At 44.8% G+C, this 72,089-nt stretch overlaps 1 protein-coding gene across 2 annotated transcripts; it reads left to right on the plus strand.

Annotated features, from left to right (window-relative positions):
* The first annotated feature begins 12,960 nt into the window (after positions 1-12,960).
* On the plus strand, positions 12,961-48,278 carry IL20RA (interleukin 20 receptor subunit alpha). 2 transcript variants are annotated; one of them, XM_034765565.1, is made up of 7 exons: positions 12,961-13,195; positions 36,568-36,697; positions 39,691-39,869; positions 40,670-40,845; positions 43,432-43,576; positions 44,427-44,566; positions 47,101-48,278. In XM_034765565.1, the coding sequence occupies exons 1-7, from the start codon at positions 13,111-13,113 to the stop codon at positions 48,040-48,042; spliced, it is 1,797 nt and encodes a 598-aa protein (XP_034621456.1). In that variant the 5' UTR covers positions 12,961-13,110; the 3' UTR covers positions 48,043-48,278. The 2 variants fall into 2 exon arrangements, with proteins under 2 accessions (XP_034621456.1, XP_034621457.1); XM_034765566.1 differs by having other exon boundaries at positions 36,571-36,697.
* Positions 48,279-72,089: the final 23,811 nt, after the last annotated feature.

Here is a 72,089-nt window from a genome sequence, read left to right on the forward strand (position 1 = left end):
TGTCGACTGGAAAAGCTCTCAACAGGTGATACCATTTTGACCCACATCACCCTGAGCGAATTTTCACACCCCCGAGCGACATAGTCATACCAACATAGGCCTGTAGAGTAGACCTGGCCTTAGAAAGATCGACCTTGAAATAGATGTTGTGATACAACCTTAACCATAGTGGCACTGCCACACCACTGTAATATGAAACATGACCTAATTTTGATTGGCTATTGCACAAGCAGAGGAAGGGTATGAGAAGCTTCCTGCTCTCCCACATTCCTGTGGTCCTAATGCCAGGCCACTCATTAGCACAATCCTCTGCTCAGAGTGGTACAGCCCCAGAAGTCACACACTTCTTAACACCTACCTGCAGAACAGACTCACTGGGGAGCAGGCTATGGGAGTCTGGCTCTGTACACCCCTTTAGTTAAAGATCCAGTGTAGCCCTTTGTGAACAGACAGAAAATTAATCTTTCACTTCTTCATCCACCAGTACCAATTGCATGTTATCGGGAAAGACTGAAAAAACTTTCCCACATCTGTTTGATGAAGGCAAAAGAGTACTTGATAGATACATCTTACAAACACAACAGCAAGAATGGAATATTAGGCAACAAATCTAGGGCTGGGAGCTACTGCAAAATGATCTAGTATAATTATCCTAAACTGTGATTTAATTTCTTCCTGTCTATGAATAACCCCTTCATATTTGTAACCACTCCCTTGAGAGAACAGGAGAGTTATTCAGCCAATTTAGTGTAAATCATCTTTTAACAGCAGCAACTACAGTTATTGGCCAGGTTATGATCTCAGCTCTTTGTTGCTTAATAAATCTGGAGTGAGGCTACAGAAGTCAGTAGAATTACTTGTAAATGAGAAAGGAATCTGGCCCACAATACTTCAGTAGGTTCTTCTGTCAGATATCTGTTAAGTCCTCTTGCATCATCTCCAAGATATGTGTGTGTGTATATATATTTTACATTTAATATTACATTTAGTCTCAAGAAAAGAAGACTGAGGGGGGACCTGATAACAGCCTTCAAATATGTTAAGGACTGTTATAAAGAGGACGGTGATCAAATTGATCTCCATGTCCACTGAAGGTAGGACAAGAAGTGATGGCTAAATCTGCAGCAAGGCAGATTTAGGTTAGAAAAAATTCAGAGGTTCTCAAACTTCATTGCACCACGACCCCCTTCTGACAACAAACATTTCTACACAACCCCAAGAGGGGGGACCAAAGCCTGAGTCCGCCCAAGCCCCACTGCCCCAGGTTGGGGGGCCAAAGCCTGAGTCCCACCGCTCCAGGCAGGGGGGCCAAAGCTGAAGCCCAAAGATTTCAGCCCCAAGCAAGGGGGCCTGTAACATGAGCCCCGCCACCAAGGGCTGAAGCCCTTGGGCTTTGGCCCCGGGGGGTGGGGCTCGTGCTTCAACCCCAGGCACCAGCAAGCCTAAGCCAGGCCTGACAACCCCATTAAAATGGGGTCCCGACCCACTTTGGGGTCCTGACCCACAGTTTGAGAACCACTGGGTAAGATATTAGGAAAACTTTCTAACTGTAAGGGTAGTCAAGATCTAGAATAGGTTTCGAAGGGAGGTTGTGGAGGTTTTAAGAACAGGTTGGATAGTCTAGATTTATTTGGTCCTGTCTCAGCTCAGGTGACTGGACTAGATGACCTCCTGAGGTCCCTTTTAGCCCTACATTTTTATGATTCTATGATTGCAGGTAGGTCAAAGTGTTAATTTTTAGTTCAGGGAGGGATTTCCAAAAACAGGTAGGCAGAATTAAAACACCTCGGGTGAAATCCTGACTCAACTGAAATAAATGGGCATTTTGCCATTGACTTAAATGAGACCAGAATTACACCCCTCATTCCTACAGACTTACCAGCAACTCTGTTTCTCTTGTATACTAAGCTTACACATTCCACCGATATCCCTGCCAGCTTTAGGAAGTCATAACGGTGAAAATATTTTTCAGCATTTCTTTGTCCATCACAAGTTTTATCATTATATTCATTTAACCCAAAGTACAAATAAATATATAACCAAATGGTTAAGATTTGTGTCCGGTAGGGCCTGTATTATGCCATAAAGTCCCCCGGTTAGTCATCCAACAATTCTATGTCCCCTGTAATCTTTCATTCAAATCTCTGGAGATAATATTGGTTCTTGCGGCCTGAGTCAATCTTCTCTTTTGTTAGTAAATAAAAATGTCATCTGAAAGTACAATATTTAAAGAAGTCTGTTTTATGGCGCTTATATTGTCCCCACAATTATTAAAACAATTCCATTTTGTTGTGGTTGTTATTCTTGATGGTGCGGTAGTGCCCAAAATGAATTTATTAATAAATAACTGCTCAAGCTATAAGCCCCTATGCACCTGTTCTTAACATGACATGAAAAACCTGGTGAGGATGCTAGGTTGTAATAGATTTATTTGTAAATATTTATTATTTTAAGCCATCTTCCAAAAATAAAGATTTTTTCCCAGCCCAGAAGTTTTAAACATTTCATCTCTCAGTTTGAATGACAATTGTAACACTGGACACAGTGGATACTGACCAGTTATGTCACAGAGGTATAGGGTTAAATTTTCATATGCAACTACGCCTCATTTTAAAAAATGACATAGGATCCTCAGACTCACTGAAAGTCAATGGGACATAGGGGCCTAAGTCACTTTTGAAAATGGGATTTAGGGTCCGAAGACACTTAGGCGCTTTTGAAAGTTTTACCCATAATCTTTTGCAGCCGTGGCCAAGTCAGGTGACTGGGGCCGGGAAATACAGATGAATCTTTTAGTACTACTCCTATGTGTCTCACCCTTATTACAAAACTAATGTATCAAATCATAGCTGAGGAGGTTATAGGAAATTACTGTTCTATTTGTGACTGCACAGTCGCTGATGAATCTGTCTCCCAATGTAATTAAAAATTTAGCTGAGCTCCTTAATATTTAAAAATGTGGGGATGGCCAGACCTTCCATTTCTTCTGCTGCTCTAATAATTATACGTGTATTTTACTTTACGGATGAGCCAAACCAACACACTCACCCCAAATATTGGCAGGATTTAGACTTCCAGCTCATAACCAACTTTCTGCAGCTTGGGATCATCTCCATTTTATTCCATCTCCCGTTTCCCCAAACTCCAAACTAGTTTAAAATGGGGATTTGTATAATTAACTCCCTTGCAAGAGTAAAACCTGTGGGAGACGAGTCAAGGGGAAGAAACTAGTTAAGATTATCTCTCTGGCAGTCCCCCAATTCAAAAAACCTCCAGCATCACTTGTCAGCCACCAGCCACTTGTCAGCCTGGATCCCTCTCAGCCAGAGTGCAGCCTACAGCAAGTTGTGTTGGAGGACCTTCTACTATCCATAGGCAAGGGAGCTACATCATTTCTAAAGCTTACTGGACCTCTCTATGGCATTTGATACCACTGATCACCAAATACTCCTGTCCTGAAATGGCTCAAGTCCTTCCTCTCAGACTGTACCCAGAGAGCCATGATGAGCCGTTATTCTGCTACAAATCCAACAAGGCTCTCTGCCATGTCCAGCAAGGTTCATTCCTGTGCTCCATCTCATTCAACGTCTGTGTGAAACCATGGTGAGGAGCTGGTTAGAAAATATGGCCTTATATGCCAGCAACCCACAGATTATCCCCAACTCGACATCTCTTTTAACACCGCTAAGTACCACTTTCTCCCAGCTTTCCCAATGCCAAGGACAGGTCAGCACCTAGATGACAAGCAGCTGGCTCAGGCTGAACCCAGGAAGAATGGGGTGAGGCTGGTAGGAAAAGGGGGACATTTCAGAGAACTCACCACCTCTGAAACATCCTCCACTACTGAAGACAATTGCCCATGGAATGTAAAGTCCGTTTGCAGCGTCAATGTCCTTTTGGACTCCTTAGTGTATCCGGTTCCCAAATAGCTGTAGCTGCTGAGAATGGCCACTTGCAGCTGGCCTGAAAGCTAAGCCCTCATCCTAACCAGCGCTGATTTAGTCACAGCACTCCACGCTTTTGTGAACTCCTCCTCCAGGCTTAGTTACTGTGATTCATTATACCTAAGAATGAAGCTGCACACTTCCAACTAGAATAAAACACAGCAGTCCATCTACTTAGTAAGAGGAGTGCCTGTGAACACAATACTCTGGTGTTCCTCTCTCTACATTGCCTCCTTCTTTAATACAGAGCCTAATCCGAGGTCTCTGTTCAAACATTCAAAGCTCTCCACAGGATCAGATCAAGCTACTCAATGGACCAGCTCGCCCTCTACGACTATGACCTCCTTCAACAGCTACATTTCACTAGAACAATGAAACTGCTGGCCAATAGGGGAGGCCTGTGAGTGCTGGAGACTGAACTTCAATGGGCACTGGACCCAGACTATGGAACTCAGACCCACAAGACATGAGACTGATCACATACCTCTAGACCAGGGGTCTCAAACTCAAATGACCACGAGGGCCACATGAGGACTAGTACATTGGCGCAAGGGCCGCATTTACTGACACCTCCACCCCGCCGTCCCCGGCCCTACCCCCACTCCACCCCTTCCATTAGGCCCCGCCCCGTCCCACCTCTTCCCATCCCTTCCCTGAAATCCCCACCCCAACTCCGCCCCCTCCCTGCCCCCATGGGTGCAGAAAAAGTGTGGGGTGTGCTGGGGGCTCAGGGCAGGGAGTTGGGGTGTGGGGTGCAGGAGGGGTGAGGGGTGCGGCAGGGAGTCAGGGTGCAGGGTGCGGCAGGGGTGCAGGAGGGGTGTGGGGTGCAGCGGGGGTTCAGGGCAGGGGATTGGGGTGCATGGTGCAGCAGGGGGTTGGGGTGCAGGGTGCAGCGGGGGGTTCAGGGCAGGGGGTCAGGGTGCAGCAGGGGGCTCAGGGCAGGGAGTTCAGCTGCAGGAGGGGTTCGGGGGGGCGGGCTGCAGCCCATCACGCACCCGGGGCGTGCCCTGCCCCCGCACCACTCCGAGAAGCCGACGGAACCTGGGGAAGGAGGGGAGCAGGCGGGGCGGTGTGGCTGTTGCTTCAGGCATCGCCCCCAACAGCTCCCATTGGCCGGGAACGGGGAACCCTGGTGCGCATTGGGCCGGAGCCACTCTAGGTAAACGCTGGGGGAGGGCAGGGGGGGAGCCGCGAGGAGCTCGCAGGCCGCAGAAAATAACCCCGCGGGCCGCATGTTTGAGACCCCTGCTCTAGACATTCAGAACCAAATGCAAAACCCTTTTCCTCAGCTTAGTTTTCCCTCAACTGTTCTCCCCACATTCACACACACACAGTCAACCTCGCCCCTTTTAAATACCTATCAACTACCTATACATTTTTTCCCTCCAAGTGTTAAAAGGAGAGTGAGTGAGCTTTTTTTAAACAAATAATTGTTATTGTTACTTTTAATTACACCTCTACCTCGATATAACGCAACCCTCTACAACACAAATTCGGATAAAACGCGGTAAAGCAGTGCTCCGAGAGGGCAGGGCTCCGCACTCCGGTGGATCAAAGCAAGTTCAATATAACGCGGTTTCACCTATAACGCAGTAAGTTTTTTTGGCTCCCGAGGATAGCGTTATATCGAGGTAGAGGTGTATGTGATAGGTAGTCAGATACAGCATTGATGAAGGTGATTTTATTCCAATATAGATAGATAAATAAGCTAAACAACCTGGACTCACTTCTTGCACTGAGACATATACAACAGCCACTCCAGAAGGGAAAAAAAAACAGATTATGAATACAATATAGTATAATATAGTATAATATAATACAATCATGATACACAAAATAAAACTGAATTACTAAGCAATTTAAATTTAACATGGCATAACCGCACAACCTTTCAACTTGACTGCATTTACTTGCAATCAAAATAAAACAATTTTTTATCACAATCTGGTGAGGAAGCAAAGGAGCGTCTAACTCAGCAGAATAATGTGACAGTCAGCACAGAGTGATTTGAGAAATAAAGTGCTTATCATGGGACTATAATGGCATAGATAGATGATTCATCAAGTCTATACTGGTCCATCCTGTTAGATGCCCAGCTAAGGCTGGATAATTCAGAGACAGCTATTCAGACATCAGACTACACCACATTGGGAAATATTGGTGATGGGGGAGGGGAGGTGTCTAGAGGGGCTAGGCATCCCTCTTAGGCCTTGGCTACACTTACCCGGTAGTTCGACGGCTGGAAATCGAACTTCTGGGTTCGACTTATCGCGTCTAGTCTGGACGTGATAAGTCGAACCCGGAAGTGCTCGCCGTCGACTGCGGTACTCCAGCTCGCCGAGAGGAGTACCGCGGAGTCAACGGGGGAGCCTGCCTGCCGAGTGTGGACCAAGGTAAGTTCGAACTAATTCGAACTAAGGTACTTCGAACTTCAGCTACGTTATTCACGTAGCTGAAGTTGCGTACCTTAGTTCGAATTAGGGGGGTAGTGTAGACCAAGCCTTAGTTAATATGCCAACTAGCATGACTGTAGATGTTGTTTCTGTTTATATATAAATGCCTCATCTTTTTCCAAAGACAACAGTTCTATGTGTTGAGGGCTTCATCTCAATGGATTTTGGTTTTCTGGGCTTCTCTCCACCTCTGCAAGGCAACTGCTGCAATGACTCACTACTCTCCCCTCTCCTCTGCTAAGCCATTGGTAGCGTCCTACCAAATTCACAGCCACGAAAAAGGCATCACGGACTGTGAAATCTGGTCTTTTGTGTGCTTTTACCCTATGCTACATAGATTTCACCGGGGAGACCAGTATTTCTCAAATTGGGGGTCCTCACCCAAAAGGGAGTTGCAGGGTTATTTTAAGGGGGTCATGGTATTGCCACCCTTACTTCTGCACTATCTTCAGAGCTGGGTGGCCAGAGAGCAACGGCTGTTGGCCGGGCGTCCAGCTCTGAAGGCAGCGCCTGGCCAGCAGCAGCGCAGAAGTAAGGGTAGCAGTACCACAACCTCCCCCCTACAATAGCCCTGTGACCCCACTTCCCCAAACGCCAGGACCCCTACAATTACAACACCATGAAATTTCAGATTAAAGTAGCTAAAATCATGACATTTACGAATTTTAAAACCCTATGACCATGAAATTGACCAAAATGGACTGTGAATTTGGTAGGACCCTAGCCATTGGGATTCTTGATCATCATTCACCTGACTGTTGTTCAGAGCACTGCTGTCTGTTTCTGGGATGCAAGCCATTGTGCTTCTTCAATTCTAATACACTTAAAAGTGACAGCACTGCAATTTTTTTCCATGGTGCATGGATGCAGTCAAAGCTGTCCACACATCCTAGGATCAATGCAATCACTCATGGGTCTTCCTTTATCCATGGCATCCCTTTCCCAGCCAAAGTGCTAGGGCTGGAAGTACAGGTATAAAATAGTTGATGTTTTTCTTAAGTAGGAAGAAAATGAACCCCTTGTGGTGAGGGGTTGTTGGTTAGTGGCAGGAGCTTCCCAGTGAATGAAGGGGAGGAGGAAGATTGAAAAGAAAAAAAGCACTGCTGCCTAGGCAGTTCTTTTATATAAGATTAGCCAGATATCAACTCCTCTTGCTGGCTAAATCCTCTCTAGTCTGGACTCCATTTGACTTCCACTGCAGTTCAAATTACCTATAAGAGATTCCCTTAGTGCTTTTTTTTAATGTTGCTACTATTAAGTTCCTGGATTTCAAAATTTGCATTACAGCCATTCTGAGTGGCATCGGCACTTGATTTCGTGATAAGGACTAGGAAGGAGGAAGAGATTACTTGGAGAGAAAAAAAAAGAGCTCAAACATAACATAAGAATGGGCATACTGAGTCAGACCAATGGTCCATCTAGTCCAGTATCCTGTCTTCTAACAGTGGCCAATGCCAGGTGCTTCAGAGGGAATGAACAGAACAGGCAATCATCAAGTGATCCATCCCGTGTCATCTACTCCCAGCTTCTGGCAATCAGAGGCTATGGACACCATCCCTGCCCATCCTGGCTAATAGCCACTGATGGACTATCCTCCATGAATTTATCTAGTTTTTTTTTTTTAACCCTGTTATAGTTTTGGCCTTCACAACATCCTCTAAATAAGAGTTCCAGTTTGACTGTGTGTTGTGTGAAGAAATACTTCCTTTTGTTTGTTTTAAACCTGCTGCCTATTAGTTTAATTTGGTGACCCCTAGTTCTTGTGTTATGAGAAGTATAAATAACACTTCCTTATTTACTTTCTCCACATCAGTCATGGTTTTATAGATCTCTATCATATCCCCCTTAGTCGTCTCTTTTCCAAGATGAAAAGTCCTCATCTTGTTAATCTCTCCTCATATGGAAGCGGTTCCATATCCCTAATCATTTTTGTTGTCCTTTTCTGAACCTTTTCAGGGTTTTTGAGATGGGGCGACCACATCTACCCACAGTATTCAAGATGTGGGCATACAATGGATTTATATAAAGACAATATGATATTTTCTGTCTTATTATCTATCCCTTTCTTAATGGTTCCCAACATTCTGATAGCTTTTTTGACTGCCATTGCACACTGAGTGGATGTTTTCAGAGAACTATCCACAATGACTCTAATATCTCTCTCTTGAGTGGTAACAGCTAATTTAGACCCCATAATTGATCCCTGACCCTCTTGGCTAATAGCCACTGATGGACCTATCCTCCATATAAAACAGCAGCCAACATAACGGAAGAAAAATGAAAGGAATGTCAAATGCAATAGGGAAACCCGCTTTAATGTTCTAAAAATCTACCTTAATTTCTTCTGCCTCCTGGGAGTAATTGCAAAACGTATAATGTCTCAAGGGGCACGTCTAATAGGGAAGATTGTGTTTTTCTCGAAGGCAGGGGTGGGCAACCTACAGCCCGCGGGCCAGATTCGGCTCGCTGCATCATTTCATCCGGCCTGTAGCGAGAGCGCCAACTCACCCCACTGCAGGGGGAAGCTGGGGTTACCAGGCCATTAAAAGTCTGGTCGGCTCTGCACAACTTCTGGAAGTGACCGGCATGTCCCTGCAGCCCCTAGGAGCAGGGGTGGTCAGGGAAGCTCCACGTGCTTCCCCCACCCCCAGCGCCAGCTCCGCAGCTCCCATTGGCTGGGAACCGCGGCCAATGGGAGCTATGGAGGCAGTGCCTGCGGGCGCAGGCAGCATGCACCGTGCAAAGCCCCCTGGCCAGGGGCTGGATATGTTGGCCGCTTCTGGGAGCAACATGTAGCCAGGGCAGGTAGGCAGCCTACCTTAGCTCCGCTGAGCAACTGACTGGGAGCTGCCTGAGGTAAGTGCCGCCCGGGAATAGCCCACACCCCAAACACCCTGCCCCAGGTCAGACCCCCTCCCGCACGCTAACTCCCTCCCAGACACCGCACCCCCACTGCATCCTAACCACCTGCCCCAGCCCTGAGTCCCCTCCCACACTCCAAACCCCTTGGCCCCAGCCCGGAGCCCCCCCTGCACCCCAAAACCCTCATCCCCAGCCCAGAGCTCATACCCCAGCCACAGCCCTCACCCCCTGCCATACCCCAACCCCCTGCCCCAGCCCAGAGCCCCTTCCCACACCCTCAACTCCTCATTTCTGGCCCCACCCCAGAGCCTAGGGAAAGCCCCGAGCTCTGTGCCCCCCCCCCGCCCGTGGGTTGGTGTGTGGTCCGTAACTGATTTTTTCTGTGCATCAGTGGCCCCTGATAGAAAAAAGGTTCCTCGTCCTGGCTCTAAGGCATCTGGCATTGACCGTTGTCAGAAGCAGAGACCGTTTTTCTGTTCTGGTAGGGCAGCTCCTATGTTCTTATGCTAAACCGGTAGTCAGAGTGCACAAAGTTTGACAGATCTCCATTTGATTGTGTGCATATGTACCACACTATATAGAAAGGAGAGAATAAATGAAAGAAAATTCACAAATGAAATTGCTTTTTATGGGTGTTTTCATCACAATTGTCCTCTCATTTGGGGCTGTGCAGTCAGATAAGTAATTTTACAGCAGTGGAATTTTCAGCCTTTGAGAAGGGACACATAGTAAGAACCCCCAGAGCAGACAGGAGACTATTTATTTTGCATTCACCCACATGACCAGCTGTGTGATTTGTAGGGGCACCAAGATGCAGACTCCTGGATGGGGGATTCTCAAATGGCAGTCAGTTTCTTCACAGTCCAAACTTTCTGCATGAGGAAAGATTACAGAGTTTGGCCCTTAAAAAGTATGAGACCCCAGTGTGTGTGCTTGTGTCACTTGTGTCTAAGGCAAGTTCCAGATTAACCTTATTATAAGTAGCACAGCCTATTATTAAAGTTGCCTGACACTTCCAATTAAAAGATTCTGTTTTCAGTTCTTTACAACTTAGTCAAATATTAACTATTTGGGCAGAAATTTTCCTTGCTGGATGTCTGCCTGAGACTGAACTTTTTTTGGATTTTAGCCAAAATGGCTCAGGCATTTCCAAAAACAAAGCCAGGGGAAAATATGTTTTTTTAGCCATTTTTTTAAAAATTCTAGCAATCTTTTGACTAGCTTTAGCTCAGGGGTTCTCAAACTGGGAGTTGGGACCCCTCAGGGGGTCATGAGGTTATTAAATGAAAATCTGCTCAAATCTGGCCAAGTTCTAAGCCTTGAAAAACTGCAGTTTGCATGTGCTCAGTAAAGACTTCTTAGATTTTAACAACTAAATTCCTGAAGACTCTGTCCACTCTGGCCATGCTCCAGCCTGGGGCTCAGTGGGATTTTCCCGGCAATTGCAGCTCTGGGCTGCTGTGAGCCAAACCCACTCCAGGTCCAGGAACCTGAATTGTGAGCAGGAAGCATGTCTCCCATGCTTTCAGTGACATCGCCCCACACACAGAAATTGGGCCCAGAAATTGTGGAGGAAGAAGCTGCCTGATTTAAATGCAAAGAAGACAAGAACCAGATTTGTAAGGGGGAGAAATACAGATTGAGACATGTAAAAGCCTGGGGGTGACCGGCTAAGTGAGGAAAATGTGCCTGGGGGTGGAGGAGAAGGAACTGAGACTGGGAGTTGGGGTGGGAGTCTGGGACTGGCTGGGCAAGGAGACTTGAAGAAGATACCAGCAGTGAAAGAATCAGATTCAACAGGGAGTTTAGGGAGAGAGATTGGGATTGAGAGCCCATGGGGAATGTAGTGGGAGAGCAACTGGAGGTTCCGTTTGGGGAAAGAGGTAGATTGGTAGAGCCCTGCGCGGATACAAAAATGTGTATCCGCAGCTGATCCGCAAAAATTGTCTGTGGATATCCACATCCGCGGATGCGGATAGCTGCAGATATCCATGGATTTGCAGGGCTCTACTTACCATGGCCGGGCTGAGGCTTCCCCTGCCAGAGCCCGGTCGGGGAGAGCCACGCAGGGAGTTGTGGGGAACCCACACAGAGTCATGGACCCTCCACCTGCCCTCAGCTGGCAGGGAGCTTGGGGGCAGGGACATGGCCGGGGACTGCTTTCAGCCACCACCCTCCCACGCACTGCAGGCAGGTAGAGGGACCCAGACTCGCCACAGCTGCCAGCGTGGCTCTCCCTGACCTGGCTCCAGATATCCGCAGCTATAAAGCGGATACCCGCGGATCTGCAAGGTTCTATAGACTGGATATCACACTGGCACTGGAGAACTAGGTATGACTGGGCCAGGAGACTGGGACTGGAAGTGGAGGGAGACTGGGATGGGGAATCTAGCATTTGCCAAGAAAGGAGACTGGGACTGTGATGAAAAACCTAAGGAGTGGAGACTAGGACCGGCTAAGTGCGGAAAATGTGCCTGGAATGAATAGCAAGGGATGGGGAAGAGGCAAGACTGAGACAGGGACAGGTTAGAGGGAATGGGCAAAAGAGTCTGTGCCCACTAGAGCACACTCCCCTCCAGAACCTGGAATAGAACCAACATTCCTGGCTCTCACCACTCCTCTCGGTCAGCAAATATCGACAAAACCCACTGGCAACGTATCCCGTCCAATGGTAATGCTGGTACCAATAGAGAATGACAACACAGTGCCTTCAGTTACTCCATTAGCTCAAGTAGCAGTAGTCTGTGCAGTGGATCTAATGCATCCAACCCTTCTGATGACCCATGTGGAGGGTCAGTATGGTGCTATATGATGGAATTTTTGTTTTTTCAGATTGCTTTTAAAAAAAAACTAGGAAATTACACCCACACAAAACTATGTTAAGAGAACATTATTAAGGTTGCATAGGTGGTGGAACTAGGGGTGCTACCACACCCCCTGTCTTGAAATGGATTCCATTATCTGCAGAGTTTACAGTTTGGTTCAATGTCTCTGAGCACCCCCACTATAAACATTGTAAGGTTGCAAAGTCAAATACTCAAAAGTGAGGAAAGGCCAGAATAAAGGTTGCCTGTGGAAAAAAAAAAAAAAAAAAAAAAAAAGAGGATGGCTGTATAAATATAGGCTATTGTAATGGATAAGTCTATAATGTATAAATATAGGCTATGATAATGGATATGCATAAGGGACTGAACTGAGGTTGCACAGGGTCAGTGCTTGATTTTACGACCTTACCAAAATTCTTTTAAAATAGCTGTTTTGGGTATCATTAAAGTGTATCTTGTTTCATCTTATTAAACAGCACCACCGATTATTGTGAGACCCCCTATTAAAAAAACCTCACCAGGCCTCTGATGCAATTTACTCAACAGCCCCATGGGGTCCTGAATTGCGCTTTATGAAACAACTCCAGCATTGCACTTTATCAAGCAGCCCCACCTTACCAGCATCATTCAGGTCCAAATTCCACCGTCTCTGCGGGCTGCACGCGGTTGCAGCCCCTCCCAGCAGCTGGCTGCCTCCCTGCGCTAGTCTCTCCCGCGGCCTGATGGGGGTTGTCCGGCCCTTCCCTGCCTGCCCTTCTCCAGCTCTGCGCGGGGCAGGGAGCAGGAGGCTGGCTCACAGCGCCTCGCCTGGCCCGGCCCGGCCCGCGGAGCACTGAGCTGCGGCTCCGCCCCTGCCGCCGAGTGTTTACTCCTCGCCACCTGCACCCAGCAGCAGCAGCAGCAGCGCGGCCGGAGCGGGAGGGACCCAACTGTTGCCGGGGGAGCTGCAGCCTGCGCTCGCTGCTGAGGCAGACAGAAGCCCCCCGCGGAGTCGGAAGATGTGAGTCCTTCCCGCCCGCTCGCCCCATGTGCGCCCCCAGGTCCTGGAGGCGGGCGGGAGCCACCTGGCTTCTCATGCTGCAGCTGCTCCTGCCTTCTCCGGGGGCGCCAGGTAGGCTGGAGCCGCTCTTTCCCTCCGCTTTCTGCCCCGTTCCCTAGGCACCTGCAGGGTGTGCGCGTCGCCCCCTCTTTCCAGGGGGACTTGAACTTGCTCCTTCTAGGTTTAAGCTTTTGGAGGGTTTTGTCCCGTGGCATCCAATTGCAGCTAAGCACGTTTTAGTGGAGTGGCTCTCCAGATCCATCTAATTAGTGGCCCCGTGAGACAGCCCATATTATTATATTAATTATTAGATGTGTGGCTTTATTGGAAATCCCCAGATCCAAGGGTTTGATCCTGCAAACACTTGGGGGGCTGAGTAGCTTTGCTCACGGGAAGCACTTGAGCCAAACGGGACAGCTCGCAAAAGTGAACTTACTCACTTGCTAGGTGTTCACAGAAGTAGACCCTGTGCTCCCAATCCTGCAACTAGAACTGTGCAGCAGCAGAGGTCTGTCCATCTGGATTTAGCAGCAGCAGCATCTGGACCTGTGTTTGCAAGTTGCAGTTTGCTTTCTGTAATGGACATCAATGGGTCACCGAATCCAAACACCCTGAACTTTGGGTAGGCTTGGGGATTCAGCCCTGGGAGTTTGAGAGTGTTTGGAATGATGGTTTTGATGCTGCCCATTATACTTATGAACTTCCTATTTGAAGTTCATATCCAGGCTTTTATTCCAAACCCTTGTTTGGCAATAATGAAGGGGGGGGGGAAAGATTACTATGTAACAAAAGTGCAGATAGATCACTCACCTAAGCCTCTATTATCTAAAAATAGTCATTGGCATAAAGCATTGTTTGTTTGTTTTTAGTTTTACAAAAATTTGAGTGCCACTAAACCAACAAAGGGACACTGACAATTTAAATATCATATGTAAACAAATTTCCATACTAGTGTTACTAATAACGCTGCAGACTAAATGTAAAGATTTTAAAAATATAACACCCAGAGCACTTCTCTGGGCTCTTTGTTTACCTTTAGCATACCTTTGATATGAGACAATAAAATAGCTTTCTCTTCTGTTTATAGTTAGTTTCACTTTCAAGTTCTCTAGCCTGCAGGATTTCAAATGCTACAGGGGATAATAGTATTTTAAAAGAACCGTTTTCATTGGATTTTTTTTTTAAGTTATTGGTTTCAGGTTTGATTAAAAGTGTATGTTTACCAAATGTAAATTTTGAGCCAAAGGTAAGTTCATGGAGCCCCTTTGAAATATTATTTAGATGGGGTGGTGCCCAAAATATTCCAGGTACTTGCCAGTCACAGAAGAAGACAGTCCCAAAGAGCATTCACGCTGAATGCACAAGAGAGAGATGAAGGGAAGGGAGACACCATATAGAGAAACTGGTCAGGTGAGTGATAGTTACACACCATATTAGCTCCCTGTTTTGTTTTAAATATAAACTATCCCCAACCCCTTCTTCCCCAAACCATTATTGGTTCCTGACTCAGCTCTCCTCTACAAATCATTATTGTGTTGTTATAGAAAACAAACAAATCATAAAACCCTGGCTGACCTATGCCAGTACTCTCCTGGATCCTCCCTCAACAGAGCAACCCCAACCTCTCAAGCTGAACCGTTCCCATATCTCCCTGCTGAGAATCACCCTTCTTTTGCCCAAGTCAAAAGGAACCACAGTGAAAGAAGCAGTAAAAACCACTTTGATAGAAAATACCTACACATAAAATTGTTTTTAAGAGTACTTGTGACTTTAGTTTTTCTGTTTGCAAGTGATGTCACCTAGGGTATGCCTTGGAGGTGATTCCCAGTATGGAATGACAGATTTGAGCTAGCGTGCTAAAAATAGCAGTGTGGAAGTTGCTGCACTGGTGGCAGCTTGGGCTGGCCACCAGCTCCCGGACCCAGCAGGGGTCAGGCAGGCTTGGACTCAGGCAACTAGTCCGAGCCACCACCAGGATAGCAATATCCACACTGCTATTTTTCTCATCCTAGCTCAGTCAGAACTAATGCAAGTCTGTCTACCCACAATGGGAATCACACCTCTCAGCTGCTGTGTAGACATTCCCTTAGTGCCAAGTCCTGTAGTGCATGCTCAGTCCATTTCAGACTGAGGTCACCGGGAGCCTTGCCTGTGTAAGCATAGCAGGATTGGGCCTTTGGATTGCACAGTGCTGAGGATCTATGGGAGCCTGAGCCTCAACTTGCACTGGTATACATCAAGAGTAATTCCCGTTAAGTCAGTAAGCTAAATGCTGTGAGAGGGAAATTGGGTCTGTGCTGCTTAGCAGGAATTTTACAGGAATCTTTTTGCACCTCCAAGATAAAATAGCTCAAAGCATTCTAGATGTTAGGAGTGGAAGTGACCCCTTGGAAACTTAGTTAATTTTGCTCCATTTCACTACTGCCAGTCTCCACAACACTAAGGCCCAGATGCTCCAAGGTATTTAGGCACCTAATTCCCATTGATTTCCTTGGAAGTTAAGCACCTTTGAGGATCTGTGTCTAAACCCATACGGGCTTGATTCTGTTCCCATTTCAATCCATAACCAAACTCGTGTTGGTTCCAAGAGAAACAGAATTGCCCATAAATGTGTTTATCCTGGTTGCTTTTGAATACCTGTAGAGATGGTGTCTGATGCCTCTTTTCACAACCTATTTTGTTATAGAATCATAGAACTGGAAGGGACTTCGAGAGATCATCTAGTCCAGTCCCATGCATCTATGGTTTTGAAATTCTTTTTTAATAGGAGTTCACAGTGTGCACTCTATTTGACACAGCTCATTTCCTTTTGGGCAATTAATTGTCTGTACTTCATCAACTTTAATCCATTAACCCTGACATTTCAGTAAATGGAGTGCAGGTTCCTCACCAATTTAAATTCATCCATAGGATCTACTTGTCTTCTAGAGACAAGCAGGGAGAGCCCTTGTTTGATTTGGCTCTTCTTAATTGTGGCCTTAATTGCCATGAATTGTTTTGATGGGGTTATGGCAGCAGGGTTAACTTCCAGTTATTCATGAGATTAGGGCAGTGGTGCTGTCAATATGAATCAGAAATCCCTGGTATTCAGGAGGGTAGTGAATATTGCTCCTGGTCAAAAGCTAGCACAAAGATCCTGGAATAATTCTTTTATAAAATTGTCATCGAATTGCTTTTTTGATTGACAGAAAATTGTTTTTGCTTTTTATTGTTTGAGGAAGGTTAAAAAAAAAAAGGCGAAAAGAGTTTTGTTGGTTGCGGGGAATGGCTCCTCAATGTTCCCTTCCAGCAGAACAGGAGGTGAGGACAGCCACTGGCTGAGAGCATGTTGCCCCAAAGCCTCTTCCTCATTTGCTTTAGGCATGCCCTCAAATTTCTCACGTGCAGTCAACCACACGAAGGAATAACAGAGAAGTTGTGCATTTAGTTGCAGGGGTAGAGCCATAGCCTCAGTCCTCCCCTACACTCTGGCAGCACAAGACAACTGGAAAGCTATTTTAATTGGCCTCTTTCAACATTATGCTTCTGTAAAGGAATCCCCATGTGGTGCAGAGCTCGCTGAGCTACTCCATCCTCTCAGCAGAGGGGTTGTGACCAGAGCACCTTTCTTGCTGCAGAGAGGCCCCTGCTTCCAGACCCGGATAGATGGACATAATATAGTTCTAAAGCTACTGGAGTTGTCCTGAGGGCCTAGCCTGGAACTGTAACAGGCCAGGATTGTTGTTAGAGGCTTAGAATCGTAGAATATCAGGGTTGGAAGGGACCTCAGGAGGTCATCTAGTCCAACCCCAACCCCCTGCTCAAAGCTGGGCCAATCCCCAATTTTTGCCCCAGATCCCTAAATGGCCCCCTCAAGGATTGAGCTCACAACCCTGGGTTTACTAGGCCAATGCTCAAACCACTGAGCTATCCCCTCTCCTCCCTGGGGCTCAAAGAAAACTTTGCAACTGAGCTGCACAAACTCAATTCTGGCATGGTCCAAGAGCTGTCCCATAATCCCTCTACTTTGGATTTTCTGTTGTTTGGCAACCTGTAGAACAGTGGGATAGCAGCATTCAACCTTAATCTGGATTTTTTACTTTCAGATACACTGATCACCTAATGCTTTGGGGTTGTTGGGTTTTGTTTTGTTTTGTTTGTTTGTTGGTTTGGTCTGTTTTTTTAGTGCATGGTTCATATAGTACTTGGATTGTGCTATGGTATTTTAGACATCTCTGAAATTTTAGACATCCCAGTTATGAAGTCCCATTATCTGATATTTTGGGCATGATCTGACAATTATCTGGATGTGTGTTAAAGAGAGAAATCCCATATGCAATACATCTTAATGCTATGTTAATGAAGGCTTTTTGGTGGAAGGTTGGAAGAGATCTTTGTAAATCAATCTTTAATCTCCTGTTAAAAATCTGTCCTCTGGAAAGAGAGGAGAATTTAGGACCTTTTCTCCCACTCACTGATTTCATTGTTGAATCGGCAAAAAAGTCAGGAGAATTTAATAAGTTCTTCTTGACCATGTGCGAGCACTCAGCTCTTTTCATGAACAGCTCTGTAAATGCTCCCTACCAACATCTTCCCCGCCCTCCCCCACTCCAGAAAAAACCCCAACCCATAATCTCTTCATTATAGGAAACACAAATTAGAAGGGTTGTATCTTCAAAGTGCAAGCGCTCTGATATATTTCTTAGTGCTTAAATAGCACTGGAATTGTGGTTTGGGAATACCAGATGAGACCTTCAAAGGTGCCTTCTCAAAATTCCTTCTGATGTTTTTTTTTGTAATTAAGGCTCCCAGAAGTGTATGGGCTGCCAAATCTGATTTTATTTTCTTTGTGGTTAATCTGCTGCTTTGTTTCTATCAGGACACATTTTCCATGATTTGGAAAGTAACCAGAGTCCGCTAGTGCCAAGAAGCAACCCTAGCCATCTCATTAAGTAAACTTGAGGATATGTATTCCCTTTACATTCACTGGAGCACTGTAATAAGGAGCTGTTGACTGAGAAATAGAGAAGAGCAAGAGGATAAAGGAGCAGAATATTTATTAGCTAACCTAATACAGTGTCAAACAGAGAATCTCCAATTTAAGGCATACAACATTCATCTAAAAAACAGGCCGTTGTGTAGACTTATGGATATACACTGTGTGTCTTTGCAATCCATTGATTAAAAATGGAGTTAACTTCAAAATAGGTGTAAGTCACTTGGGGGCATGGATCAGTGGGTCTTAATGGGTCGAGAGAAAACATTGGCTACTGTAAATTGTGAAAGAATGACTTGTTTGATTTACGTATATTATTCAAGGTGGAAACGTTATGTTGATGACTTAATGTTATAAGTGAGATTTTTAGTCACTCAGTACATTCTAGATTACAGCTTCACAGATTACAGTATCAGAAATTTGACCCCTTTCTGGACATGTAATATTTTGTATTACTCTTAAGTGTACATCGTGCATATATGCAGCAGGGTTGAATTATGGCTGCCATGGAAACATCCATACCCCCTGTATATTAGGGAAAGGAACTCTGAACCAGCCCTAGATCAGTCAATACTCAGTGGAACGCTGGGGCGGGTCTGGCATGACTATTTGGTCTATGGTATTCTCAGGCTTTGTGCAGTGGGTTGTGGAGGAAGATGAGTTTCATTCAGAAAGACGAAGATGAAAAGAAGAGCTGGGTTCAAGGAGTAAAGAGGTGTAGGCATGAGGGAAACTATGTAAGAAAGAAATGATCTCTGAATACAATCAAGCTGTTCTTTGTTCCCTTCTCATCTATGTATTTCTCATATGAAACTGTTTCAGATCATGGTGTGATTCATGCTTTTGATTCTGATTTCCAGAACTAGACACAAACTAGTCTGTTAATTTGAAATAGAAGTAGCTGAGCATAGAAGGCACAGAAACATAAAATAGCAGTGGGTGTGGAATAAATAAGAAAGCTGGAGTTGTATTGCAGCTTCACATGTCAACATTCCATTTCAGTTGCTAACTTTACTCTCCTTGGAGTATTGCTCTCTAATGTGATTACTTTTCTTAATTCCAAGACAAGCATGATCATGTGGTATTCCTCGAGTATTTTTTTTCTTTAGTGGTTTGTTATGTTTGTTTTTATGATTGTGACTTGTGTCGAACTTCATTTTTATTTTTCCTCTGCAAGAGACTATTGAACACTTACAAACTATGTCATTGCTGTTGGAGATATTGTCACTTTTGGGGAACTGCTCCCAATAATATATGACCAATGATTAAGAGAGAGAAAAACACCTAAGTAAAGATGGGAATCCAAAACAAAGCTCCAGTTCCAGACCAAATGGAAGAAGCTCCGATTTGTATCTGGATTGTACACGTCAGTGTATACATTTCTAGATTGATATAAGCCTTTGTTTAAAGATTCTTGTTTAGGAGATATATAGCTCAGATTCTGTGTTGAACTAGCTGCTCCAGCGATGTAAAGGGCTTTACCCAATCTGCCTGGCCTGAACAAAGGACTTCCCAACTGCTAGGATGGCCCTACCCCAACCCTCCTCCCAGCCCTTAGAGTAGGGGGCATGGCCAGAGCACACTGGACTCCTGTTACTCTCTGCTACCCACAGATTCTGAGTCTACTCTGACCGGAGCCACAGGCAAGCCCTTGGATGAGCTTTGACTATAAGAAGCACAGAGATGACATAAAGCCCTATTTGCCCCTTCTGGCTTCCACCTCAGTTCCCAGGCTGAGCATAGGAACGGCATAAGAGAGATCAGACTGGTAGAGTGTTACTTTACTGGGTATGCAGGACCTTGAATCCGCTTTTAGCGATCTCTGCATTTGAGTTTGAGTACCCCGTAAAAACATAGACATCAAGGAGTGGATATCTGAGCATTTAGATGAAAGGAGATAATTTTTTCTATTAGATTTTCAGGGGATTCCAAGAACTGTCAGACACTGTGAAAGTAGTAAGTGTCCTTGCCTGTGGTTTGCATAAGACTTAACTTGTCTTTCGCTGTCTTTTCTGAAAGTACAGCAGTATCCTGTTTTTGTAGTGTATAATGTTTGAACTGATAATGTACAGGATGTAGATGAGAAACATTTAAAAGCGGCTATGCTCTAGGAAGGCGGAGGCACGTGTGGTTGCTCATGGAGGTTTGGACATAAACAGGGGCGGCAAGTTAGGAAGTGGGTGGCTGTCCCCTGCAGCTCTGTGCTACGCTACACTCTGCTGGCTCCTGGCATCAATTGCCCCCGCGGGGTCCTAGTGCCCCCCAACCACTAGTGCCAAAGCAGGCTGACCCTGACCTTGCCCTTCCACCTTGGACAGACAGACCCTTCCCTTTTCTGGCAGGACCCTCCACCAGCACAGGAGGCCCCCCGGCCCGCAGTCACTAGTCCTGACCCAGGCTGGGCAAAGGGCAGCTCCATCCCCAGTGAGGCTACAGTGAGGGGCAGCAGCAGGGGAGGAGGCGCACATGGGATGGCAGCCCCTTTCCCCCGGTACCCACCACAGGGGAGGCGAGGGGGGTTCCTGGACCTGAGAGGGGCCCTAGGAGCACATGCAATGACAGTAGTGCGAGGTGAGTGTGCTGCCAGAGGGAGAGAGGGGGCCCCTCCCCCGGAGCTCGCTGCTGCCGGTGGGGAAAGTCCTCCTCTCTGGCCCCAGCCCCAGGGCAGCTTGCCTGCACCCCAAACTCCTCATCCCCAGCCCTACCCCACCCCAGAGCCCATAGTCCCAGCCAGAGCCCGCACACCCTAACTCTCTGCCCTAGCCCTGAGCCCCCTCCTGCACCATGAACCCCTCATCTCCAGCCCCACCGCGCAGTCCTCACCCCTGCACCCCAACCCTCTGCCTGAGCCCTTCCTACACCCCTAACCCCTCATCACCAGCTCCACCCCAGAGCCCACACATTTTTACATTATTTAAAAATATATATATTGGCTTACAAGGCAAGTGTTGGGGGGGGGTGGGACTTTGACCTGTTCTGTGCACCACCAAAAATTATACAAACCTGCCACCCCTGGACATAAAAAGGTGGCAGACCAAAGTGGGGATGAAGCTGTTCAACTTTCCAAATTTAATTAAACCTTGGATAGCTTTATAGACAAGACTTGGCAGTATTTCAGGTTTCACCATCCAAGAATGCCTTTTACTGATCATAGCAAGTACAGTAGTTATAGGCTTCTGTCTAGAAAGTAATTGAAATATGTGTACCCTGCCCTCAGACCACCCCGATCAGTATAAAACATTGTCTCTCTGGTCCTCCTGTATATATTTATTTTATTAAAGGTATTTTTTTGCTGCTCATTACTCTAGTATCTACATGTAATAGAAGCAGATGGTTAGGCTAAATACCTCCCCATTTATGATTCCATGTTCAGCAACAGTCAGTTAAAACTGTGGGCTAATTAAAAACAGCAGCAGATTATAAAAATAAAAATGATCGGTAGCTTTTCCAGAAGTAAAGCACTTTTAATACACAGGAAGGCTGATAAAAACAATGCTTCAGCTGTAAATAGATGGATTGTTATATTGCTATATAAAGCAGCAGGGACAGAAGCACCTAGTCTCAGATCACTCTGGACTCCTCCCTGCAGCAGAATGAAATGAATGTTTGGACACCTCAACAATTATTTTTTTCCTGTGTGTTATCAGAGAGCAATTGCTCAACCTGAGACTCTAGTACTCCTTTCCTTGAGGCTTATGTAGCAACCCAGGTTCTTCTCACGCAATTACCTTTCACCACACCAGTGAGCAAGGCTAGTTCAGACACGTTGAAAAACCTGAGGCATCAGAGGGGCCTTGGATTTGGGGGTGATGAGACCAGGTTTGCCAAATGTGATTGAGTCACATGCTCCATGTGTCTGGAAGCTTGAATGTCGGGCACAAGGAGGAGAAAGGAGTCGTGTGCGTATCGAACAATGAAAAGCACCCCGATGGCATGAATTTAAGGATGATGCTTTCAAGTCTACTGGGCTACTTCCAGCTGGCCGCTAATTTCATGTGAGAGATCACAACATAGCAGGGTTGGTGAGCTCACCATGTGGGAATAAACTGTAGTGCTCTTCTGGGATAGGCAGGGAGATAGTCCCAACACCTTCCTAATTCTCTGGAAATGACACAGGGCAGGGTTTCCTATTGCACTACCTGCTATTTGGCTGCTGGATTGGAGGGGAATTGATGGATGTTTAGTTCGTATATGTTCCTTGCAGACACTGAATTGGGAGTGCTCTGCTGGGCTGGATCAGAGGGATGGAGTCGCTGTCTCCCAGAATAGTATCCTGTCATTTGCAAGCCTAGTTATAGGCTGGAGATAGATGTTCAAGGAGATTGTTTTGCTGTCTTTCAAGCTGCCGTGTCAGACTGACCTGATAGTTTTGCTGCCTGCAATAGGTCAGGAGATGGAGAAGCCTTAGTTAGGTTTATGGGCCATTTTTGTCTCACCTTTGGAATTCTAAACTAGAGAGGAGTATTGAACTGACACCTTGGAGGAACAATGAGCCCTGGAGAAAGGGGGAATGGGGGCAAGGTTTCACACACCATCCAGAAGCTTGATCCTAGTTCTAGGAAATGGTGGAGACTCAGGCATAGGAGTTTAACTCCATAAATTAACTCTAATTTCACAGGAGGAAAAACTCTAGTCCAGACAAAGCTTTGTTAATAGGTCAAATAACGTCAGAAACACCCTTCAGGCAATAAATACAAAGTTATCAATTTTAACTGGACCATTGTTGCTTAATGGATAATAGCCCTCTGTAGTGTGAGCATCATAACCATTCTTTGCTGAGAATGTGCAAAGAGAGGCTCATTCTAATGCCCCATGTGTATAATTTAGGAGCTGGTCAAAAATCAGATTATAGCTTTCATGAATCCTCTTCTAACTCTGTGCTCACTAAAAGTGCAAAACACAGGCTAATTCCCGAAGCACACCTTAGTTCAAGCCTTGAGAATTTTGAAAAATATTATTCCGAGCTCAGATAGCCTCATACAAAACTTTTCCGTTTCCTGGCAAAATCTGTTTTTTTTGTGGCAGATGGTGGTGTCCTGTTCTGGGGCACTGGAAGCTCATGTTTGTGGATGTTGTTAGTAGTGATGAAGCGGCAATGCTAAGTGTAATTGAGAGAGGTGTGAAAAATATTTATAAAGGGTTAGTTGGGGTTATTTTTTTCACATTTTGTTATAAATTCAAAATAAATCTATTTCCAAAAAACTGCTGGTATATAAGGTTTTTGGTTTTTTTTTTTTTGGTTTTTTTTTTTAAAGAAATGGGACATTTTTATTTATCTTTAAGCAAAAATGGTTTTGCTTTTAAAACATACAGAAATTCAGTTTTAGCTATTTCCATTGCAAAAATAGTCATTTTTGTCAACATTCGATGTGAAACTGCTCAAATCTGAAAATAGAGTTTACATTTCACAACAACCAGTCTGAGGCCAGTACTGACTTTCCATCACTTGAATTCAAAATAAAGCAATAGAGACTGACCATAACAACTTTCCCCTTCATTATCAAGTGTGCCTCAAGCAAATGACTTTGCAGGCAGCCTAGGGTTTGGTTGAACCAGCTCTGCCAGTGAGTTGTCACTGCACTTGTCACGTTTGCTCCAAACACTCAGCTTGTTTCACCCTGTCAGCAAAGTGAGCCAAAAAGAATTGTCATGCCTGGGTTCCAAGATGTCTGCCTCCACCACCGCCTTCCCAGGAGCCTTCCAGCAATCCTTCCAGAGGGCTGGGTGTATTGGCTTCTTCTCTCCTCTGGCCTGTGGATGACCCCACACTGCCCTGGAGTCTCTCAGCAGCCCCTCAACTAATGCTCCCTTTTCCCAGCATGTGTCTCCATATCCTGGATCCCTGCTGGAGCAATGAATTTTGAGCCCTCCTCTGCCTTCTTCCACTTTCACATGACAAATCCTGTGCTTCTCTTCCCCCTTCTAGACCTTCTGCCCCCTCACACCTTCCCCCCCCCTCTCTGATTCCCAACATCTCCTCCTCTCTCCCTTTACACCAACTCTGTTGACTTTTCCTGCTATTGCTTCAGTGCCTCCTCCCACTGCTGTCTGTCCTTCTTATCTTCACCTCAGTCATATCTCCTCCTCATCTCTGGTGATTGTCGCTCTCAGTCCAAGCCAATCCTCCATTCCTACACTGTACTCCTCTCCCACGTGTTCACACCCAACTTCCTGCCATTCTTATTCCAACCCCCCCACACCTCCTTTCTTTCACCTGCTTTCCTTGGAATTCATGCTGCTTTTCTAACAAACTCCTCAAGCTCCAGGCCCTTTTTATCTCTCATTCCCCCCTACCCCACCCCCCTGGCTCTCCCCTGATGACCACTGCTGTTGCTGCCGTCTTCACATACGGTGCTACAGCAACGGTGCCACTGCAACACTTTAGGGAAGATGCTACTATGCTGATGGGAGAGCTTCTCCCATCTGTGTAGTTAATCCACCTGCCCGAGAAGCGGTAGCTGTCTCGACGGGGAGAAGCTCTCATTTAACAAAGCGCTGTCTACACCGGGGGTTAAGTCAGTATAATGGCATTGCTCAGGGGGATGCATTTTTTCACACCCCTGAGTGACATAGTTATACCAGTATAGGTCTGTAGTGTAGACCTGGCCTCAGTCTTTGGCCTTATAACCCCTAATTGTTGAGTTCTAAGCTGAGATTTCACCAACCACCTGCAAACGCCGCAGGCTCTTTAACAGTTTTAACAAGGAGTCACAGACAGTCCCCTTGGATATTCCAGTATGTCTTGCCATCCACATAGATTGCTCCATACACCAAGAATCACAGAAATATTCAGGTTACTCCTGATTCCAATGAACCAGTCACTTACCCCAGGTCAATTGCACTTTAGGTCTCATACCAAAGACAACGCTTGTAGCCAATCCTGTAATAAGCTATATGAAGATGTATTAAATAAGAAAAGGAAACTAGAGAGTTACTTAAAGGTTAAAACAAGTGAACATAGACACACAAATGAGTTATGGTCCCTAGGTTTCAAAAGCTACTATAGGCTTCTATAATCAGCTGTGCTGTTTGACCTTTAGGGCTAAGACAGGCTAAGCAGCTGGGGATCTCTTCCTTATGCCTAGAAACACCTTCCCTTCCACCCAGAGTCCAAGCAGCATATAGATCCCTGGTTACTTTTTTATGGGTTTTTTATCCCCCTCCTTCCATGTGCTCGAGCTGCAAACTCAGCTGATGGAAAGAGTCCACTTGCATGACTCATCTTCATGGGGAGGAGAGCAGAACAATAAGAGTCTTGAGTTCTTTTTTCGATAATTCCTCTATCAGATGTGGGGAGTTTCCAGTTGTAAGATCCAGCCATAGCCTGCCTGATATTGATTGGCCTCCTGTTTTGGGAGGGGCATAACAATTTCTGTAGAAAAGCAGCTCTTCACACTAATTAATGTCTCTCTCCTCTATGGCGATTATACAATCACAGAGGCTCACAATACAATCACTTAAGTATTGCATAACAATATGGAACACAAATATTATGAGTAAGATTAATGCATGCAGCAACTCACAAGCATGCAATAGAGTCTAAATACTGAACACATCCTTATCATTCTAATACCGATTTTTTTCTATATTAACCTCCCAGTGAGCCAGACAGATTCCAGCTGTGTAGCTGTCACTGTCCAGTTCAGACATGGGAACCTTGGCATGAGCTGGTACCTGGTCTGGCAGTGCCACATTAGTACGTAGAGGAGACCGCCAACTCCACTCCATTGAAATCAGGTCACTTTTTAAAATGCCTAAACATAGTTTTAGGTGCCATAGCTCAGGGGTCAGCGAATTGGTCTAGTAAACTAAGGGTGACAAGTTCAAATCTGCCTGGGTAGTAGTTTCTGTCTTGTCTGTTGCTCCCCCTATCAAGTCGCTCATTGGCTACTCTCTCTATTCAGTGGGAGGAGGGGGACAATAACAGAAAATGTGGAAATGGCAGAAGTGCTAAATGAGATTTGGCTTTCACCAAAAAGGTTAGTAGTGATTGGACATCTAAGAAAGTGAACGCCAGTGAAAATGAGGTAGGATCGGAGGCTAAAATAGGGAAAGAACAAGTTAAAAATTACTTAGACAAGTTAGATGTCTTCAAATCACCAGGGCCTGATGAAATACATCCTCCTAGAATACTCGAGGAGCTGATTGAGGAGATAGTTGAGCCATTAGCAATTATCTTTGAAAAGTTATGGAATATAGAAGAGATTCCATTGGACTGGAAAAGAGCAAATATAGTGCCAATCAATAAAAAGGGAAATAAGGACAAGCCGGGGAATTACAGACTGGTCAGCTTAACTTCAGTACCCAGAAAGATAATAATGAGGAGTCCTGATGGCACCTTAGAAACTAACAAATTTATTTGGGCATAAGCTTTCGTGGGCTAGAGCCCACTTCATCAGATGCATGAAGTAAAAAATACAGGAGCAGGTATAAATGCATGAAAGGATGGGGGTTGCTTTACCAAGTGTGAGGTCAGTCTAACGAGATAAATCAATTAACAGCAGGATACCAAAGGAAGAAAAATAACTTTTGAAGTGGTAATGAGAATGGACCATTACAGACAGTTGACAAGAAGGTGTGAGTAACAGTAGGGAGAAATTAGTAATGGGGAAATTAAGTTTATCCAAAGAAGTGGGCTGTAGCCCACGAAAGCTTATGCTCTAATAAATTTGTTAGTCTCAAAGGTGCCACAGGTACTCCTGTTCTTTTTGAGGATACAGACTAACATGGCTGCTACCCTGAAACCTTAGGTTTTGTAATGACCCAACCACTCCCAGTCTTTATTCAGGCCTAATCTGATGGTATCAGTTTGCAAATTAATTCCAGTTCTGCAGTTTCACATTGGAGTCTGGTTTTGAAGTTTTTTTTGTTGAAGAATTGCCACTTTTAGGTCTGTTATTGAGTGAGCAGGGAGGTTGATGTGTTCTCCTACTAGTTTTTGAATGTTATGATTCCTGATGTCAGATTTGTGTCCATTTATTCTTTTGCGTAGAGACTGTCCAGTTTGGCCAATGTACATGGCAGAGGAGCATTGCTGGAGCATGATGGCATATATCACATTGGTGGATGTGCAGGTGAACGAGCCCCGGATGTTGTGACTGATGTGGTTAGATCCTATGATGGTGTCCCTTGAATAGATATATGGACAGAGTTGGTACCGGGGTTTGTAGCAGGGTTTAGTTCCTGGGTTGGTGTTTTCGTTGTGTAGTGTGTAGTTGCTGGTGAGTATTTGCTTCAGTTTGGGGGGCTGTCTGTAGACAAGGACTGGCCTGTCTCCCAAGGACTGTGAGAGAGGGATTGTCCTTCAGGATAGGTTGTAGATCCTTGATGATGCACTGGAGAGGTTCTAGTTGGGGGCTAGTGGCATTCTGTTACTTTCTTTGTTGGGCCTGTCTTGTAGGAGGTGACTTCTTGGTACCCTTCTGGCTCTTTCAGTCTGTTTCTTCACTTCATCAGGTGGGTATTGCAGTTTTAAGAACGCTTGATAGAGATTCTGTAGGTGTTTGTCTCTGTCTGAGGGATCGGAACAAATGCGGTTGTGTCTTAGAGCTTGGCTGTAGACAATGGATTATGTGATGTGGTCTGGATTAAAGCCGGAGGCATGTAGGTAAGTAGGTTTCTGGTATAGGGTGGTGTTTATGTGACCATTGCTTATTAGCACTGTAGTGTCTAGGAAGTGGACCTCTTGTGTGGACTGGTCCAGGCTGAGGTTGATGGTAGGGTGGAAATCATTGAAATCTTGGTGGAATTCCTCAAGGGCCTCTTTCCCATGGGTCCAGATGATGAAGATGTCATCAGTGTAGCGCAAGTAGAGTAGGGGCATTAGGGGACGAGAGCTGAGGAAGTGTTGTTCTAAGTCAGCCATAAAAGTGTTGGTATACTGAGGGGCCATGTGGGTACCGATAGCAATCCCGCTGACTTTAAGGTATAAATTGTCCCCAAATCTGAAATCGTTGTGGGTGAGGACAAAGTCACAAAGTTCAGCCAGGTTTGCAGTGATGGTATTGGGGATGCTATTCCCAATGGCTTGTAGTCCATCTTTGTGTGGAATGTTGGTGTAGAGGGCTTCTACATCCATAGTGGCTAGGATGGTGTTTTCTGGAAGATCATCAAAGGATTGTAGTTTCCTCAGGAAGTCAGTGGTGTCTTGAAAGATAGCTCGGAGTGCTAGTAGCGTAGGGCCTGAGGAGAGAGTCTACATAGCCAGATAATCCTGCTGTCAGGGTGCCAATACCTGAGATGATGGGGTGTCCTGGATTCCCAGGTTTATGGATTTTGGGTGGCAGGTAGAATACCCCAGGTCGGGGCTTAAGGGGTATGTCAGCGTAGATTTGTTCCTGTGCTTCTTTAGGGAGTTTCTTGATCAGATGATAGTTTCTTTTGGTAATCCTCAGTGAGGTCACAGGTTAATGGCCTGTAGAATGTGGTGTCAGAGAGTTGTCTAGCAGCCTCTTGTTCATATTCTGACCTATTCATGATGACTACAGCACCTCCTTTGTCAGCCTTTTTTATTTTATTTATTTTAGAACAACGCTTCCTCAGCTCTCGTCCCCTTATGCCCTTACTCTACTTGCGCTACATTGATGACATCTTCATCATCTGGACCCATGGGAAGGAGGCCCTTGAGGAGACTATGAAAGCTTATGCCCAAATAAATTTATTAGACTCTAAGGTGCCACAAGGACTCCTCAATGTTTTTGCTGATACAGACTAACAGGGCTACCCCTCTGAAACCTGTCATCAGAAAGATAATGGAGCAAATAATTAAGCAATCAATTTGTAAACACCTGGAAGATAATAAGGTGATAAGTAACAGCATGGATTTGTCAAGAACAAATTGTGTCAGACCAACCTAATAGCTTTCTTTCACAGGGTAACAAGCCTTGTGGACAGAGGGGGAGCAATAGATGTGGAATATCTTGAGTTTACTAAGGCTTTTGATACTGTCTCGCATGACCATCTCATAAACAAACTAGGGAAATGTAACCTTGATGGAGCTACTATGAGGAAGGTACATAACTGTTTGGAAAACCATTCCCAGAGAGTAATTATCAGTGGTTCACAGTCAAGCTGGAGGGGCATATAGAGAGGGGTCCTGCAAGTATCAATTGTGGGTCCAGTTCTGTTCAATATCTTCATCACTGATTTAGATAATGGCATACAGAGTATACTCATAAAGTTTGCAGATGATACCAAGCTGGGAGGGGTTGCAAGTGCTTTGGAGGAAAGGATTAAAACTCAGAATGATCTGGACAAACTGGAGAAATGGTCTGAAATAAATAGGATGAAATTCAATAAGGACAAATGCAAAGTACTCCACTTAGGAAGGAACAATCAGTTGCACACGTACAAAATGAGAAATGACTGCCTAGAAAGGAGTACTGCGGAGAGGGATCTGAAGATCATAGTGGACCACAAGCTAAATATGAGTCAACAGTGAAACACTTGTCAAAAAAACAAAAACAAAAGACCAAAAAACCCATCATTCTGGGATATATTAGTTACCAGGAGTGTTGTAAGCAACACACAAGAAGTAATTCTTCTGCTCTATTCTGTGCTGATTAGGCCTCAACTGAAGTATTGTATCTAGTGCTGGGCGCCACATTTCAGGTAAGATGGCTCACACATCAGCAATAATAAATCTGTAATAGGAACTTTATCAATCCTCTTGATGAGACGCATACCCGGATAAAATCCCATAGTCTCTCGTAGCTGTCTTGGCTTTGCAGCACTAACAGGAATAAAAGGCACTATACGTTTGCTATTTTTCACTACAATAAAAAGACATGACTCTAACTAGGCACGAGGATCTGATCTATTGAACAAGTAACATAACTGCACTCTAAAAAGATATGATTCTAGCATAGTGCAAAAATGGTGGTGACCTGTAATTAAAGCTAACCAGCTTTCTAGACCAAACAAAATCTCATGTAAAGAAAGGCAACTTCAAATTATATGCCTGCTCTGCAAACCCTTGCTCATGAGAGTAGTCTCATTGACTTCAATGGGTTTATTTAAGGACTGCACACCTGAGAAAGGGAGGTTTCCAGTTTAGTCCCTCTGTTTTAAATAATTCTGCAGTAGCTTACTCTAAGGTCATTGTTTGACTGTTGTTTGATGTGGTTAAATTTATTATTCTGTATTTGTTCTTCCCTTCTAATTCAGTTATGCCTTAGAGTCCTGAAATGTAAGGTGGAATTATGACTTAATATTTATAGTATCATTATCCAGAGCTCCCCGTCAGGGACTGTTGTACTGAGTGTTGTACAAACACGGAGACACAGTCTCTACTGCACTGTAGTAGCGACTCCAAATTTCTTCATTCATAAGAGAAATACAGAAAGTGGCTTTATTATGATGGAAAGTGATAAAGGTCATTGCAGACATTTCCTATGAAATAGAACATTTTTATGTATGTATTGAATCTGGTCAAGTTGAGTATATGACCAGCTTCTGATCTTGGTTATGCAGGCAACCCCATTGAAATCTGTGGATTTACTCCTGATTCTCACTGGTGTAATTGAGATCAACATGTGTGTTTAAAGACAGGAACTGAAATAAGCAGCTAATGAATGAGTTATATATGCTAATTAACTTCAATAGAAATCTTGGAATATAATTGTAAATTAGATTACTATAGACTTTCCTATGGCACTGTTGTATTAATTTAGATGGCATATATGGACAGGGCCAAGAACAGGAATAGAAACCAGATCTCCTGAATCCCAATCCAGTGCATTACCTGAATGTGTAAATTAAAGTTAATCTTTCCATCTTCCAAGTCAATGGTATAATTCTCATTAACTTCAAGGGGAGCAGGAATGCGACTTTCTTTAAAGAAAAGCCTTTCTCTTGCAAGTTCTGTGGGTTTTGCTCACTGAGATCGCCTGCAGCAGATGAGGCAATGTCTCTGTCTTGAGTACTCCTGACTTCACAGAAGCCACACCGGAGGGAGGAGGAAAGCAAAACATGAAATGAACCCCCCCACCTTGACACTTAGTATATTTTTTAAGATATTGTAGTGTAGTAAACAAATACGTGCCTCAGATCTGCTGTATAAATATGCTGGGAAAATGTAAATATTTTCATGTAGTGATGAACCTCCGAAAAGTTCAGGAAGGCAAATAAAATTCAGATGCTTGACTTCCATAGGTTTTGGTATCGCCTGTGTCTGCAACAAGAACTGATTTCCTCTATCTGGTGCAATTCAATGAGACTTTATTGGCATGAGAAGTATACAAGTGTTGCCAAAATATGCTATTTAAAAGACTAGCTGACCCCTGATATGTCAAACTTGTTTAGAACCCACCTAGGATAGGTCTTAACACCATGTTTGGAGTCTGATCCCTGGTGTCTGTTTGTCAATGGCATCCATTCATGATCTGGTGGCAGGTTGATTCACAGTCTGATGCCATGTCTGCCGTCTTTCTTCTGGAGTCAGGCACAGTTTTTCTTCATAGCTTTTTAGTGAGACGTCTCTTCTGACTCCTGACTCCAGGCAATTTGAGAAAATCCCTTTCTTGCGCTTCCTCATATTTTGAGTATTGGAGTGAAAAGTGCCTCTGTCTCTCAATCTGTCCTTTGTTACATAGGTTGCACAATTGTTCTTTTGTAAGATTGCTTCCCAATTTTCAGCTCTAGTTTGTGGTCACTGGTTCTGTTTTTGCTGAGAGTTTGCCTTAGCTTTATACATTTCACTGCAGTGAGGTAGCCTGCTTGTGTGATGGTCTTTAGCAGGCTAGTTTATTGTTGGCTTTGGTTTTTTTTTTTCTTTGCAGTGATATGTATATTGGTGGTTTTGATGCAGATCTCGCATATTAATCATTCTTTCCAGTTTTGTGCAGCTTTGTTGGTTCCCCTGGTCAGGAGGTTTTTCCTTTTCATCTGGATATAATTTCTGATCCTCTGTAGGGATATAAAATGTTAAACGGTTAACTGGTAAGCATTGGGCTTACCGTTAACCAACCTTAACCGTTAACCCCCTAAGCGCAGGGCATGCAGCCCCCCCAGCACCTCCAGCCCTTTCCCCCCACCCCCAGAACTGGGCAATGCAGCCCCAGGACCCACCAGCGCTGGGCGGTCCCCGCCACACCAAGTCCTGGCTGCCCTAGCCCCATCCCCACCAGCACTGAAGAGGAGAAGCCTGCCTGGGCTGGGGCCAAGGGGGAGAGGGCAAGCAGGAGGCGATTTTGGGGGAGCGTGGGCAGGACCATGCAGGGCTGTTTGGAGAGGCACAGCCTTCCCCAGCCTATTGGACATGCCACCCATGCAGAGTGCATTTTGTGCTTCTGACAGGGTGACCTAGGGCAAGTAGCATTTGATTGTTGGAATCTTGTGTGCTGTGGAGCTTCGCCATCAGACATGCGACCTAACAAGACTGCATCAGAGTGCTGGGAAATGTGAAAGAAACAGTAGCACAGCACAACTACTGGCAGGTCTGCACTTAAAATGCTGCAGCGCCACTGTAACATTTCAGTGAAGATGCTACTCTGCCAAAGGGAGAGCTTCTCCTTTGGCATAGTTAATCTATCTCCATGGGAGGCAGTAGCTATGTCAAGGTGAGAAGCCCTCCCATAGACATAGGGCTGTCTACACCAGAGGCTAGGTCAGTAGAACTGCGTTGCTCGAGGGGTGTGGATTTTTCACATCCTTGAGCGATGTAGTTCAACCCATGTACAGTTATAGTGTAGACCTGGCCTATGACTGTATCATGCCTGATGGGCTCCACTATGATCTTCAAAAGTAGAGAGAAACTGGGGACTTTGGGGTTTAAGCACCAGCCAATGAGGGGAAGGTGGAGGGTGGAAATGGGCATTTTCAATCAGAGGGTTAGGGCCAATTGTGACTGAGAGGTAGAGTTTCAATGAGAGTAAGGCACCTAAGTATCTTCGAAAATCTACCTGTGATGATGATTTTGTCCAAACCAGGTCATCCCTGATTTTTCTTATTATGCTGGAAGGTGATAATGGCAACCATCAAGCAGGTCTTTGATCTATAAGAACACAGAGCTGCTTAATACAAGTGGGTGTCCTATAGGGTGACCAGGTGTCCTGATTTTATAGGGACAGTCCCGATTTTTGGGTCTTTTTCTTATATAGACTTCTATTACCCTCCACCCCCGGTCCCAATTTTTCACATTTGCTGTCTGGTCACTCTAGTGTCCTAAGCACCTTTCTTTCAGGCTAAATGGAAGGAGCAATTAATTGCCTCTTTATGTTGTGAGAACGCTGGAAACATTAGAAGCCACCACACGAGGCCTGAGCAAAAGGTAACCCTAGAAGATTAAGAGGAGTTTCTATGCGAATGGTTGCCTAATAATCCTATAGCTCATGTATCTGTAAGATGTGTGTGAGAGACAAAAAAGCAAGAAGCAGCCAGCAGAAAGCAAGCTAAGTAGTCAGAAGTGTAACACAGGGTTGCCAGCTTTCTAATTGATGACAATCATACCCTGCCTCGCGTCTTCCCCTCAAAGCCCTGCTCCTGCCTTGCCTCTTCCCCTGACATCCCACCCCTGCTCTGCCTCTTCCCTCAAGGTCTCGCCTCTGCTCACTCACTCACTCCCTTCCCCCTGTCACTTGCTGCTCTTCCCCCGTTCCCTTTCCTCGTAGCTGGATCCTCTCCCTCTCCCCACCCTGCTGGGCTCCCTCTGCTCCAGAGCTGCAGCCTGATGCAGAGACCGCCTGCCCGCCCACGAGATGCAGGTAGGCGGCAGTTCCAGCTGAGCATGGGCTGGTGCAGGTTGATGACTCGGTGCCCCCCACCCTCCGTAACCAGACTTTAGGTGTCCAGTCAGTACATCTAACCAGATGCTGCCAGGTCCCCTTTTCGACTGGACTTTCTGGTGAAAAACTGGGCACCTGGCAACCCTAGTGTGGCCCTGGGAGGGAGCAGAGAGGCTTCTTGGGCACAGAAATTACTAGAGAGGCAGACTCGGAAAGAGAAAGCAAGGAAATTGCCTGCTGTTGGTTTGTTTCTACTGCATTAAGGGTACTTGGCTTTTGTGTACATTCTTCGTAAATATACAGGATTGCACCAAAGAAATACATAACTCATATCATTAATTTCTCTACCTATCTGCAACAATCATGCAAGGCACCAAATATTGGTTTACCGCTCAGGCCAAAAAGAGGCAACATTAATCAAGAAATTTGTGGAGGATATTTATAAGGCGAAGTTAAGCATACAGGCACATACCAGTGTTTTGACTGTATATTACCTTTCAAAAATGTTTATATATATTTTGAAGACTAGAAAATTCAGAATTAAGATTATATTTCCACCCTAAACCAGAAAGTCTCTTTCAAATAAAAGCAGTAACTGTAACTCTGCCCCAGTAGAATTGCAACAATATAATATTCTCAGATTGATTTTTGGGAAGTATTTCCTACTTTCGTTTTTACAGTTTGGCTTTAGGAAATCCTAAGGTGAGAGAAATCAGTTAAGGGAGCAGTGGTGACGTTGATTTGATTTATAGACCAGTGCCACAATTGTAATTAAGTGTTACACATTTGGAGAATAAATATTTAAATGATACTGAAACAAACTTCAAATAATTATTTAAGGCCATTTAAGGCAGTAACAAGGTCAGGTTTCACCACAAGGACTAACCCTTTTGTTAGGTTCCTGTTGTTCATTACATTATAATGTTTTACTTCCTCATTCCTCTGGTTCTTTGTTCAGCTAAAGAAGAACTACAACTACATCTCTAGAGGATGGGTTTAGGGGGCCTTGAAAAGTCCAGAGTGGCCACAGATTCCCTTTTTTAATTCCCTCTTATGCTCTTGTAGCCTCATACTTATGAGGAGAGATAATGCAAAGAAGACAGTTGTGCTGTTGTCCAACTTCAGAAATTTCAGGCCTGATCCTAAGTGTTGCTGAGTGCCTTCAGCTTCCAGTGATGTCCAACAATACTCCTGGCAGGAGGCACATAGGATTGAGTTGTAAGTAAAGGGTGCACGGTTTGGCTCCTGGTTATGATATCCTCATTAAGGCCCCAATTCAGCAAGGAATGTAAGCATGTGAGATTTCCCATTGGTGTGGAAATATGCTATAAGTTAGGCACTTACTTAAGTACTTTGCTGAGCTGAGGCCCATATTAGACCAAAACCAAATTCCTTGTTTAATCCTTTATTTCAAGAACTGGCTCAATGAGTAGTAATTTAGCTGAGTAACACTCCTGTAGCTAACATAGGGTCTGATTTATGTCTGGGTGAATACAGACAGTGACGTCAATGGAGATATACAGCTCTACACTTGTGTAAGTAAGATCAGAATCTTGACTGTAACCTCAGGCTGTGTCTGCATTACGCAGCTTTTAGCGACACAGCTGTGTAGCTGCTGTTTGTCAGCAGGAGAGAGCTCTCCTGCCAACAAAAATATTCCACCCGACGAGGCAGCAGCTTTATCAGCTGGGCGGCCCCAGGGCAGAGATCACTCCTGCCGACAAAGTGCTTTTCACACCGCGCTTTTCGTCTGAAAAACTTTTGTTGTTCGAGTGGGGGCGGAGGAGGTAAAACACCTGAAGTTTTGCCCATGAAGTTCCAGTGTAGACAAAGTGTCAGCGAGTAATGTTAAAGGTAATCACGTAACAAAATTATTACTATCACAGCAACTGTACACTAGAAGCCGACTATTCTGGATCACGCCTGTCTCAGTAGTAATAATAAAAATAATAATAAGAGATCGTAGTCTACAGCAGTATTATAATAAGGGTATGCAGCAGCATGACTCAAAACAATGTTCTTTTAACCAAGAAAGGCTGCTATTACATAGGAACTCTCCACACAGGCTTCAGGTAGAATAGTTTTGTTTCACAAAAGCAAACAATTAGAGAAATAAGGTGGATGAGATAATATCTTTTATTGGACCAGCCTCTGTTGATGAGAGAAACGAGCTTTTGAGTTACACAGAGCTCTTAAAAAACACACACACAATATTATTTTGGGAAATAGCTGATTGCAAATAAAAAAAAAACTCTAACCTGTATTTTTCAGTGAGCCAGAATGAGTTGTAACCCATATTTTTAAAAAGGCTCCAGGGGGGTTAAAATGGCTCCAGAGGATTACAGAACAGTAAGCCTGCCTGGCAAATAGGTTGAAATAATTGCTTCAGGGTTTAAGCCATCTTCTAACTATTAAAGATTAGAGTGAGATCTAATAGGAGGAACAGGTTATCCCACAGGTGCATACTCTGTGGTTCTTACGCTTTCCTTTGAATGTCTGGTGCTGTCCACTATCAGAGACAGGATACTCGACTAGGTGGACCTCTTGTGTGATCCAGTAGGGCAGTTTCTATGAGACAACTCAGAAAATAATCCAGGTTTCATGACCAATACAGCTCTGCTTTTTGGCAGGAAAAAAAAAATGTTGCACATTTTAGGGTTTCTTGAAATAAATAAATAAATTTGCTTTGGAGCAAATGTCTTTTGCAATTCTTAGTGATATTGTTCCTTTTTAATTTTCTTTTCCAGCAGAACTGTACTGTTCTTTGCCCAGTCCTAGAAATGTCCATTTTGAATCTAAAAACCTGAAGAATATCCTGCACTGGTCACCACCAGAAGAACTAGGAGAGGGAGTACTCTATAAGGTGAAGTATTTGATGTAAGTTTGCCAGTTGTCTCTTTTCCCTTTCTGGTAGCTTATTTAAAGGCACCTTTATGCAAAGGCAGGGATGGAAAACTAATTTTGAGAATGAATCAGGGCTTGGAGATGTAAATAAAAATAAATAGTTGAAACTATGTATTTTGTTATTACTTAGTATAGACTCAGTTAAAGGAAGTGTGAGGACAGAATATGTGAAGGGTATAAAATAAGAGCTTATGGGGGCATTGCGGAGATATGAGACGAAGAGATGAAGGGACATTGTGCCATAGAGAGGCTGGATCCAAATCATAGAGGAACTGTGTAAATTGTTAACACTTGTGCATGGGATATGGTAGTTGATAGAAGGTAGAATGTGCCTGTTCTTTGGAATTTGATCTCCTATACACTTGGAAATTAGAGGTAACTCTATTGAAATTAATGGAGTTATGCTGGTGTAAAATCAATATATATGAGATCAGAATCAAGCCTTTATCTGTGAAGGATTATATCTGACTCAGAATGACTAAGAATGTGGCTTAGGGCCACAGTCTGGTTATGCTTACCCACATTAAGAAGCACCATTACCACTTGTGTAGTAAGATACTATTCAATGGGAATGATGGCAGAAGAATTTGGCCCTTGAATAGTATTGATGATGGACAATGCTTCTGTCTTACCCCGCGCTACTAAGTGACTTTACCCCTTTCTTACTGTAATAACTTTGTCATAACATGAAGCCAAATTCAGACCACCTGCAAGTTGCTGTACTTAAGCTTTTTGCTAAAGGCTTCCAGGAGTTGTTCCAGCAACCAGGCTTAGGAGAATCCATGCCATGCCCCTTTTCCTTTGGCCTGGCTTTCTGTGCTAGCTGGAGGGATAGCATAGCTAGAGTAACTAAGATATTTAGGTGTTGTGATGCTCACCAGGCTACAGCCATTCTCTCCCCCCTCCCCCCCAGCCCAGTGGCTCTTTAAATATGTGGAAGAGCTTCAACAGGAGAGACTGACAGAGATCCCTATCAGAAGATGCCAGAGCTTAATGGTTAGAGAGATTGGAGACCCAAGTTCAAATCCTTTCTCCCCCTCTGCCTGAGGTGTGGAATTGAACCTGGGAATAGGCACCGAGTTTCTAATCTGCCGGGAGTGCTCTCCTGGCTCCGCCCCCACTCCACCCCTTCCTCCAATGCCCCACCCTGCTTCTTCCTACCCCTGCTCCACCCCCACCCCTCCTCTTCCTACCACTTCTCTGCCCAGTTCCGCCCCCTCCCCGAGCAAGCTGCACCCTCGCTCCCCGCTCCGCCCCTCCCAGCATCTCCTGACGTCACAAAACAGCTTATCTGCGGTAGGCGCTGGGAGGGAGGAGTAGGCTCTGGGAGGGAGGGGGCGGCACAGATCAGCGGGGTCTGCCGGCAAGCAGGAGGTGCTGGGGAGAGGGAGAGGCATTGATAGGGCGGCTGCCAGTGGGTCCTAAGCACCCACCTTTTTTTTTTCCTGTGGGTGCTCCAGCCCCAAAGTACCCACAGGAAAAACCACTAACCGCTGTGCTAAAAGTTGCAAGGCCGGCTCCATAAGCTCCTCCAGCAGCCAGATTTTTGAATGGGACCCGATCTGGTAGGCAGCCTCTCAAATGGGCATCTGGATGCCTAGAGGAATGTGGTAGTGTGTGTGCTCAAAGGCCGAAACATAGGCACCCAGGGAACTTTTACCCTGAAAATTGAAGCACTGAGTCAATTTAGGCACCTACAGGGTTTGGTGGGAGTTTTGTGAATCTCCGCCTAAAACAGACTTTGGCACTTAAATCTGGCATTTAGACATTTAAGTACCTTTTTGAGTCTGGGCCTTCGTAGCATCAGCATTGCCTCAGAGTAGTGAGATCCTCAAGTGGTTGGCTAAGCCCGGTTTCAGGAACAAAATGGCCCAACCAGACTGACAAACAGGACCCAAGGAGCAGAACTTTATAGTCATATAAACAGATCTCTTGTGTGTTTTGCATCCAAATGATAACCCTTTAAAATAGAGATTTTGTCAGGGGAGCAATGACACACCCTTAATTACATCTCTGGAATATAGCTCGTAAACTAGTGTGCATGTTCGCTACTGCCCTCTGGTGGATGGCAGGTAAGTAATTGTATTGCACTGATTTATAAAGAAGATTTCAGGGTAGAAGCCGTGTTAGTCTGTATCCTCAAAAAGAACAGGAGTACTTGTGGCACCTTAGAGACTAACAAATTTATTAGAGCATAAGCTTTCGTGGGCTACAACCCACTTCTTCGGATGCATATAGAGTGAAACATATATTGAGGAGAAATATATACACACATACAGAGAGCATGAACAGGTGGGAGTTGTCTTACCAACTCTAAAGTGGGAGAACACTTTAACCTGTCTGGTCATTCTATGACAGATCTGCGGGTGGCTATCTTAAAACAAAAAAACTTCAAAAACAGACTCCAATGAGAGACTGCTGAGCTGGAATTGATATGCAAACTAGACACAATCAACTCAGGATTAAATAAGGACTGGGAATGGCTGAGCCATTACAAACATTGAATCTATCTCCCCTTGTAAGTATTCTCACACTTGCTTCTTATAAAACTGTCTGTACTGAGCTACCTTGATTATCACTTCAAAAGTTTTTTTCTTACTTAATTGGCCTCTCAGAGTTGGTAAGACAACTCCCACCTGTTCATGCTCTCTGTACGTGTGTATATATTTCTCCTCAATATATGTTTCACTCTATATGCATCCGAAGAAGTGGGTTGTAGCCCACGAAAGCTTATGCTCTAATAAATTTGTTAGTCTCTAAGGTGCCACAAGTACTCCTGTTCTTTATAAAGAAGATGTAAACCCTTCGTAATTACAACCCACTACTGGGAAATCTCCATCAATACAAATGGTAGCTGCCTGAGATTTGGGAGCAGAAAGTTCTGTTCTTCATATGTGCAGTTTACCAGGTGACTACTATGTTTCTGGCCATGGTTCTTGTTCAGCTCTCTCTTCTCTCTCATGCAGATACGGCATCGGTAAATGGATTAAAAAGTCAGAATGCAAGAACATCAGTAGAAGATGGTGTGACCTCTCCAACGAAACATATAACCACGAAGACCAATACTATGCAAGTGTAAAAGCCTTTTTCAATGGCAACTGTTCCAGATGGACAGAAACTGCACGGTTCAATCCTCTCACTGATAGTAAGGAAAGACAATAAAGTTAGGGGTTCATAGCTGTGATTACATCATGAAACATTAACATTGCATGCTCACCCTCAAGTGCAAAGGAAGAAACTTTTATTTCCTAGCATGTCAAAACTGTTTTTACTATTGACAGAACTAGTTGGAGTGTATCTGATAAGAATTTGAGTTTCTATGCCAATTGCATATTAAGTATGTTTGAAATATATCTATTATGTGTTGAATAACAGGTGAACAGTGTTTGAAGGTATGGTAATACTTCACTCTACTTGAAAAGCTGGCAACAGTGCATGTATGGTTTGGAGAACACGTTAAGAAGAAAAAATGTTCTGCAGTCCCTAATAATACTTTTACATTATAGCTCCTACTAACCAGGCAGCGTCCATAACAATAACGTATAGTGCCATGTCTCTCATCTGCGCCAGACAGACAATCTGAGTGCTCTCCAGAAATTCCTAGTAACTTAGCTCATTTTAGTAAGCTGAAATCTTATGCACATTGACATAAGTCAAATCGTAAATTTCAAGGCTTTTTAGTCTGCTAGGCACAAGGATTCCTAACCCAAACTCCCAATCCAGTAGTATCCACACTGTTGATATTAAGGCTTAGTTGCTTATCCAGATAATGCATTTCTAACAATATAAAAGGAATTATTCTAAGTTACAGTTAAGTCCCCAAAATCTATAATGAAACTTAATATCATCCACAGTTTAGGAAATTTTAATATCATAGTAGTCATATCAAATTTACCTTTGCTGTCTGAAATTGCTTTATGCAAGTGTATAAACTTATCTTTCCAGCTAAAATTGATCCACCAGCAGTTACTGTGTCTTCCACTGAAAAATCCATATCAATAGTTCTGACTGCTCCTGAGAAATGGAAAAGAACCCCTGAAGAGGAATCTATATCTTTGTATCAAGTCTACTCTGGCCTGCAATATAATGTGTCTGTACTCAACAAAAAAACAAAGAAAAGGGTAAGCTTGAAAAGGCGATAGAACAGTACATATTAAATCTTTTCACATGTTTATGGAACTTGCACTGTAAGTAATAGCATGGCTGGTTTACTTCACTTTTCTTTCACCCTCTTCCCTGGTTCTTGTCACGCAGACCGAAAGCGGAAGAACAGATGTCCGAAGTGCAGGTTGTGCTAAGGTCAGGGACAGGCATTTCTTTGGTCTTTTAGGGTTTTATACCTTCTCCCCCCCCCACAGTTCCCACTGGCCCCTCCCAACTGGTTGCTTGACCTTGCCTTGAGAGAAGAGCCAGGCAGCCTTCCAGTGTACGCTCATGTATTACACTCCCACCATATCCTGTAATACTTTAACTGCTCTATCCCTTATCTCTTCTCATTGTACCAAAAGCCCCATCTGGTTGTGGGAAATGCAACACACAGTGTATTTGTTCTTCACACAGAGTAGTACAAGATATAAGAATATCAAAAAGTCAAACCCAAAATTCTATCTCAGGCTGACAAACAGGCTTATATGCTAACACATTTATTGAAATATAATTCTGCACATGCCTGTAAAGGCATGGCACCCACCTCTCGCTGATGCCCCTTTCTGGCCACGTGCATCTTCTTTTTTTTAAACTGGTCCTGGTATCAGGCCGTACCCCCAGGGCTTCCTCCTCAGAGACAATTGTTTTGCCCTCTTAGTCTGTTCTGGTCCTAGCTCTCCACCTGGGCCTCCTGACAGTTTACTTCCTTCTGGGGGCTTACTGCTGTCCAAATGTAGGCCTTTTGCCCATCCACTACTCCAGGCCCCCAGTCCAGGGACCCTAAGAATAGCAGCTGTGCACTACCACGTCCCCTTAGCAAAACTGCCTTCAATTCCTTGGGCCACTTCCCTGCAGCCCCACCTTTCACTGATGCCTTACCCTTAGCTCAGGGCTCTTCTAAGCTCAGGCCTAGCTGCCAGCCAGAGCTCTCCAGTCCATACTACCACTGAGCTGTCTGTTGTCCTGCAGTTTCCTTTAACCAGCCAGGAGCACCATCTGCACTTCTCTAACTCCAGCAGGAAACTGTCTGTCTCTGCCGCCCTCCTGAGCCCTGATTGGCTGCTTTCCCTGCAGCCACTCTAGCCTGCCTGGAGGACCTCTCCACTGCTTTTTTCCTGGGACAAGTGTGGCAGGACCCTGAGGCCTCCCTCTGGGTCTAGTCCACACCGTCACAATGCCACACATCTGGTTATAAAACTTGTGTGATAAACCACATCCTTTGACCACCACATCTGAACACTGCCCACCAATCCATCTCACCCGATTCAATCTAATATTCCAAATCATGGAGCAACTTCAAGCAGGCACATAAGAAAAAACAATGACTTGCTATAAAAATATTTCTACCCCCCCCCCCCCCACACACACACACACACTCCTCTTCCAAAGTACAATGCCGTGAAGTGCAGGATAAGCAAATTTAATTACTGGCGAGGTCCAATTTCTCATGGTTTTGCAGGGCTGGAAACAGGTGCATTATATCATTGGAGAGGGGAGATGCCCAACTTTCAAAGGGGACATCATTAGGTGCAAGCCCTTCAAAGTTCTAAAATATTGGCCATTGACGCTGTAACAATTTTATATATAGGAAAGTTATTTTTAGATCTCTTTTGCGGCTGTTTTAAATGTAATCGCTATTTTTAATTTGCCTCCAAGATTGGGCACCTAGTTTAACAAGCAGAGTTTAACAAACTCTTATCCTAATTTAAAAAAATGTATTGTAAAACTTGAACACGTGTCTTAAGCAGTCTTCCTGTAACGTGTGGCACGTAGAGAATAAAAGGTGTAGTGTGAAGGTTCTATTAATACTCATTTGAGCTGTCCTGCATAATTCACTTGTGGATTCACCATTCATGACTACGGTTACCAATCTACACCCATGACTCTTTATACTACCCTATCAGCTGCTCCATATTAATATAATGCTATTTCTTTAAAATGCCTAAAAGCTGCAGTTATTCCACAGATGAACTATGGCTAAACATTCTTGGCAGCCTTTTTTCCTCTGATGTCACAGTTTGCTTTTTTAACATAGTGGGACTCCACCAGTGCTGTTCAATAATAGTCCAGCTTTCCAGGCCCATAGAGAAGTGAGAGGGCTTCATTCTGTTCCTATTTAAGTCAGAGTTAAAACTCTCATTAACTCTGGTAGAAGCGGGGTTGGCCTCAATAAGTTTACCTAAAATGAAAACTAAATGTAACCTTATTGGACCTTGTTAGGACGCCCTACAGAAAGACCAGAGAGATGTTTCTTGTATATCGCAATATCCATCTGAGTATATGCTAGTAGTGTTCCATTTTCTCTCCTTTCTGTAAAGGGGAAATTGGTCAGTAACATTACAGAATATTACATTAAATAGAAGTTAAAATGCTCAGATGAGGTAATGTAATAACTAATTCTGTTTTCATTAGTGTTCAGAAAAATGGAAATAATTTAGGATTCATGGTCTACCTCACGATAATGGTTAGACTGTTGCTCTTTCCAAGTTGTTTTAATAAAATCCATCATCTGTGTTTTAGGGTAGGCTCTAAATAAAAGTTATCTTCTTCTTTTTTTCTAGTGGGTCTTCTCTATTAAAAACAATACACTGGTTGTGCCCCGGTTGGAATCCAATACAGTTTACTGTGTCAATGTACAGACATATGTTACAACACCACTTTTGCTCAGTGGATTTTCCAAAGAACATTGCATTGCTACTCTGAAAGGTATGTACAAATCTGCAACATGAGAAGAGAATGAAATTTAGATCGGAGTTTGAGATTATCACAGTTATATGTCTTGCTAAAACAGGGAAAATTCTAGAATAGGTGCAGGTGAGAACTGCCTAGGGTGCCAAATGAAAGAGGCAGTCCTGATTTTGGAAAGTTTCCCCTTCTCTCTTCCCCCACCAGATTTTGATCCATTGTACTGATGAAGAATCTCCCAAAATGTTTTTCCCTGGCTGCAAAACACATGTGGTCCTACTGACTGGGGCTCACATGACATGACTTCATCTGTGAGCAGGCTGTTCCTCAGGGCATAAAGCTCATCACCTTCTATTCTCTTTCCCCCGATAGCCTATGGTCTTTGCTGCAGTTTAATGGATTCTGGAATCCGTTTGTGAGCGTGCACGCTCTTTCTCTCTCCCTCCTTACCCACCAGTCTTCAAATCCAGAGCATTCAGGAGTATGCCTACACCAATAGCAGCAGGAAACACAGCAGACTGTTCAGCTCTGCTGCATGAAGCTGAGGTCTTTGGGTAAAACAATCCTTTCTCGGAAGAAAAGGGGTTCAGTATCCGAGAGAAATCAGGATTAAAACTGTTCTTTCAGTAGGCATTTTTCTCACAGTGAGGGTGAGTTAGGTTAGCTAGTTCCACCTGCAAAGACAAGTGGTATTATCAAAATTTGGTCTCTGGATCAGATGTCACCATTTTCATCCCCTACAGATGTCAAAAATCCCTGAATGCAGCACACTCACATCCTCCATCTAGACAGCAGCGTGACAGGTGCCTGGGACAGCTCATAATATTAAGAAGTAAACTACATAATGCAATAACTTCTGTTTTATTAACAGACCCAGCAGTAGAGCAGACTATAACAATCGTATTTGGATGTATTCTGCCCATCATTTTAACAGGCCTCATTATGTCTATGGCAGGCTATTATGTGCACAGGTATATTCATGTCAGCAAGCAAAAGCATCCGGCTAACCTGGTAAGTGCTCCTCATTTACTCACTAAGGCCCCAGTCCTGCCATTTACATTGCACCTATGCAGAGCCCCATTGAATTCACTAAGCCTCCATGTGAGCGTTGCAGCCTGCCTGCATGCCACATATTGCAGGATCAGTGCCTTAAGTCCCACTCATATCAAGAAAAGAGCATCACATGCTGGTTGTTAATTTTACTCATTCTTCTGTATTTCCTATATTAACAGCTGTGCCTGTGTTAGGCATGACTGCCTGGCAGTCTTTCCTAAAAAGATGCCCAAAGTTACTGAACATCAAAATGGAACTATTCTCTTAGTCTTGGAAAGGGTCATTGCTATAAGCAAGGACTAAGGTGCACTGAGGCAAATGCCATTAGTAAGCGGGCAAGATTTCTATATTTACCCAGGGAGATCTATGGAGAGGATTCAGTGAGCAAAAATTATTAATTAGATTAATTCATCACCAAATAGAGGAGAGAATTAAAAATGCAAAAAGTCAAGACCAAATTAAATAGTGATGCTGTCTTGGACTATTACTAGATATTACTCCAGTTCACTGTTTAATTATGTTTCTGGAGGATTTAGCATGTCTGCACTGGGCACATTACTTAACTTTCAATTTTAGTATATTTCAAATACAGTACAATCTCAGTTAGATCTGCTTTTGTATATTATTCTACTAGCATCCAACTGTACTACTAATTAGATAGCCCAAAGAGGTATGTAAAAACATTTACAAGTTTTTCTCTTTCATTTTATTACATTAACAGTTTTTTAAAGAAAATATCTTTAAAAGAATAGGGTGCGGTGTGGGAGGTTTCATTTCTAATCCCTAAAAGAAGAACTTTATCTCCTAGATATTGCACAGCAAGTTGCACAAACACTGATGCACCATCATAAAAAAATACCTTACTCAGAGTATGTCTACACTAGAAATGCTATGGCAGCACAGCTGCAGTTGCACCGTAGTGTAGACATGTACTACAGCGACAGGGGGGTTCTTGCATTGTTGTAGTAAATCCACCTCTGCGAGAGATGGTAACTAGGTCAACAGAAGAATTCTTCCGTCAACTAGCGGTGTCTTCACAGGGTTTAGGTTGTCTTAACTACATCTCACAGGATGGGAAATTTTTCACAAGCCTGAGCCACATAGTTAAGCCAACCTACCTTTGCAGTGTGGACCAGCTCTCATTTGTGATGTTAACTCTCTCTCCGTGACAGAGGATGGCATGGAGGGTTTGAAGGAGGTAGAGAGAATGATGGGATTAAACCTACAGCACCATGGCAGGGTTGGTGCTGTAGGTGCAGCATCTTACAAGAGTTCTTGCAGGGATTGTGCCTCAGGAGGGTGCGATACTTTCAAAAACCATGGGGCAGTGCAACCATTGTGCTGGTTTTGGACCATCACTGGGCCACTGCCTTCCTCTGATATGGAGCTAGTTTCATCTGGGGAGACCAGAACTGTCATTGTCACTAGCGTGGGGCAGCCTTTGCACTCAGGGGAGTTCAGAGTTGCTGCTGTGGCCAGACCCCATGAAGGTACATCTTCTCCAACCTCCACCTCTCGACATCTGAGTTAAAATCATGACTTAAGTAACAAGTGAAAATTAGTCCATATCTCAACCACCATTTTGCCACATCTGCAAACTCCTCTCCTGATTGGGAGTCTCCAGCCATGGGGAGGTAGAATAACCAAGATGTTTCAAGTCAGAACTGAAGAGCATTAGGAGAACTTTCTGGAACAGCTTTCGTGCTACACTACACCTTTCTCAGATTAGTGGTATTAGTCTCTCATTTTACTGAGCATTAAAGTGCTACACTTTTACAATAAAAAAGGCAGCTTCATGGTTTCTGGTTTTGGGTTTTTTTTTCACCCTGGGCGTATTTTATTTACAGTGGCTGCACTTACTGCATTTGAAAGGGTCTGCTGATTGGAGAGAGGTTCTTTGTACTTAAAATGAGGATTGCTGGTAGACACCAGTAATATCTCTCAAACTGGAAAAAACCTAAGTACAGCTATTATTTAACTAGTACTTTGCAATCCTGTAATATTTTCCATCGGAAGATCTTGGATCACCTTGCAAATGCTAACAAGCAAATTATGACACGCACAACTTCTGTGAGGAGTAGGTAACTAGTGATATCCCCATTTTACAAATGGAGGTGCATAGAGGGTGAAGTAACTTGCCCCAGGGTCACAAATGCACTCTGTGGCATGGCCGAAAGTAGAACACAAACCTCTGGACTCTCAGTCCTGTGTTTGAAACCAAAACTTCCAATGTGAAGGTAAAGCCTGATTACTGAATGCACTGCGAACTTTGCCTTAAGATGGAAGCTTTCTGAATGACCCTACCAATGGACTTAGAGCTCCTCTTGTCGCTGCTTAAAGAGAGTGGGCCATTTTGTACTTCTCCCTTCCTCTCCTCTTGAACCCTGACCAGATGGGACCTAATGGTACATTTTAAAAGTAGATGCCAAATAAGTTGCAGTTAGATGGTATTGCTTGTATTTTTTTTAAATCAAAATGTCTTTCTATTCCAGGTATTGCACTACACCGATAAATGTGATGAGAGGGTTTTTATCCCCTCTGAAAAAATAGTGGTTAACTTCATCACTATTAATATGATGGGTGAGTACAAGACTTCCCAGGAAACCGTTAATTTAATAGGCAGGACCAGCCACAGTTGCAGTTCCATTCATGATGAAAGCAGAGTCGATGATAAGCCTCTGAAAAGGGCACTGGAAGTGAAACACATGGTTGATACTTCTGAAGATGTGAAAATTTTACCTGACTCTGAGCGATATGGGATATGCCAACATGGATTCCACTCTGCTTTGGGTCAAAGGAATGAAGGGGTTGTAGAGTATGAACTTGATGTGAGGCCTGCAGACCTTTTTCCTGTGCAAAAGCTAAAAGAATGTGGTTTGGCAGAGAAGTCTTCTGCACCAAGAAAACTGCTAGATGAGCCACAGATCACTTTGAGGGATTTCGCTGACAATAAAATGGGACAGTCATACTGTCCCCAGCTTGATGTGCGGGTTACAGACATGTGTTCGGTGCAGAAACTAAAAGAACTCAATTGGGAGGAGGAGGCTGCTGCACCAGAGGAACTACTGGATGATCCACAGCTTGATTTGGGTACTGAAAAAATAGGACAATCTTACTGTCCCCAGTTAAGAACAATAACACAGAGCCTCCAAGACCAAACTGGGACAATGGAGGTAGAAGAGGAGGATGAACAGACCATATTAATAGATTGGGATCCTCATACTGGAAGACTTTATATACCTACTTTGTCCAGTTTTGAGAGTGATGCACATAAAGAAGTATTTGAGCATGAAGTGTGTGATCAGCCTGCTAAAGAGGGGCTTTTGTCCAAACTCTGTAAGAGGCAGGCGTCTGATGAGCCATCAGTAGACCAAGAACCATATCTCCTGCAATTCAAGGAGCAATGGGGCTTGCATGTAAAAATGGAAGACTGAACAGGCTTCCTTCAAGACTTTAAATGTTAAATGTAAATTGTTCTTTATACCTTCAAAAGGTATTTGTTTCATCCAAATCATGGCTCAGTTTGGCCTAGAGGCTGGATTTGTACCGGCATTATCTAATCTCTGCTATGTTGTCATCTTTTTGAAGACTTGTATTGTAAAGAGGATGCTCTATAAGGATTATTCTGGTGTCTTCCTCATGTTATACACATTAAAACAAATGATCTGTGCTTGAAAACAATTATTTTTAGGAAATATTAGGAAGCTTTTCTCACTATGCACTGAATAAATCATTAAAAAATAGGAAGGAAGCAGAGAAAGAATCTGAGGCATCTTCTGCCACAAGGATTCTAAGGGCCATGACAGATTTCCATGGGAGATTTCACATATTTTGGTAAAAATAAGTAGACTTATTTAAAGGCCCCGTCCAGCCCCCATTGAAGTCGCTTGAGAGATTGCTGTAAGCTTCCTTGGGAATTGGATCAAGCTTTAATAAACTCATGACTGCCTCTACTATAAAATCTTTACTGAGAGGTGGGGAGAAAAGACCAATTTTTTGTGGGAATTAACAACTTCCACTGTATATTGTTTTTGCAGAAACATTATCTACGGTAGTCATTAATATTATAGAAGCTCTTAGAGGCCCCAAATGAGATTTGGGCCCCATTGTATTAGTGTTGTACTAATATTTAGTAAAAGATAGTCCCTACACCAAAATGTTTACAATCTAAACAATGGTGGAAAAACAGAAATACTGTTATTGCCTGATCAGCCACGCAACAGTCGCTGTAGCAATCTCTATCAATGCAGTAGCAGTAAATTATTGGTGACACTTTTAACATCCTCAAGGAAAGTGCATATATTACCCTTAAACATTCTAATTACCCTAAATCAATCTTATTAAAATAGGCTAGGTGCTTTTATCAAGCCAAAGTAATCCGCAACAAAATAAAGACTTTCACATGAAAGCATAGTTGCAGCGACAGGGGGTCACTGAAGTTAACTAACTGAATAGGAGCGCCTTGTGCAATCTTGTAGATAAAAAAATCAATACATTCCTCAGACAGACAAACGGGGAATATTAAATAGGAGTAAGCAGGTGCTGTTACTTCTGCATTCAGCGTTGGTGAAACTTGATCCTGGTCCATAAGTATCAACATCTGGAGAAGATATCATTATAACAGAGAAGCAGATGAAAGCATAACAAAACCCAGAGCATGTCTCCGCTACAGGCACTTCAGTGGCACAGATATGGTACTGCAATTATGCCACTCTAGTCCCGCAGTGTAGACACTTCCTACATTGACCAAAGGGGTTTTTCCATCGCTGTAGGTAATCCACATCCCTGAGCACCTGTAGCTAGGTTGACGGAAGAATTCTTCTGTTGGCCTAGCTGTGTCTACACTGGGGGTTAGCTCAGCTGAACTACAACTCTCGGGGGTGTGAATTTTTCACATTCCTGAGCGACCTAACTACGTTGATATAAATTTTAAGTATGGACCAGGGTCCAGTGGCTGGAAGTTGAAGCTAGAAATATTAAAACTGGAATTAGAGTACACTTTTTTTAACAGCAAGTGTAATTAACAATTGGAACTGCTTACCAATGGCTGTGTAAGATCTTCCTTCACTCAAAACACTAGAAGTTCTATTGGCATAAATCTGACTCTGGGCTGGCTGTTAATTATTCCCTTGTGAAAGTTACAATCACTCATTCATCAAGGTCAAAGATACTACTGATCCTGCGGTCCAATGACAGCTTGAGAAGGAAATAGTTCACCAGCATGACTCCCGCAGTGACGTTCACAGTGCCAGAATCAATTCTCATTTATGTTAGTGATTTGTGCAGGTGCTGGCTTTATCAGCAGCCAGCACCTAACATAAACAGGAATTATCAGGATTGATTTACAAGAAATGCATCAAAGGGCATTAAGAAATGTTGTGCGGCAGTTGATCAAAAGCAGGTCAGCTTGGTGGCAATAACCTGGTATAAAAGCAATACTGAAAATTACTTATGGTTTCTTATTTCCCGTTGCAAATCATGGGCCATCTCATGCCATTTTTTAAAAGCGAATTCCCTATGGAAATAGTTCTGAATAAATATCAACACACATCAGGAAACTTAATCTTTATTAACTCTATCAGTTTAATACATTGTGGTTATTCTGAATGTTGATCCTTAAATGCAGTATTTGTGTATTTGATTATGGATTTTAATACTTTCTCCTTCTACAGCAGGGGTGGGAAAACTACGGGACACGGGCCAGGCCTACCAGCCATTTTAAGCCGGCCCTCAAGCTCCCGCTGGGGAGCGGGGTCTGGGGCTTGCCCCGTTCCGGAGCTCCAGCCACGGCGCAGGGTCAGGAGCTGCTCCACGTGGCTCCCAGAAGCAGCAGCAGGGCCCTGCTCCAACACTCCAGCCAGGGAGCAGGGTCGGGAGCCACGCCACACAGCTCCAGGTAGCAGCGGCATGGCCCCCCTCTGGCTTCTACATGTAGGGGCAGCCAGGGGGGCTCAGTTCTGGATGCTGCCCCTGCCTCAAGCACCGCCCCTGCAGCTCCCATTGGCTGGGAACCGCAGCCAATGGGAGCTGCAGAGGTGGTGCTTTCAGACGGGGAAGCATGCAGAGCCAGCTGGCCATGCCTCCTCTTAGGAGCCAGAAAAGGGACATGCTGCTGCTTCCAGGAGCCGCTTGAAGTAAGCGCTGCTCGGAGCCTGCACCCCTGAGCCTCTCCCCGTGCCCCAACCTCCTGCCCTAGCCCTGATCCCCCTCCCACCCTCTGAACCACTCGATCCCAGCCCAGAGCACCCTCCTGCACCCCAAACTCCTCATCCCCTGCCACTCCCTGAGCCCTCACATCCAGCTGGAGCCCTGCCCTGGAGCCCAGTCCTGAACCCTGGACTCCTCATTTCTGGCTCCACCCCAGAGCCCGTGCCCCCAGCCAGAGCCCTGACTCCCTGCCACACCCAAACCCCAATTTTGTGAGCAATCATGGTCCGCCATACAATTTCTATTCCCAGATGTGGCCCTCGGGCCAAAAAGTTTGTCTACCCCCATTCTATAGTATTTTCCATCCAAGCATCCCCAAACACTTTACAAACATTAAACAAAGTATCATCAAGACTCCACTCTAAATAAGGTGTTATTACCCCAATATTACAGACAGGAAAGCGGAGGGCAGGGGAAGGTTGACTGAAGACACATAGCAAGTATGATAAGCTGTGGAGCCAGAAATCAACCCCAGATAATCTGATCTTCAGACCACTGTTATCTTTCCCTTTGCCATTATATTTAATAAGGTTTTAAGATTATTTTAACATATAGAAGGTAATGTTTCTGTTTAGTGAATGATAAACTGCGGAGTCACTTCTCTTGCTAATAGCATTTTATTTACCTTTAAATTGCAAACACAGTAACCTGAACTTACATTTGTAATCTTACATATATCTATATATAAAATGTGTGGCCCTAAAGCAGTTTTGTTATCGTTAAAAGTGAAATTAAAAGCAACATGTTGCAGGCTGATGCTATTCACTGGCAAGCTGTTCCAGCCCAAACAGCAGAGGGAAATCCCAGCTACTTTGCATATTGAAACTGTTACAGCCTGGCTTTTCATTTCCATTATTTTTTTAGAGGCTGATCGAGATTTCTCTCACACTCTTGGCTGGTGGGTGGGGTGTGGAGTTTTTGAATCCAGGCTTTTGACTGAAGCCCATTTCTGTTGGAAAAAATCCTCACTTTTTAAAATGAGGGACATACCACAGGAGTAAAAGCCCAATCTTGGTCTCTCAGACCCCGATCCTGCAAAGGGAGACATGCAGATACACCCTTTGGGCCAATTCTTCAAATGCTGTTACTTTCTTATTGCAACAGATGTTTTAACCCTCTTGCTTAAGACATCACCCCCAAGTCCAGCTATGTGGTTAAGCACTGAATAGTAAAGTTAGCTTCCTTTTGTTGCTGTTTAATTTCAAGGGAGATCTTGGCAAGATCTTTCACTTCCTGCCTCAGACCCAATGCATCATATCCATGGCCTGTCAGGGAACAATGGAGTAGAACATGCCTCACCCTGAACTTTCACCAAAAAGGGATCGAGCTCTGTAGCCTCCCTTCGCAGTAGAGAGTGTGAAAAGTGGTCAGAAGCAAAGATCGCATCTGCCTCCCCCTGGTTTGTGGGGATGACCGTTACAGCACTAGTGCTAGGCAGATGGCTGGGGTATTTCTATGTAGAACAAAGATCTACCTCAAAATATAATGAAGGAAATGGGGACTTAGAAAATTTAAAGACTATGAACAGAATGGTTTCCAAGGGCTTCTATGAGGCTCATAATGAAATATCAGCTAGGATGTTACTTAGTGAAATCCTCCAATACCTGCTACCCCTTCCAATTGCATATGTGAGAAAAGGTTATCCTACCTACCAGGCACAGACTGAGAGGTGATGGGGCAATGTTACTACTAGTTACTTTAGAAGATTGGCATCTTAAGTGCCGGAGATGATGTTAAAATGCCCATCTTCCTGGGGAGTGGACAATGAAGGCTCTTTTCTGATGCAACAGCGACATTTCTGTTCAAAAGCCAAATATTCCAGTAAATGGAAAACTACAGCAATCACAATCAATTAACTGGCTGGTATAGTGTTTTTACTTGCTTTTTACTGCGTATGGTTTTCATCAATAAGATGACAGACCTGTTTCTCATCAGTGGGTTAACATTTATCTCCAGGTTTTCTGCTGCAGCACTGACATCAGTGTTCCTGAAAAATTTATTTAAAGAACCAAACAAGCAACCTCAGTGACACTTGTTTTGTAAATATAGTGTATTCTCTCGCTTCTGATCCCAGAGATACACAGCAGATGGCTCTGTTTCATCCAATTGGATTTGATTACTACTTATTTCTGCATGCTTTTCAGTGGAGTACGTGCAAACCTGCAGCGAGGTAGGCGACAGCTGAACTGTAGCCTAGCCGGACCATAGACTCACCAATACCTACCAAGCATCTCTTTCAGTGACTGGTGCTACAGTAAAATCAAAAGCCACTGAGGCTGGGCTAAGCCACTTTTATATGAAAAGTGAGATCAGTTCAACAGCACTTAAATAGGCAAGCCAAATGAAAGGTAGAAAGGTTTGATAGACAGGGAGAAGTGATCTGACTTGCCTAAAGTCAGAAAGCAGATCAGTGGGAGAATCCAGGTCTCCTGACTCCCAAATGAGGGCCCTATGTAATAGAAAAAAACTGTTTCAATTATTTTAAAAGGAGGGAGGAGGGATAACAGCTTGAAGATTGAAAATATCATGCTGGAGGCCAGTGACAGCATAAAGAATTTTGACAGATGGGGGAATCTTTCCACATAGGGAAAATGGATACCTAAAGAAAATGTCACATTTGAAGACAGGCTGTTGACGCTATCCTTGCATTTGTGGTTGTATCTATAGACCTAGATGATTGTACCATAGGCTTTTGATGTTTTTAATGGATGGGAGAAAGAGTGAGTTGAAAACTATGGAATCAAGTGAAGCCAGGTGTTGATGAGAAGAGAGAAATCTTTTTTGCCCAAGTTTGCCACCTTCCCATTTTCTTCATGACTTTCTGGAGCTTGGCATTGCATCTAGTGACTTTATTTGGGTCATTAATGAAAAATCAAATGGGCTCTTCAATACTCTTGCTGAATCAGCTGGAGAAAATTGGCCTTATTTCTGTAGCCTTCCACAGCACTGCCCCTACTGAGTAGCAAAAACCCCTGTGGTTACATCCTGCCAGCATTAATTATCAGGTTAAACTCAAGTACGGTTTAAAAAAATGTTAGAACCTTTTTTTCTTTACCAGGGAAAGTGTTAGGGCTTATTTCAGACACGATATATGTCTCTACCCCCCTCCCAAACTACTTTCACCTTAACAAGCATTTATATTTAACGATCTGTGGATTGTTGGCAGACCCAAGAGAGACTGATGGCTGTAACTAGTACATCACATTAGTATTTCAGCTATGAATACACAGATGAACTGGGCAAGTTAATGGTCTTTTTTCACTGTTCCAGCCAGATTAGTGCCTGCCTGTGGTTGAAGTCCTTTATGATTAGATACTGACTGTAAAGCTGAGCCATTAACATCAGGCAAGGTCTAGCCTTGATTTTGCATCCTACATTGGACTGCTGCTTTTAACTCCTGGCTTGCCTGTTGGAAAAACACCTATTGGGCTTCTCATTATATCCGGTACATGCTAACATTGCAGTCCTTTCGTTGTAATGTCAGTGCAGTGTAGCAGCCCAGCAGGGGCTGTAGTGTACTAGAAGCAAAGCCAATATGAAAGCCCAGGAGACAACGGAGGGTTCTGCTGCCAAGATACAGGATGACTTCTTCCAAATAACAGAAGCAGCTATGGGGACTCCCTTTAATTAATTCTCTGAGCCGAGCCATGGCTGTTCGGCTGCAGGGAGGTGGGCTGCCAAGGACGGCTGAGTTAAACAAGAGTTGGCGGAGTATAAGAATATACACGTTTTTTGCAGAAGCTCAGTGGATGGGTGTGTTGGGGAAATGGGACTGGTCCTCACCCTTTTCAATCCCTTGAAAGGAGTTTGGTTACTATGTAGCTACTGCCCCAGCAAGGGATCACAAAGGACCCCTGGTGCCAAGCAGTCGCTTTCCTATACATGAAAGGGAGGATGGTCTGCTGATGGAAACCACAGAAGGTTGACAGTTCTCACTGACACCCTACAGATGCAACTGAAACCCACACAGCACAACAAATGATTTTAGTTGTATCTAATGCACCTCTTTGGAATGTTAGTGTTACCCAAACAGTGCTGTGTTCCTAGGAGGCAGGAGCAGGTTAAGAGGCAGCTGGCCCAGGCTGGAGATCCCATTTTGGGAAATGTATGGCATTCATAAATTCTAAGACCAGAAGGAATCACAATCTGCTCTTGCATAGCACGGACAATAGAATTTCATCCAGTCATTCCTACATCAAATCCAGTCTCTAAGGGCCAGAGGACTAACTGCTTCCAAAGCTCATAGAAATTCCCAGGACTTCCCGACAAAATCTAGGCTTTGACAGCTGGAAAACTCCAGCTCAGCCTTGAGAGAGGGGCCTTGGTTATTCTCATGCCTGGAACTGTGAACTTTGTTCTTACAGACAAGTGTGTCTCCTTGAACCAGTGGAATCCATTATTATTTGTGTTGGTTTTATACCATGTTAGATGCTTTGCAAACATTTAAAGTCCCTGCCCCAGCAAAGGGGTGACCAAGAATAACGGGAACAGGCAAGGATGAGGTACAGTAATAATTTGCTCAGGTGATGAATTACTGCTTCACTCCAGCTGGTTCACACTCCCCCTGCATAGCTTAGCTTCCTTCATGCAGCAAGGGGGAGATGTGTACTTAAATCCCATTGTCACCAGAAGCTAAGGGGAAGATTTTCAAAGGCACAGCTGGTCATTAGACCCCCAAATGCCCACTGACTTTCAAAATCATCCTTATTCAGCGCCCCGTGCTCCCTCTGTTATGAAGCCTGGAAAGGAGCAAATAGGTGAGAATTTAAGCTAAATTTCTGGGCAGCCTTGTCCATTTTTGTTACAGCCCAGCATCCAGCCTCCATTGCTACATTGTCTGTTTGGGGCCAGATTCTCTGCCCCACTCCATCCCCCTGTCACTGCTCTGACTGAATTCTGGTGGGATTTCTCAACTGACGATTCCCCAAGTGTATAGGAAGCCCAACTGGGTGTAGAGCTGGTGTGGTATGGGTGAGCAAATATGTCACCCCTGTGTATCCCACAGTATTGGGGCAGAGTGAGGTTGCACTTCAGCAAGCCCCAGTTTGGGGGCCATAGCCAACCAATGTAGAAAAGAGCAGCCCTCAGGCTGTCCATGGCTGGGACTCATATAGAACCAGCCTCAGGATCAAGGAGCCTCAACGTTGCGGTTCGTTCCCCGCCCCACTGCCCACAGTTGCACCAGTGGAAACTGGAGACAGCAGAGAATCCAGACTTTAGTCTCCTACATGAGTTTAAACCTCAGTGACATCATGTCAGTAATACGGTGGGTCTTCACTGCTAAAAGCAGCAGTAACTTCTGTGGTGTCCCCGTTGTGGCTTCTTCTGTGCAAGCAGGGGAGGAGCATCCAATTGCAACATCAAAGAGTCCAGTGTGTTTTTGTGGACACAGACTAACACAGCTAGCCCCTGACATTTGCAACGGGTTGCTCACGGGGTGGGGGCTGGCGGTAGAGGTAAACCTTCATAGGGAAACCTTGCAGTCCTTCCTCAGGCAAACTGCCCATTGAATTCAATTACAATTTTGCCTGTATAAGAGAGTTAGGGGCCCATCTACCCTCCTGTGGACAAGTCTGACCATCGGCGACAAGGTTTCCAAGGGTTGTGCGGGGTTTTAGCAGTGCTGTTTTGCTGCTTATTACAGGAATCACACAACTGAAGCCTTGTGCAATACTCTGAAAACTTACCCTTAAGGAAGATATGAGCATAGGGAATCCATTTGCTACTAAAGATGGGAAAACTTATACAACCAGAAGCATGAACCTTCACCCATCCCTCAAACCAAACTCTTCTATAAGTCCAGGACTCCTTTGGTTGCCTCCTTCTTCTTCCACCTAGTTCTTCTTTCTCTCCTATGTTTTGCAGCTGTTAGCCTATAGCTGTTGTCACTCCCTAGGGCTTCCCCTAGTGAAGCCCTACAATTCATAGTGACTCTGGGAAGTCTCACACTTTGCCAAGGACATGGTGCTTCAGTTGTCAAGTCCCCACTCTTCTGAGCACACCAAAGAACAAAGAACATGTTTACAGGATGGGGGACTCTATCCTGAGAAGCAGTGACTCTGAAAAAGATTTGGGGGTCGTGGTGGATAATCAGCTGAACATGAGTTCCCAGTGTGACACAGTGACCAAAAGAGCTATTGTGATTCTGGGATGCATAAACAGAGGAATATAAAATAGGAGCAGAGAAGTTATTTTACCTCTGTTCCTGGCTCTGGTGCAGCCATTGCTGGAATACTGTGTCCAGTTGTGGTGTCCACAATTCAAAAAGGGTGGTGCTAAATTGGAGAGGGTTCAGAGAAGAGCCATGAGAATAATTAAAGGATTAGAAAGCATGCCTCGTAGTGATTGACTCAAAGAGCTCAATCTATTTAGCTTAACTAAGGGTATGTCTACACTACGAAATTAGGTCAATTTTATAGAAGTCGATTTTTAGAAATTGATTTTATACAGTCGATTGCATATGGCCACACTAAGCGCATTAAGTCGGCGGAGTGTGTCCTCACTACCATGGCTAGCATCGACTTACGGAGCGGTGCACTGTGGGTAGCTATCCCACAGTTCCTGCAGTCTCTGCCGCCCATTGGAATTCTGGGTTAAGCTCCCAATGCCTGATGGGGCAAAAACATTGTCGCGGGTGGTTTTGGGTACATGTCGTCAGGCACCCCTCTCTCCGTGAAAGCAACGGCAGACGATCGTTTTGCACCAGGGCGATTAGAAGAGCACAGCAAGGCATGCTGCGCATCAGAGAGGCTTTGAAAACCAGTTTCATGACTGGCCAGTCTATGGTGTGACAGTTGTGTGTGTTTCTCCTTGATGCAAACCCACCCCCTTTGTTGATTTTAATTCCTTGTAAGCCAACCACCCTCCCCACTTCGAAATAAAGTAACTATTGTTTTGAAACCATGCATTCTTTCTTTATTAATTAAAAAAAAAGAGCTAATGGACAAGGAGGGAAGGACAAGGCCACATTGCTTATTGTAGCCAAACTAAAAATCAAACTGTTTGAATGACAGCCTTCTGTTGCTTGGGCCATCCTCTGCAGTGGAGTGGCTGGGTGCCCGGAGCCTCCCCCACGTTCTTGGGCATCTGGATGAGGAGGCTATGGAACATGGGGAGAAGGGTAGGCGGTTATACAGTGGATGCAGCAGGGGTCTGTACTCTTGTTGGCTTTCCTGCAGCGCCAACAGACGCTTCATCATGTCCTTTTGCCCCCCCAACAGATGCTTCATCATGTCTGTTTGCTCCCCCATTAGCCTCAGCATTGCGTCCTGCCTCCGCTCTTCATGCTCACTTATTTCTTTCTTGGCCTCTGCCATTGAATGCCTCCATGCATTAAGCTGTGCCCTGTCAGTGCGGGAGGACTGCATGAGCTCAAAAAACATGTCATCGCAAATGCATTTTTTTTGCCTTCTAATCTGCGATAACCTCAGGGACGGAGATGATAGGGGGCGCGTAGAAACATTCTGCGCTCCATGATTCTGGGGGGACTGCATGGTCACCTGTGCTGCTGAGTTTGCCATACTGACCAAACAGTTCCCGGGGCTTTTCCTGTGTACCTGGCTAGTGCATCGAAGTTCAAAGTGCTGTCCAGAGCAGTCACAATGGAGCACTCTGGAATAGCTCCTGGAGGCCAATACCATCGATTTGCATCCGCACAACCCCAAATTCAACCCAGCAAAGTCAATTTTAGTGCTACTCCCCTCGCCGGGGAGGAGTACAGAAGTTAATTTTAAGAGCCCTTTAGGTCGACGGAACGGGGTTGGTTGTGTGGATGCATTCATTTTTAAATCAACCTACGCGGCTAAATTCAACCTAACACTGTAGTGTAGAACAGGCCTAGGGGTATGTCTACACTACAGACCTAAATTAGGTCGACTTACAGCCACTACAGTAATTACTGTGATAGTGTACGTCCACACTACCCTCCTTGGGTCGATGATGCGTGTCCTTACCAGGAGCGCTTCCACCAACCAAAGAGGGCAGTGTGGGGAGCTGAGAGCCAAGTCTCTGAACTCTGCTAGCGGCTCCCTGCCGGGAACCTGGCTGCCCCACAGGCTCCTGGGCTCCCAGAGGGCTGCCCCCCACCTCTGCTCCCCATTCCCCGCAGAGAGCGGGAGAAGCTGTCCAGGGCTTCTTGCCCCTCCTGTTTCCTGCTGGGAGCGGGGGGAAGTTGCCTGGGGCTTCTCAGCCCCTCATGCCCCACCAGGAGTTGGGGGAAGCTGCCTGGGACTTCTCACCACCAGGGAGCAGGGTCCAGCTGCCCCGGCTTCTAGGCTTCCACTGGCCACTCCATGCCCGGAGCTGAGCAGCCTTGTCAATTCAGGGCCAAACCGTGAAATTGAGAAGGCTGCCCAGCTCCCAACAGGGAGTGGACAGGGGGCTGCTGTGGCTTCTCACCTTGGCTCTGAACTGGGAGCAGGGTCCGAAACTGCCCAGGCTTCGGCTACCAGCTGAGAGCAGAGTCCAAAGACCACCTGGGAGGTGGGGGAAGGTCATGGGGCTTTCAGTAGAAAACACTTTCCTAGAGATAGTATCAGAGGGGTAGTCGTGTTAGTCTGAATCTGTAAAAAGCAACAGAGGGTCCTGTGGCACCTTTAAGACTAACAGAAGTATTGGGAGCATAAGCTTTCGTGGGTAAGAACCTCACTTCTTCAGATGCAAGTAATGGAAATCTCCAGAGGCAGGTATAAATCAGTATGGAGATAACGAGGTTAGTTCAATCAGGGAGGGTGAGGTGCTCTGCTAACAGTTGAGGTGTGAACACCAAGGGACGAGAAACTGCTTCTGTAGTTGGAAAGCCATTCACAGTCTTTGTTTAATCCTGATCTGATGGTGTCAAATTTGCAAATGAACTGGAGCTCAGCAGTTTCTCTTTGGAGTCTGGTCCTGAAGTTTTTTTGCTGTAAGATGGCTACCTTTACATCTGCTATTGTGTGGCCAGGGAGGTTGAAGTGTTCTCCTACAGGTTTTTGTATATTGCCATTCCTGATATCTGACTTGTGTCCATTTATCCTCTTGCGCAGTGACTGTCCAGTTTGGCCAATGTACATTGCAGAGGGACATTGCTGGCATATGATGGCATATATAACATTGGTGGACGTGCAGGTGAATGAGCCGGTGATGTTGTAGCTGATCTGGTTAGGTCCTGTGATGGTGTTGCTGGTGTAGATATGTGGGCAGAGTTGGCATCAAGGTTTGTTGCATGGGTTGGTTCCTGAGTTAGAGTTGTTATGGTGCGGTGCGTGGTTGCTGGTGAGAATATGCTTAAGGTTGGCGGGTTGTCTGTGGGCGAGGACTGGCCTGCCTCCCAAGGTCTGTGAAAGTGAGGGATCACTGTCCAGGATGGGTTGTAGATCACTGATGATGCATTGGAGAGGTTTAAGCTGAGGACTGTAGGTGATGGCCAGTGAAGTTCTGTTGGTTTCTTTTTTGGGCCTGTCTTGTAGCAGGAGGCTTCTGGGTACACGTCTGGCTCTGTTGATTTGTTTCTTTATTTCCTTGTGTGGGTATCGTAGTTTTGAGAATGCTTGGTGAAGATCTTGTAGATGTTGGTCTCTGTCTGAGGGGTTGGAGCAGATGCGATTGTACCTCAGTGCTTGGCTGTAGACGATGGATCGTGTGGTGTGACCGGGGTGGAAGCTGGAGGAATGAAGGTAGGTGTAGCGGTCGGTGGGTTTTTGGTATAGGGTGGTGTTAATGTGGCCATCGCTTATTTGTACGGTGGTGTCTAGGAAGTGGACCTCCTGTGTAGATTGGTCCAGGCTGAGGTTGATAGTGGGGTGGAAGCTGTTGAAATCATGGTGGAATTCTTCCAGGGTCTCCTTCCCATGGGTCCAGATGATGAAGATGTCATCAATGTAGCGTAGGTAGAGAAGGGGCATGAGTGGACGGGAGCTGAGGAAGCGTTGTTCCAGGTCAGCCATAAAAATGTTGGCATATTGTGGGGCCATGCGGGTGCCCATAGCGGTGCCACTGGTCTGGAGGTATATATTGTCACCAAATTTGAAATAATTGTGCGTGAGGATAAAGTCACAGAGCTCAGCAATAAGTTGTGCTGTGTCATCATCAGGGATACTGTTCCTGACAGCTTGTATTCCATCTGTGTGTGGGATGTTTGTGTAGAGAGCCTCGACATCCATGGTGGCTAGGATGGTGTTTTCTGGGAGGTCACCAATGCATTGTAGTTTTCTCAGGAAATCTGTGGTGTCACGGAGATAGCTGGGAGTGCTGGTGGCGTAGGGTCTGAGTAGGGAGTCCATATATCCAGACAGTCCTTCAGTGAGAGTGCCAATGCCCGAGATGATGGGGCGTCCAGGATTTCCAGGTTTGTGGATCTTAGGTAGTAGATAGAATAACCCCGGTCAGGGCTCTAAGGGTATGTTGATTTGTTCCTGTGTTAGTGTAGGGAGTGTCCTGAGTAGATGGTGCAGTTTCTTAGTGTATTCCTCAGTGGGATCTGAGGACAGTGGCCTGTAGAATTTGGTATTGGAGAGTTGTCCGACAGCCTCCTTCTGGTAGTCAGACCTGTTCATGATGACAACAGCACCTCCTTTATCAGCCTCTTTGATGATAATGTCAGGGTGGTTTCTGAGGCTGTGGATGGCATTGCGTTCTGCACGACTTAGGTTATGAGGCAAGCGATGTTGTTTTTCCACAATTTCTGCCTGTGCACGTCGGCGGAAGCATTCTATGTATAGGTCCAGGCTGTCATTTCGACCCTCAGGAGGAGTCCATGTGGAGTTCTTCTTCCTGTGTTGTTGGTGGGAGGGTATCTGTGTATCAGTGCGCTGTTCGGTGTTATCTTGAAAGTATTCTTTGAGTCGGAGGCGGCGAAAGTAGGCTTCCAGATCACCGCAGAACTGTATCATGTTCGTGGGGGTGCTGGGGCAAAAAGAGAGTCCCCGAGATAGGACAGACTCTTCTGCTGGGTTGAGTGTGTAGCTGGATAAATTGACGATATTGCTGGGTGAGTTAGGGGTACCCCTGTTGTGGCTCCATGTGGCAGGTAGGATTTTAGATAGCTTATGGTCCTTTTTCCTTTATAGAGAGATAAAGTGTGTAATGTAGATCTCCTGTCTTATTTTAGTAAAGTCCATTTGTGTGGAGGGTTGGTTATTTATGAAAGTCTCCAGGTTGGAAAGCTCTTTCTTGATGTTTTTCTGTTTGCTGTATAGGATGCTGATCAGGTGGTTCCTCCATTTCTTTGATAGTGTATGGCATAATCTCTCACTGTGGTCTGTGCAGTATGTAGATAGCAATGGATTTTTCACCTTCAGTCCATTTGGTATGATGTCCATCCATTTGCATTTGGAAAGGAAGATAATATCTGTCTGTATTTGTGCAAGTTTCTTCATGAGGTTGATAGATTTCCATTCCATACGGCTAAATGCAGTGCCTTGCATGGTGTCAAGTATCAGAGGGGTAGCCATGTTAATCTGAATCTGTAAAAAGCAACAGAGGGTCCTGTGGCACCTTTAAGACTAGATCTCTTTCCTAGAGATGACTCCTACCCATGTTAGGACTCTTTACTCTATTTCCCACCTGGGTTTTGGGCTTGTCAGTTTTCCAGTTTGTTTTTTAACAAGGTGGATTGTTAGAATATATCTGAGTACTTAAATAGAGGGAATGTCACTCGAGGTGAATTCTACTAGTCTTCTCACTATATTAAGAAAATAATTCTTACCATGGATCTAGCCCTTCTGTAGAGTATAGAAGAATATGTGATAACAATAGGAGACTACACCTAAGTAGTTTCTATTAAGATATACATCTAGTTCATTTAATTGGAGGTGTTGCAGCTACCTGAAGCATTGTTGACATAGATGCCAAGAATGACTCAAAACCAGAAAACAAATTAACACATGCTACCAATGTGTGCACTCAGTCATTTTGACCATTATTTAAATAATAATGTATACCTTTCAACAGAGAACCTCACAGCTCTTTGCAAAGGTTACTTAGTCTCACAAACCCCAGTGCGGTGGGCAAGTATCTTACTTACCTCTGATCTTTAGTTTTCCATTAAACCTACGGAACTGTGTATAAACCTATGTCTGATCTCAAATTATAATTGCTGTCTCTTAGCTAAGTAATTTCTTTGGTATTATTTGTTCAACTAGCTGTTTACTTTAGCTGTGAGCTATTCAGCATTGCTAGTTACCCTGGAGGCACTGCCCAATTAACTCAACTGAGGGAAGCCTTTGAGAACATGGAGGATGAGAATCCCTAAGAGCAGCTGGATAGACATTAAAATGTAGCAGCATAGAAAGAAAGACAAAAGAGCTGAAGCTGGTATTCAGAAAGGAATGAGGTTGGGGAATGATGTAATGGCACAATGATAATTTAGCTAGAATGCTTATTCACACAGCCACACCTGGGCTATAAAGAAAGGGCGCTCTGGTTACACTTGCGCATGCGTAGCAAGGGCATGTAACCTGGACTGAGAGAGGGTAGATAGCTAGGGATCTGGAGATGAGACAAAGATTTTTTCTCAGATGTTTTACATTTCAATACTCTGTAACCCAAACTTAGTGTCAGACTAGACATGCTTTCTCTAGTATTTTTCTCAAGTGTGTTTGTTTCTGGGTATCTCTTATTTTATTATTTTCTTTTTAACTCTGTACCATTGCCCATAAAATATTTCTCTTATCTTATTAAAGAAACCCTGACTTGAGGCTCAGGACTGTTAATTGGAGCAGTCTCCGAAGCCTTGTCTTCACTGCAGACTTAAGTCGGGTTCAACCACAGGTTTTCCCCTTAACACACTCTGCGTTCACACATCCACGTGCATTTATCTGTGCTGCACGGTGAGGTCTCCACCATGCCCTGAGGCATAAGGTCTGCCCAGCATGTTTCTAACCTAAGGTAAATGTAGTGAAAATGAGCAGCAATAGCCAGTCACCTGAATTAATATGATGGTCCACCAATCCTTTCCCACAAGCCCCTTTGCACCCATTCCTGTGTACTACCTTGCCATCTATCTGTGCTCTGACCCTTCAATGGAAGTCACCCACTTTCACATGCCTCTGCTTAGTGTCCTTAGTTCCACACTGCTTGTGGTTTCTCCTGCTTCAGTTATCTCCAGTGTTTGTACAGCAGAAGAATACGTAGTAATAAACCCATGTATCAAAGTGCAACCACCAGCTGAAGGATCACACCAGAGTCTTGGTGAAGCTTTGGGCCAAAGTAAACAAAAACCATGACTTTAATTCCTCAAAGAGGAATCTCCAACAATATGATGGTACATCTCAGCAGCTGCTGGCCGACCATGGGATCAAACGGACCAGGCAGTGATACAGGGAGAAGATTAAGGGGCTCAAGGTGAGGTACCAAAAGGCCAAAGATAAGCATAAGAAAACTGTTGCTGGCCTGGCTATCAGTCTTTTTTATGATGAAATAGAGTGTTTTTTGAGCAGTGCTCCAAACACAGAGCACCATCCCGGCATGGACTCACCTTTGGAACCAGGACAGGTGTAAATTCAGAACTTGGATGTCTGTGAAGACACCCACACACACACCAGACAGACAGCTCAGGTGTGGGGGGAGACACCATCCTCAAAAAGGACATCATCTCCTAGTCATGTCGGGAACTCTTCTTTAATCTGGAACAAGGAGAGCCCAGCAGGATTGAGGGGCCTCAAACAGACACATTGGGGAGAACACAGCATCTCAGCCAGGTAATGTGGGCACAGCCATCTTTGATATTATTATGAAGGATACCGTGACATATTTGGATGGGTTTTACATTATAATTCTCGCTGGCACTTAAATTGAGGGCAGATGCTGTGCCATTACACTGATCCAACCCCCCCCCCCCCTCCCCCAATTCCCCATACCCTCACCGTGCTGTTTTAAATGGCAGAGAAGCAGAGGAAAAGACCCTGCAAACTGGCTGCTTACAGTGGCTGGATGCAGTAAAAAATTTTAAAATGGAAAAGCGTTAATCCAAAAGTAAAAACCTTTTTGGCCATAGCCCAGACAAAATGTAACTTGCCATAACAGTCCTTCGAGGACCAAATACCCCTGCTAAGGCCCCTTCCCACTAGTGCAGAAGGCGGTTTATTGCTGAACTTATATTGGGCCATTCCTGGAGAGTAATAAAATATAGAGTTTTCACTCAGTGAACGTTCCAGGCGGTCCTTGGTAAGGCAAGCCTCCCTCTGTCACTGTTGTAACTTACAGTCCCTCTTCAGTTGCTTATCAGTTCCTCTGCCATGAGACACGGTACGATTTCTCTTGTATACATGGAAAAGCTCCTTCTGAGGCCTGGAATTTGACTATGTAATAGGGTTACAGCAGCCTGGGCTGGACTCAACATAATCACGATTGCAGCTGTCTCTCCCAGGGCTGGCCCGTACCCCATGCCCACAAGCCTTTCCTGAAAAGACATTTTTTGGAGAGCTGAAAAGTAAAAGCATCTCACCATTTCTTTTCCTGAGAAAACGGCTTTACAAAGGTTCACCACAGGCCAAAGTTTGCTCGGCAAGAGAGTCAGCCAAGAGAATGGCATTCTTACGATTTAGCTGCTACTTAATTGGTTGCAGCTGCCAGCAATGAGTATGAAATTATAGGAGTCATGGGCGTTCACCAATGTCTTTTCCCTCTGTCAGGACCAAGTGAGACTGTGTTAGACTGTTCTAGGGATGGGAGGCCAACTAGGAGAGCACTCAATATCATTGGAAGGTCTCCGAATTTGAGGTCAGATTGACAGAGGATAGCAAATGATGTAATCATTGAGGACCTATGGACTACTCCATCAGACCAGGAAAGCACATAGAGTGTGAGGAGAAGCAAAGGAAGGAGGAGGAAGAATGTGAGGAGAAGCTGCTGGTACAGTATCTATGCCATGATCATGAGATAAGGGCGTGATCAGGGCCGGCTCCAGGCACCAGCTTACCAAGCAGGTGCTTAGGGCGGCCACTTCGGAGAGGGGTCTGGCTGTTCGGCGGCAATTCAGCGGACAGTCCCTCACTCCTGCTCGGAGCGAAGGACCTCCTGCCGAATTGCTGCTGCAGATTGCGATCGCGGCTTTTTTGTTTGTTTGTTTGGCTGCTTGGGGCGGCCAAAACCCTGGAGCCGGCCCTGGGCATGATAAACTGAGTTTCACAGGGATATCTTTGAGAAACTTATTCAGGCTCAAGAACCAGAGGGACAAATCCAAGGGGCACATCTGTGCAAACTCTGCAATAATTTTGGGAATATTTCCAATTTTTACAAGAGCGGGGGCCTGCACAGCATTAATTGCCTTGCAAACTTCTATGACCACTGTGCTAACCATTGATTTGCCTACCCTGAATTGATTATCAACAGATTTGTAAAAGTCTGTTATTGCCAACTTCCACATGGCGATAGCAATGCGCTTCTGGACCATTATTGCACCTCATCTGGGTGTTCTGTGCTCAAGGGCCAAGGTGAGCTCCTCAGACAGCTCCAGGAATGTGGCTTTTCTCATTCAAAAGTTCCGGGCCTACTGCTAGTCACCCAATTTCCATCATGACATGATCCCACCACTCTGTGCTTGTGGTCCTGGTCCAGAAGCAGCTGTCTGTCTGGGTGAGGTCTGCTATTAAAAATAGTCTCAGCTCTGTTATTCGGTTGTTAGGCTTCTGCTTGTAAGCTTCTGTCTGTCTTCTATGGGCCAAAAGCAGCCTCTGAAACACACACTACTGTCCCTTGGTAGCTGCTTCTGCAAAGGTGTGAAGAAGAAACATTGTCTCCATAAAAAGCAGCAGCTGTCGATCTTGGATATTAGGGCAAGCGGGGAGCCAGCCCTCTGGCACAGAACACTACACCACAAGCCCCGCTTTGGGTTCTGCCAGAAAATGAATTTCCCAGGCGTAGGCCACATCCACAATCCAGCCACAATCCCCACCATGTCTATGAGTCACCTTGTTACCACCTGCCTCCAGCACAAGGGAGTCTTGCCTGTACTAGCCGGGTGCTAGCTCCCGAACACAACCAGCCTGTCAGCCACTCAAGCATTCTCCTCAGGGCTACTATAGCAGCCCTGGCCTTCCCTTGCAGGTTGACAACAGATGCACCCACCCAGCCCTGAGTCCCTTGAATATGTCCCACTGTGGTATCCAGTCCCAGATCACTGGATACCCCCAGAAATCCCAGATCCTCTGTTCCCCAAGGAACAGCATACCGCAGTTTACCAGTTTTACCTTAGCCCACTGCTCCTGTATCACACACAGCACTTGAGTTCAAGTATAAAAGGGAATTAATTTAAGGAACAATAGAGATGCAAGTAAAAACCAGTGTGAGAGATGGACACAAATGGTCACACATACGCCACCCCACAATATGCATTCAAAGCCTAAATTTAACACCAAGTTATCCTGTCTGAAGACCTTTATCTGACTCAAAGTTCTCTCCAGTGTTTTCAACCAAACCTGACTGAGATCTCTTTTTCACAGATTCAATTGACTTCCTAGGAAGGATGTCACACCCCAAATTTACCAGAACAGCCCTTTGTTGTTTACCTCAAGATAAGTTTCCTCCCCCGCAGCTTACCACTTCCTGTTACTTTCCTTCTCAAGTCCAGTTAGACTCATAGACTCATAGACTTTAAGGTCAGAAGGGACCATTATGATCATTTAGTCTGACCTCCTGCACAACGCAGGCCACAGAATCTCACCCACCCACTCCTGTAACAAACCCCTAACCTATGTCTGAGTTATTGAAGTCCTCAAATCGTGGTTTAAAGACCTCAAGGTGCAGAGAATCCTCCAACAAGTGACCCGTGCCCCATGCTGCAGAGGAAGGCGAAAAACCTCCAGGGCCTCTGCCAATCTGCCCTGGAGGAAAATTCCTTCCCAACCCCAAATATGGCGATTAGCTAAACCCTGAGCATGTGGGCAAGACTCACCAGCCAGCACCCAGGAAAGAATTCTCTGTAGTAACTCAGATCCCACCCCATCTAACATCCCATCACAGACCATTGGGCATATTTACCTGCTAATAATCAAAGATTGACCTGCCTTTAACCACAGGCCTAAAGAACAATTTTTTTTAGTAAATATACAGAAGTTCTCACATATTCACCATACATACTGGTTATGACCAGTGTGACACAGACTTTCAGTAGAGACCTTACATGACATTCTTTTGGTGAACCCAGGAGACTCATGTACCACTATACACCCCTATGCCTTCTTCCCATGCGCATCCAGAGGTTCCTGGGTCACACTGGGCAGACAAGCTGATCCACAATACCCTATGAACATGAGCACAAAGCGACCCAGGGAGCTGTACAATGAATCTCAGGATATGCGCCCAGTTAGCCGTAGTACTTGTAAGGGCCAGATAAGGAGCTAGAGCATGACTGACTTTGGGCTTACTACAGCATGCTTACTTCGACAATATGGAGGTTGGGCTGCCACACATTGACTAACTTGCAACTGCATAACCTGTGATTAGCATGCAGTGGACTCATTGGGAAGAGCCTAATGTCTGACTTCAGGGAAGGCAGCATCAAGGCTATTAAGTAATAGCTTGAGTGCAAAGCACAGAATGCTGCCATTTGCCTCCCTACATGGGATGCTGATTGCTGAAGAAGAGATGCCAAGGTGACGGGACACTAGTTGGGGAGGGCCCTGAATTACTACAGAGAATTCTTTCCCAGGTGTCTGGATGGTGGGTCTTGCCCACATACTCAGGGTCTAACTGATCACCATATTTGGGGTTGGGAAGGAATTTTCCCTCAGGTAAGATTGGCAGAGATCCGGGGGGGGTGGGGGTTCCCTTCCTCTGCAGCACTGGGTATGGATCACTTGTAGGTCTGAATTAGTGTAAATGACAGATTCTCTGTAATTTGAAGTCTTTAAATCATGATTTGAGGACTTCAGGAACTCAGCCGGAAGTTATGGATCTATTACAGGAGTGAGCAGGCAAGGTTCTGTGGCCTGCAATGTGCAGGAGGTCAGGCTAGAGGATCATGATGGTGCCGTCTGACCTTAACGTCTTTGGTCACAGGCAGAGGTGAGGTCCAAGTGTTCTGAAAAGTGCCGGGCTTGGTTATTGCCATTACTAGCAGTTTGACACTAAGTGACCATATCAGCCTGTCAAGACTGGCTTTGTAACCTTGACTTCTTTCTTCTTTGTTGTTGCGCTCTGTGGAAGAGGCCACCTCCTGGATTTGCTGTCCCCTTCCCTCAGCACTCGAGGGACATTTTAAAATCAATGTAACTGGCAAATGTATTGTTCAGACACTGTAATTGTCTGCCTGAGGCCCATAAACAAATGATTTCCCTTTTAAGAGCATTAGCCATTCCTTTGCAAGGAAGAAGGCTACAAAAAGGGGAAGAGCAGGTATGTGTGATAATTGTTCTTCCATTGCAGTATTATCTGTATATTATTTATTACAGGGCCTATCCACTGAGCTTCCAACAGTCCTAAAATTGTGTGTGTGCTCCTTCCCCTCATTCTTACTCATTTCTGTCCCGATACACATGTTCAGAGCTCACAGCTGCAGTGCTCATACCGCATTGTAACCTCTTCCTTTTGCAGCATTCTCCCAGGTGAAAGAATAACTTATCTGGAGTTTGGAGAGTCAGTTTTAAAACAATATTCTAATCCCACCGTTTCAATATAATTGCGTGATAAACGTTAGAAGAAATGTTATCACTGGTGAGCTTGGGTGTGTCAATTTTTAGAAGCCCAGTGTTAAGACTCCATAAAGGGGTTCGATTTTCAGAAAGTTCTGAGCACCTGCCCTCAGATGATCAGACTCCTTTAAATTGTCTCTAGTCGGGCATCCAAAAAGTGAGACACCATCTCTGGCTTTGCATTCTGGCACACATCAAGTGGGGGAGGGGCGGGCTCTCGGGCAGCAGTACTAGAAACCCTATAGGGTTAAAGAATGCTACCACCCCTGTCATTAGCCAAGGAACATGCAGCACAGGCAGGGATTGCAGCGTGTCACTGGGAGCTGCTGTAGGTGTGTAAATCCTCCTCACGCACCCACCAACGTGGAGTAGGGTGACCAGATGTCCCGATTTTTGGATCTTTTTCTTATATAGGTTCCTATTACCCCACACCCCCGTCCCGATTTTTCACACTTGCTGTCTGGTCACCCTAGCGTGGAGAGCGGCTTAAAGCCACAATCTCACCCTCTGCGACCTCACATGCTAATTTTTATCATGTGCCTTTTTGCTGCTTAAGGAGATACTTCCCTTTATATATAATTTCTTTTACTCAAGCACAACCACAACTGTTGATGGTGCGTGTGACAGCCCAGGGGAGTAATCATGTGCAAGTGAGCCTTTTCTCTCTAGGTGACTTGTTCAAGACCAACACACATCGGCAATGACTGAAAATTCTTTCCAGCAATGACTTAATGTTAACAAAAAGGGAACTTGTGATTCTTCTCAGTTCCCTTTTAATTTTTCTGGACGGTGCTTTTTGCTGTGTAAAACCTGCAGACACAAGTAGAAGTGTCTCCAGGAGCTGTGGCGGTGCTGCTAGGGAGATGGGAGGGGGCAGGAGTGAGGAAAGAGGCCCATGACCCTGAGCCTCTGGTCAATTCCAGAGTTCCAGTCTTGGAAAATCCAGGGGGGAGTCCACCGATTATAAGGCCAGAAAGAACCATTGTGGCCATCTAGTCCTAACGGCACAGCCACAGAAACTCATCCAGAAACTCTTGCAACAAGTGCCCGATCTTGCAACTGAACTAGAGCTTTTTGAGAATTTTGGGTGCTGGCCGAGTGTTTGTTCCTCAAGGAAGCAAACCTGACTCCCACAATGGAAGAATACAGACAACATGCAATGGGGGCGGGGTTTCCTACCTTATTTTTCTCCCTAACTTGTTGGCATTCCTGTGGAAGAGGGGGACTGATCTGAAGCAGAGATGGAAGAAACCCTTCTTGCTCCAGTATCTGACTTAATCATGTGGAAGGCTCTCCTACCTCCCCTTCTCCCTAAGCAGGTGAATACCAAGCTTTCTTCCTTTTCTACACTGTTGAAGAAAAATATTTGATTCATGTAAAGTCAGAGACAAGTGAAGAAATGTGACATCCATCACTATTCAGAAGATGAGAAGATTGATTCTCCACCTGCTGTACTAAGTGAGATGTAACATGCCATCATTCCGTCATCAGAGTAACGTTTCATGCTCACTTTGTGAGTGGTGAAGCCAGGCTGTAGGGGTACAAAATCTATGCCGAGAACTTTCTGCAGTCAAGAAGACGATGCTGCCCCCTTGTGGATGTAGCTACTGTGGTGGAGGAAGAATCTAAATGAAGGGAGAAGGAAAACAGAAGTGAGGGAAGCTTCAGAACAGATATCTCGTGACATGTGCTTAGGAATATTATGCTTATACAAAGAAATAATTTTGTAACGGTAGCACTTTAATCATGGAGGGAATTGATTGAAGTCAGCCAACGGATCTTGACGTTATGACAGCCTAAAAGAAGAGGTGTTCAGTGGCCTTTAGCTAGCCTAACTCTTTTGATAACCAATAGCCAAAACCAGAAAGAAGCAGGAAGATAACCACCCATTGGACTCCCCTCGCTGAGTTTTTATCACTTAGGCCCAAATTTTACTTGATTAGAAACAAATCCGAAAAGTTATTAACATTTCTATTTGTGACACAGCTATGGATTGTAGGGTTGGGGAGCTTAATATATAACATCAAATGACAGCTGCAGATGGAAACTTTCGTTTCAAAAAAGAAAAGCAGCAGCTCTGTTTCTTACAGATCTAAATCGCACGTCCCACTACCGAGGTCTCTCATTGGGAAAAGGTGAATATTGCCCTCTAGCCTGCAGATGGCATCATACAGGCTCTTTGTAATTCCTGATACATTGGAAGTGTTGGGCACCACCACTAGAAACCACCACTAGAAACATCATCAAACGCTTTTATTCCAATCCGGACCCTGCCTTGAGACCCAGTGGTGGAAGATGATGACAAACATGAAATGTATTAAATTGACTTACTCCAGGGAGCTGCAGGGTGGGAGATGGGTCCCTGTTCCGTCCTGCTTCCCGCTAACCCCAGCAGTCCCTCCTGCACACCTCCTAGGGCCTGCCCTGCCTATGAAAGGTCTGAGGGGTGCAGGGTAGGTGTGTTGAGGGGGTGGTTTGGAGACAACACTGAACTTGGGGCTGGCCTGGGAAAGGGGGAATGGAGGGTTCTAGTAGGGGAGAAGGGAGGAAAGGGGGCAGCAAAGGGGCAGAGCATGAGGAAAGGAACTATGAAGGGCAGTAGAAAGGGAAATATTTTGCCCCTTCCTAGACAAATTCTGAGGCACATTATCTTCCCACCTCCCACA

This window comes from Trachemys scripta, chromosome 3, assembly GCF_013100865.1.
Source record: "Trachemys scripta elegans isolate TJP31775 chromosome 3, CAS_Tse_1.0, whole genome shotgun sequence".
Classification (NCBI taxonomy): domain Eukaryota; kingdom Metazoa; phylum Chordata; order Testudines; family Emydidae; genus Trachemys; species Trachemys scripta.

What these genes read in the sequence shown, in the direction of transcription:
- IL20RA (XM_034765565.1), top strand. Translation starts at nt 13,111, where the DNA reads ATGTGCGCCCCCAGGTCCTGGAGGCGGGCGGGAGCCACCTGGCTTCTC. An exon ending in GTTCAATCCTCTCACTGATA is followed by an intron (nt 39,870 to 40,669) that starts GTAAGGAAAGAC and finishes TTATCTTTCCAG; the next exon opens with CTAAAATTGATCCACCAGCA. An exon ending in ACAAAAAAACAAAGAAAAGG is followed by an intron (nt 40,846 to 43,431) that starts GTAAGCTTGAAA and finishes CTTTTTTTCTAG; the next exon opens with TGGGTCTTCTCTATTAAAAA.